Source organism: Bubalus kerabau, chromosome 1 (assembly GCF_029407905.1).
Source record: "Bubalus kerabau isolate K-KA32 ecotype Philippines breed swamp buffalo chromosome 1, PCC_UOA_SB_1v2, whole genome shotgun sequence".
NCBI lineage: Eukaryota > Metazoa > Chordata > Mammalia > Artiodactyla > Bovidae > Bubalus > Bubalus kerabau.
The window spans coordinates 182,296,680-182,368,768 of record NC_073624.1 but is presented as its reverse complement, the minus strand read 5'-3'; the positions used below and the strand labels follow the sequence as shown (position 1 = coordinate 182,368,768).

The 72,089-nt window shown below is 40.7% G+C and overlaps 2 protein-coding genes and 1 pseudogene across 2 annotated transcripts; 2 read left to right on the top strand and 1 right to left on the bottom strand.

Moving 5' to 3' along the window:
• Positions 1–30,111: 30,111 nt before the first annotated feature.
• LOC129642020 (olfactory receptor 18-like) lies at positions 30,112–31,041 on the top strand. The gene has a single exon (XM_055566584.1). The coding sequence runs from the start codon at positions 30,112–30,114 to the stop codon at positions 31,039–31,041; it is 930 nt and encodes a 309-aa protein (XP_055422559.1).
• Positions 31,042–44,094: 13,053 nt separating this feature from the next.
• On the top strand, positions 44,095–45,021 carry LOC129642019 (olfactory receptor 7E24-like; annotated as a pseudogene).
• A 19,148-nt stretch (positions 45,022–64,169) lies between these two features.
• On the bottom strand, positions 64,170–65,108 carry LOC129642018 (olfactory receptor 7D4-like). Its single transcript, XM_055566583.1, has one exon. The coding sequence runs from the start codon at positions 65,100–65,102 to the stop codon at positions 64,170–64,172; it is 933 nt and encodes a 310-aa protein (XP_055422558.1). The 5' UTR covers positions 65,103–65,108.
• Positions 65,109–72,089: the final 6,981 nt, after the last annotated feature.

Here is a 72,089-nt window from a genome sequence, read left to right as displayed (position 1 = left end):
AGAGTTCAGTCCCTGGGTTGGGAAGATCCCATGGAGAAGGAAATGACACCTCACCCCAGCATTCTTGCCTCAGAAATCTCATGGACAGAGAAGCCTGGCAGGCTACAGTCCCTGAGGCCCCAAAACATCTTAGTGACTAAACAACAACTGATTCTATGTTTTCCTATTATTATTCCCAATCTGTTATGTGTATTTAAACCCTACCTTAATGACCAAGACATCTAATATATTTTTGCTCCTTAATGAATTTTGGCAAATAGGATGGGTATTTCATTTCATTTCCAAACCAAAGTATTCTGATATTAAAATAGGATGCTATGAATACTAAGTTTGAATAAGAAGTTGTTAACTGGGATTTTACTAGGAAAACTGGGATGTGTGCTTCCTGAGGGGTAGATATAGAGTACCCACCAAAGTAAAGTCAATTCCCAATTTTTCTGATAATTCTCCTTCCCATTCCATCTAACTTCTCCCCAATTATATTACATAAGTAAAGTTGCTCAGTTGTGTGTGACTGATCTTCACAATCCCATGGACTGTAGCCTACCAGGCTACTCCATCTGTTGAATTTTCCAGGCAAGAGTACTGGAGTGGGTTGCCATTTCCTTCTCCAGTGGATCTGCCCAACCCAGGGATTGAACTCAGGTCTCCCTCATTTCAGGCAGACGCTTTACCCTCTGAGCCACCAGGGAAGCCCAATCATATTACATAATCAGACATAAAGTATGGGGAGGGAGGTGGGAGGAGGGTTCAGGATGGGGAACACGTGTACACCCATGGCAGATTCATGTTGATGTATGGCAAAACCAATACAATATTGTAAAGTAATTAACCTCCAATTAAAATAAATAAATTTATATTTTAAAAAAATTAAATAAAATAAAAAAAGACCAGAAGTTGAGTAATTCCACTGATATGAAGTACCTAAAGTAGTCAAATTCCTATAGACAGAGAAGAGAATGATGGTTGCCAGAGGCTTTGGGAGGAGGAAAGTGGAGTTAGTGTTTAATGGGCACAGAGTTTCAGTTGGGGAAGACAAAATAGTTCCAGAGATGAATGGTGGTAATGGTTGCAAACAGTATGAATATACTTAATGCCACTTAACTGTACACTTAAAAATAGTTAACAGGGTAAAATTTATCTTATGTTGTTTTACCACACACACACACACACACAATCGGTCAGAAATGAGAGACGCTTTCCCCAAATGTTGGGTGTTATTCAGCCCTCAAGATTTATGTAGATGTATGGCAAAACCATCACAATATTATAAAGTAATTATGCTCCAATTACAATAAAGAAACTTTTTAAAAAAGAATCAACTTCTAGAGGGATCTCCCTCAGATACAGAGAGCCCAAGGCTGCCCACATCCGAAGACTGTATGATGTGAGTATATAAGCATTTGATTCCTTTCCCCTCAACTGCAGACAAATCTAAGGGGTCATCTTTAGAGCACCCTGGTGGTTTTTATAGACCTCTGAGGGGCTTCAACTTGGCTTTATTTTTTCCACTGCCCTTTCATACTGAAGAGAACTGGCCACACCACAAAATCGAGAGAACCATCCTCACGAGCCTGCCCTCATATCAGATACCGCCACAAGTGCACTGGTCCCCAGGGTTCCAGCCCAATTCGTGCTGAATGTGCTCAGTACTCAATCGTATCCAACACTTAGCAACCCCATGGACTGTAGCCTACAAGGCTCCTCTGTCCATGGAATTTTCCAGGCAAGAATATTAGAGCTGGTTGTCATTTCCTATTCCAGAGGACCTTCACAACCCAGGGATAGAACCCACATCTCTTGTATCTCCTACAGGGCAGGCAGGTTCTTTACCACTGCACCCCTTGGGAAGTTCCATGTCTGATGTAACTGAATATTCTTATTATCTGATAGGCAGGAAACTAGATAAATATGTGCAGCTTAATTGAGAAAACTGCATATCTCATTTTCTGTCTATTATTTAATGAAGACTTAATCTCTGAGTTCCTCATACATAGACTATGAGCCAGGAATACTGCAAGGATAAGATGTAGAAGGTCACAACAGACCGCATCTCACATATCCTGCTTTAAAACTAAAAAGACACTGTCTTAATGAACACTAAGAGTTCAAACACAAAGGTTTTAAAGAAAAATATATTTAGAGAGAGATGTGACCTCTTTATTAAGTAGAAATAAGCAATGCAGGAGATGCCAGAGACCCGGGTTCGAGTCCTGGGTTGGGAAGATCCCCTGGAGGAGAGCATGACAACCCACTCCAGTATTCTTGCCTGGGGAATCCCATGGACAGAGGAGCCTGGTGGGCTATAGTCCAAAGGTTGTAAAGAGTCAGACACGACTAAGGGATGAACACTGAGATGTTTGTAGAACTCAAGCACTAGAAAGGATGTGGCTTATTCTAACAGTGATGGAAGGACTCTATGGGTGTAAGAGAAACAAGAGATATTTCTGGCTGTATGGCTAGAAACAGCAAGGTGGGATCTGCAGAAGTACCCACAACAGGGCAAGTTTTTCATGTTCTAGTTCTTCTCTGGTGAATTTTTCTTGAAAAGATGATGTTTTGGATCCAAGGCTGGAACACAGAGAAATATCTCCATAGTTTTATTCTTTTTAGAGTCAACTGTACAGAGGGTTGGTTAATGAGGCTGGTTAAGTGGGTAGCTTCAAAGATGCTTTCAAAGATCCCCAGCACCTCTGTTCATGCCCTTGTACATACGTGTCTCCTTGAACTGAACACAGTGACTTGTTTCCAGTCAACTGAATTTGGAAAACTATTGGCCTGTCGCTTCCACCATTAATGTGTAAAAGAGCTCAACTTTCATCTTGCCAGTCCTCTCCAGTCTACTGACCACCTTGCTCTGATGGAAGTCAGTTGCCGAGTCATAAGAGGTAAGAAACTAAGAGAATCCTCTAGTCTCCAAAGCACTCAGTACTATGAACAGACATGGAAATGAGCTTGGAATCAAATATTCTTCTAGTCAAACCTTGATAAGACTACAACACTGGGCCCCATTTTGCATGTAGATTCTCTGATGCCCCTTGAAGTGTTTAAGCAAGCTAGCAAATTACTAGACAAATATGTTAAAATAAACAGTTGTGTAATGTAACAACATACATCAAATGAAAAGAAAACATAAGAGTTAGAATTTTAAATTAATTCTGTCCTTGGAATTTTCCAGGTAAGAATACTGGAGTGGGTTTCCATTTCCTTCTCCAGGGGATCTTCCCAAACTGGGGATCAAACCCAGGTCTTCTGCATTGCAGGCAGATTCTTTACTGTCTGAGCTACCAGGGAAGCCCCTAAATTAATAGAATTTAGGATTTAAAATTCCAAGCATATTGGAACTAGAAATTGGATTGTCATTCAAAATTCTAAAAACCATAAATCTCCAAGGCAGAAAATCCAAAACTCCAGACAAGGACTATAGAAAAAAAATATGACAATGCCAGAGACAGAAATCTTTTTTTTTTTATAGGTTATGGTATAATTCTTTTTTTTTTCTTTCTTTCTTTTTTTTTAAATTTTATTTTATTTTTAAATTTTACATAATTGATTAGTTTTGCCAAATATCAAAATGAATCCGCCACAGGTATACATGTGTTCCCCATCCTGAACCCTCCTCCCTCCTCCCTCCCCATACCATCCCTCTGGGTCGTCCCAGTGCACCAGCCCCAAGCATCCAGTATCGTGCATCGAACCTGGACTGGCGACTCGTTTCATACATGATATTTTACATGTTTCAATGCCATTCTCCCAAATCTTCCCACCTTCTCCCTCTCCCACAGAGTCCATAAGACTGTTCTATACATCAGTGTCTCTTTTGCTGTCTCGTACACAGGATTATTGTTACCATCTTTCTAAATTCCATATATATGCGTTAGTATACTGTATTGGTGTTTTTCTTTCTGGCTTACTTCACTCTGTATAATAGGCTCCAGTTTCATCCACCTCATTAGAACTGATTCAAATGTATTCTTTTTAATGGCTGAGTAATACTCCATTGTGTATATGTACCACAGCTTTCTTATCCATTCATCTGCTGATGGACATCTAGGTTGCTTCCATGTCCTGGCTATTATAAACAGTGCTGTGATGAACTATGAAAATAAAGATACTATCAGAATCTTGGGAGGGAAGACCTAAATCTCTCTAAATTTCATGACTAATTCAGTGGATTTACAGACATAAAATCATGTATTGCTTCCCCTAATTGAAAAAAAAAAAATGTGTCTGAATTTGATGATGAGGAAATAAACTGGAAGGCAGAGGTGAGGAGCAGAAGTCAGCCTCCTCCAGGCTCTACTGGATCCTTCCTAATACATTCACTTTTCTCCTTTTCCTCCTCCATTAAATTAGCAAACCCTCAGGGATTGAGAGACTGTGGACCAGTTTGGCTAATTTGCTACGTGCATGAAGGTCTCCAGGCTATATCACTGTAAATAAGCAGCCTGTGCTTCCCAGCCCTTCAGTTAGCCAGCTCCAGTCCAATGGGATCAATACCTGTGTGTCTCATCCCCCCAGAGTTGTTGTCTGCACCAAAGGCCCACACCTGAGTCTGTCTTGCTGCCTGTCCTGAGGACAAAGCCTCAGCCCTCATCCAACAGCAGGTAGGGAAGGGGCAGCCAATCTACATCCCTCAGTCCTGGTCCAGCAAAGACACAGCTCAGCCCAGAGAGTGCCAAGTGCAGTGGGAGACACTGAGGGCAGGAGGAAATAGAGGAGCCTTGTTTGCTCACCATCAAAGAAGTGGGACAGTTGGAATAGTCAGCGGGAGGCCACTAAAATGCACAGATTCAGCTCAAAGCCTGAGCTTTATGTTATTGTTAGTGGTGGGGATCCCAGAACACTTAAGTTTTTGCTTTCCTTTCACACTGGTTCTATCTTCCTTGAGCATCATTTCTACTTGATTAGGAAACAGCTCCCTCTAAAGTGTCCCCCTAAGTTATCCAGATGTTCTTGAAGGTGACGGTGATGAAATGATGACAATAACCACAGTATTACAAAGATGTATGTAGGAATTCACACACTAGAGGCTGAAGTGATTTTTTAATGTAGTTTGTTATTTTATCTGCATTGAAAGTGTGAATGTGAAAGTTTTAGTCTCTATGTCATGTCCGACTCTTTTCAACCCTATGGACTGTAGTCCGCCAAGGCTCCTCCGTCAGTGGAATTCCCCAGGCAAGAATACTGGAGTGGGTTGCTATTCCCTTCTCCAGGGAATCTTCCCAACCCAGGAACCAAACCCTAGTGTCCCACATTGCAGGCAGATTCTTTACTCTTTGAACCAATAGGGAAACCCTTTATCTGAATTACTATCCCCCACAAAAAGAGAGCAACATTCATTATTATCACTTTACACCTGAGGGTGGAAATTTTAGTTTTAATGTAATTTTGATCAGGCCCTGTGGTATAGAAGGGGATAAAGTCAGATTCGAATGCAGACAGTGAAACTCCATTTACAAGGCACCTTGATAGTATTCTGTCCTGTCAATCCAACCAATAGTCAGGGAGCTGAATTTAGGAGAAACAGAAACTCACTATAAGGAAGAATTGGCATGAAAAGCTCTTAAGCTGGCATAAGGAGGCTAAAGTAGTGTTTAGGACCTGATTGGGTCTTGATTTTTTTGACGGTTCATAAAAGGTAGGATCTGATGAAAAATCAACCCTTCACAAATACTTAGAATTAGAGGCATGTATAAGAAGTTTTACCTAGCCACTACAAACAAACACAGCAAAACATAAACTCACACTCCAACCTTTCTCTGAGAGTGTATGACATTGATAAAGAAAACATTCTCTATGTCTTTGGAGGAGGCCTTCCCTGATGATTCATGGTAAAGAATCTGCCTGCAATGCAGTAGACCCAAGTTTGATCCCTGGGGCAGGAAGATCCCCTGGAGAAGGGAATGGCAACCCACTCCAGTATTCTTGCCTGGAGATTTTCACGGACAGAGGATCCTGGCAGGCTACAGTCCATGGGGTCACAAAGAGTTGGACATGACTGAACAACTAACACACTTTAGAGAAATTTCTGCATAGGAATTCCATCCATTTTTTGATTGAGTTGCTTATTTTTTCTGATATTGAGTTTCATAAGCTGTATATTTTGGAGATTACTACCTTGTCCATTGCTTCATTTGCAAATACTTTCTCCCATCCTGAGGATTGTCTTTTCATCTCATTTATGGTTGTCTAAAGAGATGGGAATACCAGACCACCTGACCTGCCTTTTGAGAAATTTGTATGCAGGTCAGGAAGCAACAGTTCGAATTGGACATGGAAAAACAGACTGGTTCCAAATAGGAAAAGCAGTATGTCAAGGCTGTATATTGTCACCCTGCTTATTTAACTTTTATGCAGAGTACATCATGAGAAATGCTGGGCTGGAGGAAGCACAAGCTGGAATCAAAATTGCCGGGAGAAATATCAATAACCTCAGATATGCAGATGACACCACCTTTATGGAAGAAAGTGAAGAGGAACTAAAAAGCCTCTTGACGAAAGTGAAAGAGGAGAGTGAAAAAGTTGGCTTAAAACTCAACGTTCAGAAAACGAAGATCATGGCATCTGGTCCCATCACTTCATGGGAAATAGATGGATAAACAGTGGAAACAGTGTCAGACTTTATTTTGGGGGGCTCCAAAATCACTGCAGATGGTGACTGAAGCCATGAAATTAAAAGACGCTTACTCCTTGGAAGAAAAGTTATGACCAACCTAGATAGCATATTGAAAAGTGGAGACATTACTTTGCCAACAAAGGTCTGTCTAGTCAAGGCTATGGTTTTTCCTGTGGTCATGTATGGATGTGAGAGTTGGACTGTGAAGAAAGTTGAGTGCCGAAGAATTGATGCTTTTGAACAGTGGTGCTGGAGAAGACTCTTGAGAGTCCCTTGGACTGCAAGGAGATCCAACCAGTCCATTCTGAAGGAGATCAGCCCTGGGATTTTTTTGGAAGGACTGATGATAAAGCTGAAACTCCAGTACTTTGGCCACTTCATGCAAAGTGTTGACTCATTGGAAAAGACTCTGATGCTGGGAGGGATGGGGGGCAGGAGGAGAAGGGGACGATAGAGGATGAGATGGCTGGATGGCATCACTGACTCGATGGATGTGAGTCTGAGTGAACTGCAGGAGCTGGTGATGGACAGGGAAGCCTGGCGTGCTGCGATTCATGGGGTCACAAAGAGTCAGACAGGACTGAGAGACTGAACTGACTGACTGACTGACCTGCTGTGCAAAATCTTTTCATTTTAATTAGGTCCCATTTGTATGTTTGCTTTTATTTTCATTTTCCTAGGAGGTAGGTCCAGAGAAGCCAATGGCACCCCATTCCAGTACTCTTGCCTGGAAAATCCCATGGACAGAGGAGCCTGGTGCCCTGCAGTCCGTGGGGTCACCAAAAGTTGGATACGACTGAACAACTTCACTTTCACTTTTCACTTTCATGCATTGGAGAAGGAAATGGCAACCCTCTCCAGTGTTCTTGCCTGAAGAATCCCAGGGATGGGGAAGCCTGGTGGGCTGCCGTCTATGGGATCGCAAAGAGTCAGACACGACTGAAACGACTTAGCAGCAGCAGCAGCAGGAGATAGGTCAAAAAAGATCTTGCTGTGCTTTTTGTCAAGGAGTGTTCTTCCGATGTTTTCCTCTAAGAATTTTAAACTGCCCAGTCTTATATTTAGGTCTTTAATCTATTTTGAGTTTATTTTTGTGTATGGTGTTAGGGAGTGGTAGGAATGTAGATTTTTTTTTTTAATTACATAAACTTTATTTAAAGTCAAAAAATTAGACTTAAATAAATGGAAATATTTACTATGTACCAGATGAGAAATTTTGATATAGTTAAGATGACAATTCTCCCCAAATAAATCTATAAATTCAGTGTAACTACAATTAGAAGTGAAGCAGGGTTTTTGTGTTATCTGTATGCTGATCTTGATACATGTAAGGCTTTCTTGGTGACTTTGAGGATCTTTTGTACAAAATAATATTCGAGGTTCATTTAGATTTTTAAAGCTAATGTTCAATTTATTAAAGACATAAATCGAAGAACCGCCTCTTTCCTTAAACTTTTTTTTGTTGGCTGTGCCTGATCTTCATTGTTCGAGCTTTTCTCTAGTTGTGGCAAGCAGGGAATACTCTCAAGTTGTGGTAAGTGGACTTCTCTTTGCAGAGGTTTCTCTTGTTGCAGAGCATGGACTCTAGGGCACGTGGGCTTCAGTAGTTGCGGCTCCAGAACACAGGCTCAATAGTCGTGGTGCATAAAGCTACTATGGAGAACAGTATGGAGGTTCCTTAACAAATTAAAAATAGAGCTACCATATGATCTAGCAATCACCGTCCTGGGCATACACTGAGAAAACTGTAAATCACAAAGACACATGCATCCAAGGTTCATTGCGGCACTATTCACAATAACCAGGACATACAAGCAACCTAAACATCCACAAACAGATGAATGGATAAAGATGTGGTACATATATGCAATCGAATATTACTCAGCCATAAAAGGAATGACATTGGGTCATTTGTAGAGACATGGATGGACCTAGAGACAGTCATACAGAGTGAAGTAGGTCAGAAAGAGAAAAACAAATATCTAGAAAAATAATCTATAAAAATAGTACAGATGAACCTATTTTCAGGGCAGGAATAGAAACACAAGACATGGAGAATGGACTGGTGGTCATGGAGCAGGAGAAGGGTGGGATAAATTGGGAGACTAGAATTGACATTTGTGTACTGTATGAAACAGATAGCTAATGGGAAGCTACTGTATAGTACAGACAGCTCAGCTGGGTGCTCTGTGGTGACCTAGGTGGGTGGGAGGAGGAAGCAGGAGTGAGGTCTACAAGGGAGGGGGTATGTGTATACACATACGTGATTCACTTTGTTGTACCACAGAAACTAACACAACATTGTAAAGCAACTATACTCCAATTTTTAAAAATTTGCAAATACGAAAAACAAGTTCATATATATGTTAAAATTTAATTGTTAATCATTGGTGCATTGTATATTAATACTGTCTTCAAGATCAGCAATGCCAAATGGTTTTGTTCTTTCAGCAAAAACATATTCATCAAAATGTGAAGTTCTAAACGTAAGACCAGAAACTATAAAACTCCTAGAGGAGAACATAGGCAAAACACTCTCCAAAATAAATCACAGCAGGATCCTCTATGACCCACCTCCCAGAATATTGGAAATAAAAGCAAAAATAAACAAATGGGGCCTAATTAAAATTAAAAGCTTCTGCACAACAAAGGAAACTATAAGCAAGGTGAAAAGACAGCCTTCAGAATGGGAGAAAATAATAGCAAATGAAGCAACTGACAAAGAATTAATCTCAAAAATATACAAGCAACTCCTGCAACTCAATTCCAGAAAAATAAACGACCCAATTATGACCCAGAACTGCCATACGACCCAGCAATCCCACTACTGGGCATACACACTGAGGAAACCAGAAATGAAAGAGACACGTGTACCCCAATGTTCATCGCAGCACTGTTTATAATAGCCAGGACATGGAAGCAACCTAAATGTCCATCAGCAGATGAATGGATAAGAAAGCTGTGGTACATATACACAATGGAGTATTACTCAGCCATTAAAAAGAATACATTTGAATCAGTTCTAATGAGGTGGATGAAACTGGAGCCTATTATACAGAGTGAAGTAAGCCAGAAAGAAAAACACCAATACAGTATGCTGCTGCTGCTAAGTCACTTCAGTCGTGTCCAACTCTATGCGACCCCATAGACGGCAGCCCACCAGGCTCCCCCGTCCCTGGGATTCTCCAGGCAAGAACACTGGAGAGGGTTGCCATTTCCTTCTCCAATGCATGAAAGTGAAAAGTGAAATTGAAGTCGCTCAGTTGTGTCGGACTCCTAGCGACCCCATGGACTGCAGCCCACCAGGCCCCTCCATCCATAGGATTTTCCAGGCAAGAGTATAGAGTATACTAATGCATATATATGGAATTTAGAACAATGGTAACGATAACCCTGTATGCGAGACAGCAAAAGAGACACAGACGTATAGAACAGTTTTTTGGACTCTGTGGGAGAGGGAGAGGGTGGGATGATTTGAGAGAGTGGCATTTAAACATATGTACTATCATATGCAAAATGAATCGATGCTTGAGGCTGGTGCACTGGGATGACCCAGAGGGATGGGATGGAGAGGGAGATGGGAGGGGGGTTCAGGATGGGGAACACATGTACACCCATGGTGGATTCATGTCAATGTATGGCAAAACCAATACAATATTGTAAAGTAATTAGCCTCCAATTAAAATAAATAAATTTATATTAAACAAAAATGTGAAGTTCACCAAGACCAAGTGTTTATCAGTTACAGCTGAAGAGACTGACCAAACCACCCACACATTTGAGTGAGTTTCTATCTCCATGAAAGATGTATTTTATAAAACAAAAAAACGATGAAAAACCCTTAAAGTTAACTAGCAAATACGAATACTATCTGACTCTGAACATTTGATTTTAATTTAGAATCCAGTGAGTAAAGTTTTATCTTTTTAGGACTACATTGCAAGTCAATGAACTTTCTTGTACTACATTTAGATAAGATACAGTATATTTGAGTGCTTTTTAGTGTCCTCTAAGTATATTTTTATTTAATCAGAAGAATATTTTTTCATTTTTATTTTCCCATTAAAACTAGGGAGCAGATATATTATTGGGTTCATAGATTTGTTATCTCAAAATTTCCTTACCTCACTAACATTGTTTGGCCCCATGCCTTTAAAAACAGTGCTAAAAGAAGCTAATGATGACTTCCCTGGGGGCCCAGTGGTAAAAGAATCTGCCTGCCAATGCAGGAGATGTGGGTTTGATCCCTGGGTCAGTAAGACCCCTAGAAGAAGAAATTGGCAAACCACTCCAGTATTCTTGCCTGGGAAATCCCATGGACAGAGGAGCCTGGCAGGCTACAGTCCATGCAATCGCAAAAGAGTTGGACATGACTTAGCAACTAAATAACAACCACTGTGGACTTCCCTGGTGGCTCAGAAGGTAAAACGTCTGTCTACAATGCGGGAGACCTGGGTTCCATCCCTGAGTCAGGAAGATCTCCTGGAGAAGGAAATGGCAATCCACTCCAGTACTATTGCCTGGAAAATCCCATGGACAGAGGAGCCTTGTAGGCTACAGTCCATGGGGTTACAGAGTTGGACACGACTGAGTCACTTAACTTTCACGTTCAGAAGTTCTTTAAATATTCTGGTATGTTTGCAGCAACATGGATGGACCTAGAGAGTGTCATACTGAGTGAAATAAGTCAGAGAATGAGAAATATCATATGACATCCCTTATATGTGGGATCTAAAAAAAAATGATACAAATGAACTTACTTACAAAATAGAAAGAGACAGACTTAGAAAACAAATTATGGTTGCCTGGGGTCTGGGTGGGAGGTGTAGGGAAGGGATAGTTAGGGAATTTCTGAAGGTCATGTACACACAGCCATATTCAAAATGGATAATCAACAAGGACCTATTATATATCACATGGAACTATACTCAACGTTATGTGGCAGCCTGGATGGGAGGGGAGAATGGACACATGTATATGTATGGCTGAGTCCCTTCGCTGTTCACCTGAAAACTACCACAACATTGTTAATTGGGTATACCCCAATACAAAATAAAAGGTTTAAAGTTTGGGGGAAAAATCCTGGGTATGAGACCATGATTTTTTTAGTAGGTTGTGGTAGGCAGAATGTTTCCCTTGCTAAAGATTTCCTCCACTAATCCCCAGGACTGATGTGTATGTCACAGTACGTGGGGACAGGAACTTGGCAGATGTGCTTAAACTAAAAATCTTGAGATGGAGAGATGACCCTATAATATCCAGGTGGGTCCATTGAATCACATGAGTCCTTCAGAGCAGAGAGGCTTTCCTGGCCACAACCAGAGGGAGATGGACCACGGAAGTAGGGTCAGAGGGGGATGCCCTTGCTGCTTTGAAGAAGGAGCATCCAGAAGCTGGAAACAAACTCCTCCTTGGAAACTTGAGAAGGAATCAGCACTGCTGACAACCTGCTTCTAGCCCAGTCATACCTATGCCAGACTTCTAGCCTGCAGAACTATGTGATAACACATTTCCCTTGTTTTTGAAGCCCCTAGGTTGTTGGTAATGAGTTGAGGCAGCAGTAGAAAACTAGTAACCAATATGTTACCAAGGGGTTCTGTCCCTCTGTGATTTCCCTTTCATTTCCTACAGTGTCTTTTGATAAACGGAAGCTCTAGATTGAAAAGAAGAAGAAGAAAAAGAAACTGGTGAATACTCTGGGCATCAAAAAAGATGTCCTCACAATTGAGAAATATTGCTGAAGGTGCTGGAGTGTGTGGTCTTCAAGAGTGAAAACTATTTGTGAATTATTAAATACAAAGTTTGGACACTTATCTGGGTGCCTCCACAATTGTTGTTTATTCAACACCCTCTACTTTTTTCTAAAGATACCCCATCAACATGGAACCTCAGAATCTAACAGGTCTCTCAGAATTCCTCATTCTGGGTCTTTCAGATGGTCCAGACCTGCAGCCCCTCCTCTTTGGACTCTTCCTGTCCAAAGAGTATATCCTGGTATATCCAGGTATATCCTGGTCACCATGTTTGGGAACCTGCTCATAATTCTGGCTGTCATCTCTGACCCCCATGTTAACATCCTCATGTATTCCTTCTTTTCCAATTTGTCCTTGGCTGACATCAGTTTCAACACCACCACTGTCCCCAAGATGAATCTCCAGACACACAGCAAATCCATGCCCTAGGCAGGGTGTCTAGCTCAGGGGAACTTTTTCTCTTTTTTTGCATGTTTGCAGAGTCTCCTTCAGATGGTGATTTCCTATGACCGGTACGCCTCAGTGACGTACACTGTGGTCACCCCTATGCTGAACCCTTTTATCTATAGCCTGAGAAACAAGGGCATTAAGTGTGCCCTCTGGAGGATTATCAGCAGAATAGTCTAATCTCAGTGCTAGTGTCATTTTTTTGGGGGGGCGGTCTTTTTTGGTTCATAAGACTGGAAAAGGCAGAAAAATCAAATATGTGATACAGGAAACCAGATGCTGTGGTAATGTCACATATATGTATCTATCTAGCTCTTGGCTTTCTCTTTACACAATTTGTCCTTGAGAGAGTCAATTTCTAGGCAGGTTGATAAGAAGTCTGGGGGTCCCCAAGGAGAGAGGGTTCTGGAATTCTCAAGGAGGAGGAAAGGACAAACTTTTTTTTTCCTCTACATTCCTTAGTCTTAGTCAATTACAACTCAGTTTAAACTCTGTACTAGGGATTATAAAACAACAAAGTAGCCTTATTTTATACTTTAATAAAACTCTATTACACAAAAGCTCTGAGCGATCAAGCCTCGTCTCTGGCCCTGGATTGAATTCTTCTCCTCCAAAGGCCAAGAATTCCAGTCTTTCGTGGTTCAGCAACAACCTTTCATCCTCTTGGAATAGCTTTAACAGAATTGGGAAATATTTTGGACTTTCCACTTGAGTCATAACTCTTCTTGGATTTTGCATAGCATATGAGTATACCATGCTCACATTCCTATGTATTATCCAGGATACATAAAGGCAATGTACTGATTACAGACAGTCTTGTTTCTATCACTGCAAAATAATCATAGATCTCTCTTTCCTGTTATTGATTATTTCTACACTTTGCCTATAATTTTCCCCATTATTTAATAAGAGTATCTAAACACTACCTAAAAAACAAGACATTTAGTATATTTTGTTTCTTAATGATTGTGGCCAGATTTTTTAACATGTAGGATGAATAAGATCCTGCTCATATTTTGAAATTCAAGTGGTACACTATTAATATTGATTTTTCAAATGGAACTTTTCTAGGAAAACTGTGACAAATGCTCCTTCAGAAATAGAATGGAGAGTACCTACCAGAGGAAAGTTGATCCCCAATGTTTCTGATAATTCCTCTTCCTAGTCCATCAACCTTCTCCCCGATCATATTAAATACCCAGACAGAAAGGGACAAATATTAAATGATTTCATGTGTATTAGATACCAAATGAAGTCCAATTCATACTACTGGAGGGCAGAATCATGCATAGAGAAGATTTGGGAGTAGGAATGGGTAGTTAGTGTTTAATACAAACAGTTTCAGTTGGGGGAAGATGAAAAATTCCTGGAGATGGTTGATGGTGATGGTTGCAAAACAATATGAAAGCACTTAATGCCACTGAACTGTACACCTAAAAATGGTTAAGATGGGCTACTGACAGATGAATCAATGAAGATGTGGTATACACACATGATAGAATATTAGAGCCATTAAAAAGAAAGAAAGAAATTCCATTTGCAGCAACATGGATGGATCTAGAGATTATCATTCTAAGCAAAGTAAGTCTGAAAGAGAAAGACAAATATGATACTACTTATATGTGGAATCTGAACTACAACACACAGGAACATATCTAGGAGACAGAAGCAGACTCACCAACATAGAGAATAGACTTGTGTTTGCCAAGGGGGAGAAGAGGTAAGGGGAAAGATTAGGAGTTTGTGATTAACAGATGCAAACTATTATATAGAGATGAATACACAACAGGTCCTGCTGTATAGCACAGGGAAATATATTCAATATCCTGTGATAAACCACAATGGAAAAGAATATGAAAAGAATATATACATATATACAAATGAGTCACTTTGCTATACAGCAGAAATTAAACACAGCTAAGTAAAACATCTATACTTCAATAAAATTTTTAGAAGGTGATTAAGACTAAATTTTATATTATTTTACCATAATAAAAAAAATCCCCTATCAGGGATGAGAAACATACTGCTCCAAACTTGGGTGTTAGCGCTCAGCAATCTACTTCTAGAGGGATCTGCCGCTAGGCAGGCAGCCCACATCCAATTACTATGTGATGTGGAGGTGGACGCATTTATCTTCTTTGCCCCAACTCCAGGATGGTCTTGGATCATCCTAACTCCAGAGCTCTCTGGAGGTTTTCAGAGGCCTTTGAGGGGCTTCAACTTGGCTTGTTTTTTTCTACTGCCTTTCCTCACTGCAAAGAGTTTGCTAAACCACAAAGCCTAAGGAAACAGTCCTCACAAGCCTGTCCTCATTTCACATATCAGCACAAGTTCAGGAGTTCCCAGGGCTAGCCTCACTTCAGGCCATGCGTGCATGCTCAGTCACTAAGTCCTGTCCAACTATTTGTAATTCCCTGGATTGTAGCCCACCAGGCTCCTCTGCCCATGGGATTTCCCAGGCAAGAATATTGGAGTGGGTTGCCATTTCCTCCTCCAGGGGATCGTCCCAACCCAGGGATCAAACTTGTGTCTCTTGCATTGGCAGGCAAATTCTTTACCACTGAGTCACCTGGGAACTGTAGACCTGGGGTGCTGAATGACTGTGGCTTATTTGAACATTAATGGAAGGACTCTATGGTGAGCATAGTTGCTCCTCTAGAGCAACTAGAGGAATTTCTGACTATATGGCCAGGAGCAGCATGGTGGGATCTGCAAAAATACCCCGAAGCAGTGCAAATCCTTCCACGTTCCAGTTCTTCTACAGGAAAATTTTCTAGAAAAAATCAAGTTTTAATGGATTGGAGATGAGGCTGGAAAACAAAGGAATATCTATGTAGTCTTATCTTCCTCCAAGTTAACGGTCCTGATAGAGGGTAACGTCTGTGTAGTGGGTAGCTTCAAAGATGCTCCCAGTGAAACCAGCCACCTGTGTTCACTCTCTTGTAGATACCTGTCTCTTTGAGTGAACTGGAAACAGTGACTTGCTTCCAATGAAAAGAATTTGGAAAACTATTGGGCTGTCCCTTCAAACGTTCATGTGTAGAAGGACTCAGCTTTTATCTTGCCAACACTCTATGGCCATCTCACCACCTTGCTCTGGTGAGATGGAAGCCATTTGCCGTTTTGTCAAAGGTCCATTTGGTAAGAAGCTAAGAGAATTCTCTGGACCTCAAAGAACTGAATCCCATCAACAGACTTGTAAGTGAGGGAAATCAGATACTTCTCCAGGCAAGCCTTGTAAGTACTGTAGCCCTAACACATTTTTAATGTAGATATCTCTAAGGCCTCTTGAAGAGTTTAAGCAAAGTAGCAAGTAACCAGATAAATACTTCAAATAAAGACTTGTGCAATGTGAAAACCTACTTCAACTGAGCAGTAAAATTAGAGCAAAATTTTTAAATTAATTACAATTAGAAATTTTAAATTCCACCTAAATTAGAACTTGAATTTGAACTGTCATTCAAAAGCAAAAACATACATCTCCAAGGCATAAAATCTAAAACTTCAAAGCAAGACTACATAAAAAGTAGGAAGTTTTCAGAGACAGAAATCTTAACTAAAGAATTAGAAATACTGTCAGAATCCTGTTATGGAAGACCTAAATCTCTCTAGTTTACATGATGAACTCAATAAATGTGCAGATATAAAAGTCACATATTCTCTTCTCTTATTAAATAGAATGTGCATGAATTTTATGAGGAAGTAAACAACCTGGAAGTCAGAGTGAGGAGACGAGATCAGCCTCCTGAGAAGAGCACAGTTCTAGGTCCTTCCTAAAACAGTCACTTTCTCCTCTTCCTCCTCCATTAAATTAGCAAATCCTCAGAGACTGGGAAACCATGGACCAAGTTGGCTAATTATCTGCTATGTACATTAAGGTCTCAAAGCTGCACCACAATAAATAATCAGCCTGTGTTCCCCAGACCTTCAGTTAGCCAGCTCCAGTCCAATGGGTTCCATAGCTGTGTGTCCCATCGCCCCAGAGTTGTTGTCCACACCAGGAGGCCCACACCTGAGTCTGCCTTGCTGCCAGTCCTGAGGACAAAGCCTCAGCCCTCATCCAACAAACAGTGGGAAACGGGCAGCCAATCTGTATCCCTCAGTCCTGCCCCAGCAGAGACGCAGCACAACCCAGTGAGTGCCAAGTGCAGCGGGAGACACTAAACGCAGGAGGCATTGGGGGAGTCTTGTTTTCTCGTCATCAAAGCAGTGGGACAGTTGGACTAGCCAGTGGGAGGGCACCAAAATGCATAGATTCCGTTCAGAGGCTTTGGAAATTGATGTTGTTGTTACCAGTGGGTATCTTAGAACTCTTATTTAAGTGCTTATTTTTCTCCCTTCTTTCTTCCTTGGGCATCTTTTCTACCTGAACAAGAAACAGGAACCTCTAACCTATACCCTAAGTACTCCAGATGATCATGAAGGGGATGGTCATGAAAATGAACAGTAACCACAAAATTATAAACTTTTACCTAGGGATTCCACATGTCAGGAGCTGAGTTAAGATTTCATATAGCTTGTTTCCTCTTATCTGCATTATCACCTCCCAAATATGCTTTAGCATCATTTTACAGTTAAGGATAGGAACACAGGACTTTAATGCAATTTTTTACTAGGCTCTGGGGTAGAAAAGGATTAAATTCAGATTTGAATGTAGACAATGAAATTCCATTCATAGGGCATCTAGACAGTGTTCTTTTCTGCTAACACAACCTGTATTCAGAGAGCTGAATTTAGGAGAAATGCCATCCTCTAAAAGAGAGAATTGGCTTGAAAGTTCTGAAATTGTCATAAAAGGCCAACTTTGGGTTTCAGACGTGGCCTCGGTCCTAAATTTCTCAAGTATTCATAAGAGGGGTGTATTTGATGAGAAATCAATCCTTCACAAATGTTTAGGTTTTGCGACATCTTTAAGAAGTTTTATCAACACACTACAAAGACAAAAAGCAATCCTTTCATCCTAGGCAGAGATGTCCTGCTCACTGGGCTCTTCCCTTTGGGGGTTCATGGTAGACACAGTGGAAAGCAGTGGTGGTACCTGATGCATCAACTACAGGAAAGAAGGTTGAGTTGATGATGAGAATCCCACAAAGATTCCATGTAAAATTATTCAAGACAGTTCTCTCTCTTGAGCCAGCTCTTGGATTTTGTTTCTGTATCCACTTGCTCCTTCATTCTTGTAATTTATATCCTCTTGATCTTTAAGGGAGTACAGAGTGAGGGTGTTGAACTTTATTCTTGGGCAAGAAACAAAAAATAGTTTAAAGGTATACCTTAGAACGTTTGGAAGACACCTCTGATCCCCTACTTAAACTCTCTGAAGTGTAGGCAAACAGTGGAGAAGTTCAGTGCACAGGCCTCAGAGACTCACAGTCAATTTTGAGTTGTATCTGCTGTATGTATTTAAATGACACTGAGAAAGATTTTAATATCTTTGAGCCTGAATGTTGTCATCTAAATTGATATCAGTCAATAGAACCTTGGTGCATAAGAATTAAACAGAATGAGTATTAAGCATGTGACTAAATGTGTGATGGATGCCTTATAGCAATACCAGAGTAAACTAGGTATCTTTATCATCAGCAGCAGCAGCAATAAGGTTAAGTGACATATGCTGTGATCAGAAGTTTTTTTTTCCCTAAATCCTGAGAGAATATTTTTTTACAATTTATTTATTTATGGCTACACTGGGTCTTCATGGCTGCATGTGCTTTCTCTCATTGCAGCAAGTAGGGGCTACTCTCTGCGGTACATGGGCTTCTCATTGTGATGACTTCTCTCATTGCAGAGCAGGTGCTCTAGGGTGCGTGGGCTTCCGGAGTTGTGGCTTACAGTCTTAATTAACCCAAGGCATATGGGAGCTTCCTGGACCAGGGATTGAACCTATGTCCTTGCATTGGTAGGCAGATTCTTAACCACCAGACCTCCAGGGAAGTCTGAACATTTTATTTTTGTTCTTCTGCAGGTAGAGTTAGAGTGCCTGGTGGGACACATCTGAGCTTCCTTCATTTCTTGAATTCTCAGAGCCTCTCCTTGCTTGGCACAGAACAAGATTCAAGAACAAAAATCTATTAAAATATTGAATAGACCTTCCTTGGTTCTCAAAAAGAGTGTGGGCAACATGACTTCCACACGCTGGGCACTTTCCTGCTTGTTTCGACGTTCCTTCCAGTGAAGTCTTATAGGACTAAACAATAGATGAATCAGTGTTTGTAACCCTCTATGTCACTTTCTACAAGAATTATTATTTTCCATTTAATAGAATTTAAAACATGAGATTATTTTTTTAAAAAAAACAACACTGGGTCCCAAAAGAAATTACCATATGTAAAATAGATAGCCAGTGGAAATTTGCTGTATGACATAGAGAGCTTAAATCAGATGCTCTGTGATAACCTAGAAGGGTGGGATGGGGTGGGAGGTGGGAGGGATGTTTAAGAGGGAGAGAACATATGTATACTTATGGCTGATTCACACTGATGTGTGGCAGAGGCCAGCACAATGTTGTGAAACAATTATCCTCCAGTTAAAAATTAAAAAGAAAGAAAAATGAGAAAAAAAAAGAAAATAAACAGCCTTTTTCAGAAAAAAAAAAGAGAGAGAGAGAGAAAGAGAGAGAGCAAGAGAGAGAGAGAGAGAAAAGGGAAATTAATCTGATTGTGTGGTCTGAGACATATTTTAGGATCTCCACTCATTTTATGAATGACTTCCCTGAACCACGATAGGTTTCTGTGCCTCTGCTATAGGATAGAATCTAAGATCATTAAACCTTTATTAGGATTGTACTTCATCAATACCTAACTACTCCAGGGATGTCTCAAATTCTGATTTAAGAATCAGGATTGAATGTTTATTAAGTACTGACCTCTGTTAGAGGCCACTATTGGGGATCAGGATGTGCTGTGTACTAAGTTGCTTCCGTCGTGTCGGACTCTTTCCAACCCCATGGACTGTGTAGCCCACCAGGCTCCTCTGTCTATGGGATTCTCCAAGCAAGAATACTGGAGTGGGTTGCCATGTCCTCCTCCAGGGACTCAGGATGGGTCATCCCAAAACATGCCAAAATGATGTATTGATTGGTATGAACTGAAGTTGTTTTTGAAGGAGCTGATATAAGAAGGAAACTCTGTCTTTCTCTGTCTCTATGAAAGTAGGAAATGAATCTCTCTTATGAAAGGTCTACTCACTGCATTTGGAGATAGAAGGACCCACTTATCATCAGAGATGGAGAATTTGGAGCATAGAAACCTGTATAAACAATACTCTATATCTCTTTAATTTACTACCCCAAGCCCAGACTATTTAGATTCTTCACTAATTAAGCACCCAAATACTAAGATTCTTTGTCCTGCCAATTCCTCACCAATTTATTGTTTCTTCCTCTAAAGAGTATAAAAGTTGCCTGCTCTGGACACTTCTTAGGTCCCATTTCTATGAAACCTCCATGTGCAGGAATTCAAATGTGTTTCTTTTTCTCCTATTAATCTGCCTTGTGTCGATGCTATTATTATTCCATGCACAAGAACCCAAGAGGGTAGAAGGGGAAATTTCTCCTTCCTTGATAACCCATATCTCCTACAAGTGGATGTTATTCGCCCGACTTCAATGTAAGGAGCACCAGTGCCCAGAGATGGGGAGATTTCCACACACTCCATGTTTAGTGGGTGAAAAATGTGGGACTCAGACAAAGGTCTGCTGATTCCCATCCTAGGGCTCTGTCCCACCAGGGTGCAATGACTGATTGCTTTATTTCCAAACCTGCTTTAGTCCCAGATGACCAAATGGAAGTAAATAGAATGATGGATTCCTTCTAGTGTGATTCGGTGGGTCCATCTATGAATTAGCAGAATGCATCAAATGGGGACTTTTTGAATACATATTATGGGCCATAAGATTTTCTATGAATGGTAATGCATTTTCCAGTCCATTTTGGAAATTTGACACATGAAAATAACAGCCGTATACAAAATGGGAATTTTCATGTGGCTCTATCATGAAAAACTATTGCTAGTCAGATTTCAGGAATATTTTTGACATAATTTTGAAAATCAGAACATGTACTTGATCTTGTCTGATTTTTCCACAAGGAAAACAATTACAGGTAATTAATAGTAAAATTGCACAGGTTTCAATTTTTACAATTGAAATAATGTGTGCATATTTGGAAATTCTCATTTGTGTATCATGAAGGATGGTACAAGAATTTCCCTAACTGATAACTCAGCTTATCCCCCAGGATATACTATGCTCATTTTATGTATTGAAACAAATGTAGTACTTCAGGTCAGTTCAGTCACTCAGTCGTGTCTGACTCTTTGTGACCCCATGGACTGCAGCACGCCAGGTTTCCCTGTCCATCACCAACCCCAGGAGCCTACTTAAACTCATATCCATCGTGTCAGTGATGCCATTTAACCATTTCATCCTCTATCATCCCCTTCTCCTCCTGCCTTCAATCTTTCCCAGCATCAGGGTCTTTTCCAATAAGATATTTCTTCACATCAGGTGGCCAAAGTACTGGAGCTTCAGCTTCAGCATCAGTCCTTCCAATGAATATTCAAGACTGATCTCCTTTAGGATGGACTGGTTTGATCTCCTTGCACTCCATGGGACTCTCAAGAGTCTTCTCCAACACCAGAATTCAAAAGCACCAATTCTTTGGTGCTCAGCTTTCTTTATAGTCCAACTCTCACATCCATACATGACTACTGGAAAAACCATACCTTGAACTAGATGGACCTTTGTTGGCAAAGTAATGTCTCTGCATTTTAATATGCTGTCTAGCTTGGTCATAACTTTTCTTCCAGGAGCAAGCATCTTTTAATTTCATGGCTGCAGTCACCATCTTCAGTGATTTTGGAGCCCACAAAATAAAGTCTCTCACTGTTTCCATGGTTTCCTCATCTATTTGCCATGAAGTGATGGGACTGGATGTCATGATCTTCATTTTCTGAAGGTTGAGTTTTAAGCCAACTTTTTTTTTTCACTCTACTCTTTCACTTTCATCAAGAGGCTCTTTAGTTCTTCTTCACTTTCTGCCATAAGGGTGGTGTCATCTGCATATCTAAGGTTATTGATATTTCTCCCGGAAATCTTGATTCCAGCTTGTGCTTCATCCAGCCTGGCATTTCACATGATAAACTCTGCATAGAAGTTAAATAAGCAGGGTGACAATATACAGCCTTGGCGTACTCCTTTCTTTATTTGGAATGAGTCTGTTGTTCCATGTCCAGTTCTAACTGTTGCTTCTTGACCTGCATACAGATTTCTCAGGATACAGGTAAGGTGATCTGGTATTCCCATCTCTTTCAGAATTTTCCAGTTTGTTGTGATCCACATAGTCAAAGGCTTTGGTGTAGTCAATAAAGCTAAAGTAGATGTTTTGCTGGAGCTCTCTTGCTTTTTTGATGACCCAGTGGATGTAGGCAATTTGATCTCTGTTTCCTCTGCCTTTTCTAAATCCAGCTTGAACATCTGGAAGTTCATGGTTCATGTATTGTTGAAGCCTCGCTTGGAGAATTTTGAGCATTACTTTGCTAACGTGTGAGATGAGTGCAATTGTGTGGTAGTTTGAACATTCTTTAGCATTGCCTTTTTTTGGGATTGGAATGAAAACTGACCTTTCCCAATCCTGTGACCATTGCTGAGTTTTCCAAATTTGCTGGCATATTGATTGCAGCACTTTCACAGCATCATATTTTAGGAGTTGAAATAGCTCAACTGGAATTCCATCACTCCCACTAGCTTTGTTCGTACTGATGCTTTCTAAGGCCCATTTGACTTCACATTCCAGGATGTCTGGCTTTAGGTCAGTGATCACACCATCTTGGTTATCTGGGCCATGAAGATCTTCTTTGTATAGTTATTCTGTGTATTCTTGCCACCTCTTCTTAATATCTTCCGGTTCTGTTAGGTCCATACCATTTCGTTCTTTATCGAGCCCATCTTTGCATGAAATGTTCCCTTGGTACCTCTAATTTTCCTGAAGAGATCTCTAGTCTTTCCCATTCTATTGTTTTCTTCTATTTCTTTGCATTGATCACTGAGGAATGATTTCTTATCTCTCCTTGCTATTTTTGGAACTCTGCATTCAAATGTATATATCTTTCTTTTTCAAGAGGCTTAAAAGACAATGTTTTGTATATCAGAATTCAGTTAACAGTATCTTTACTCTAATAGTATTTAAGTGAGTTTTCAAGAAAATTTCTTGTGAATACAAAAAATCAACACCAATATTAAGGAAACATTGAAAGGAAAATGCATATACCAAATTCATGACAATGTTTACCTTTGGGCAATTGAAGTTCAAGGGAATAAGATCATGCAGAAATACCAAGAAATCCCCAGGTTTTATCCGTAATAAATATGAATTCTAAAGTGAGCATTATTAAATATTTATATTTTTCAGTATGGTAATAATGGTAGTAATAATCAGATCAGTCACTCAGTCATGTCCCACTCTTTGCCACCCCATGAATCGCAGCACGCCAGGCCTCCCTGTCCATCACCAACTCCCAGAGTTCACCCAGACTCACGTCCATTGAGTCAGTGATGCCATCCAGCCATCTCATCCTCTGTCGTCCCCTTCTCCTCTTGCCTCCCAGCATCAGAGTCTTTTCCAATAAGTCAACTCTTCGCATGAGGTGGCCAAAGTACTGGAGTTTCAGCTTTAGCATCAGTCCTTCCAAAGAAATCCCAGGGCTGATCTCCTTCAGAATGGACTGGTTGGATCTCCTTGCAGTCCAAGGGACTCTCAAGAGTCCTCTCCAACATCACAGTTCAAAAGCATCAGTTCTTCGGCACTCAGCTTTCTTCACAGTCCAACTCTCACATCCATACACGACCACTGGAAAAACCATAGCCTTGATTAGACGAACCTTTGTTGGCAAAGTAATGTCTCCACTTTTCAATATGCTATCTAGGTTGGTCATAACTTTCCTTCCAAGGAGTAAGCGTCTTTTAATTTCATGGCTGCAGTCATCATCTGCAGTGATTTTGGAGCCCCAAAAAATAAAGTCTGAAACTGTTTCCACTGTTTCCCCATCTATTTCCCATGAAGTGATGGGACCGGATGCCATGATCTTGGTTTTCTGAATGTTGAGCTTTAAGCCAACTTTTTCACTCTCCACTTTCACTTTCATCAAGAGGCTTTTGAGTTCCTCTTCACTTTCTGCCATAAGGGTGGTGTCATCTGCATATCTGAGCTTATTGATATTTCTCCCGGCAATCTTGATTCCAGCTTGTGTTTCTTCCAGTCCAGCGTTTCTCATGATGTACTCTGCATATAAGTTAAATAAGCAGGGTGACAATATACAGCCTTGGCGTACTCCTTTTCCTATTTGGAACCAGTCTGTTGTTCCATGTCCAGTTCTAACTGTTGCTTCCTGACCTGCATACAAATTTCTCAAGAGGCAGATGAGGTGTTCTGGTATTCCCATCTCTTTCAGAATTTTCCACAGGTTATTGTGAGCCACACAGTCAAAGGCTTTCGTATAGTCAATAAAGCACAAATAGATGTTTTTCTGGAACTCTCTTGCTTTTTCCATGATCCAGTGGATGTTGGCAATTTGATCTCTGGTTCCTCTGCCTTTTCTAAAACCAACTTGAACATCAGGAAGTTCATGGTTCACATATTGCTCAAGCCTGGCTTGGAGAATTTTGAGCATTACTTTACAAATTACTTACAAATAGCTGTGAAAAGAAGAGAAGTGAAAAGCAAAGGAGAAAAGGAAAGATATAAGCATCTGAATGCAGAGTTCCAAAGAATAGCAAGAAGAGATAAGAAAGCCTTCTTCAGCGATCTGTGCAAAGAAATAGAGGAAAACAAGATAATGGGAAAGACTAGAATCTTTTCAAGAAAATCAGAGATACCAAAGGAACATTTCATGCAAAGATGGGCTCGATAAAGGACAGAAATGGTATGGACCTAACAGAAGCAGAGGATATTAAGAAGAGGTGGCAAGAATACACAGAAGAACTGTACAAAAAAGATCTTCACGACCCAGATAATCACGATGGTGTGATCACTGACCTAGAGCCAGACATCCTGGAATGTGAAGTCAAGTGGGCCTTAGGAAGCATCACTATGAACAAAGCGAGTGGAGGTGACGGAATTCCAGTTGAGCTGTTTCAGATCCTGAAAGATGATGCTGTGAAAGTGCTGCACCCAATATGCCAGCAAATTTGGAAAACTCAGCAGTGGCCACAGGACTGGAAAAGGTGGTGATAATACATAACACTAATACAACAGTTAATATACTGGTAATGGTTCTCTACCCAGGCGAGATGTGTGTGTCTGTTCATTTGCTCAGTCATGTCTGACTCTTTGTGGTCCCATGGGCTATCACCCACCAAGTTCCTCTGTCCATGGACTTCTCCAGGCAAGAATACTGAAGCAATTGTCATTTACTACTCCATGAGATCTTCTTGACCCAGGGATCGAACCCACATCTTTTGTGTCTCCTGCATTGGCAGGCAGATTCTGTCCCATTACTGCCTCCTGATAAGTATGCCCAAAGGACTACAGGTAGAGATTCTGATCTAATTGGTTCTAGGCTGTGGTCTATTCATAGTTAAATTTGAAAAGATCAAAAGGATCAAAAAGACCAATCAGCTAACATTGATAACCACTCAGTTCAGTTCAGTCGCTCAGTCGTGTCTGACTCTTTGCGACCCCATGAATTGCAGCACGCCAGGCCTCCCTGTCCATCACCAACTCCCAGAGTTCACTCAGACTCACGTCCATTGAGTCAGAGATGCCATCCAGCCATCTCATCCTCTGTCATCACCTTCTCCTCCTGCCCTCAATCCTGCCAGCATCAGAGTCTTTTCCAATGAGTCAACTCTTCGCATGAGGTGGCCAAAGTACTGGAGTTTCAGCTTTAGCATCAGTCCTTCCAAAGAAATCCCAGGGCTGATCTCCTTCAGAATGGACTGGTTGGATCTCCTTGCAGTCCAAGGGACTCTCAAGAGTCTTCTCCAACACCACAGTTCAAAAGCATCAATTCTTCAGTGCTCAGCTTTCTTCACAGTCCAACTCTCACATCCATACATGACCACGGGAAAAACCAGAGCCTTGACTAGATGAACCTTTGTTGGAAAAGTAATGTCTCTGCTTTTCAATATGCTATCTAGGTTGGTCATAACTTTTCTTCCAAGGAGTAAGCGTCCTTTAATTTCATGGCTGAAGTCACCATCTGCAGTGATTTTGGAGCACCAAAAAATAAAGTCAGACAGTATTTCCACTGTTTCCCCATGTATTTCACATGAAGTGATGGGACCAGATGCCATGATCTTCGTTTTCTGAATGTTGAGCTTTAAGCCAACTTTTTCACTCTCCACTTTCACTTTCATCAAGAGGCTTTTGAGTTCCTCTTCACTTTCTGCCATAAGGGTGGTGTCATCTGCATATCTGAGGTTATTGATATTTCTCCCAGCAATCTTGATTCCAGCTTGTGCTTCTTCCAGCCCAGCATTTCTCGTGATGTACTCTGCATATAAGTTAAATAAGCAGGGTGACAATATACAGCCTTGACATACTTCTTTTCCTATTTGGAACCAGTGTGCTGTTCCATGTCCAGTTCTAACTGTTGCTTCCTGATCTGCATATGGGTTTCTCAAGAGACAGGTCAGGTGTTCTGGTATTCCCATCTCTTTCAGAATTTTCCACAGTTTATTGTGATCCACACAGTCAAAGGCTTTGGCATAGTCAATAAAGCATAAATAGATGCTTTTCTGGAACTCTTTTGCTTTTTTGATGATACAGTGGATGTTGGCAGTTTCATCTCTGGTTCCTCTGCCTTTTCTAAAACCAGCTTGAACATCTGGAAGTTCACGGTTCGCGTATTGCTGAAGCCTGGCTTGGAGAATTTTGAGCATTACTTTACTAGCGTGTGAGATGAGTGCAATTGTGCGGTAGTTTGAGCATTCTTTAGCATTGCCTTTCTTTAGGATTGGAATGAAAACTGACCTTTTCCAGTCCTGTGGCCACTGCTGAGTTTTCCAAATTTGCTGGCATATTGAGTGCAGCACTTTCACAGCATCATCTTTCAGGATTTGGAATAGCTCAACTGGAATTTCATCACCTCCACTAGCTTTGTTCATAAGGCCCACTTGACTTCACATTCCAGGATGTCTGGCTCTAGGTCAGTGATCACACCATCGTGATTATCTGGGTTGTGAAGATCTTTTTTGTACTGTTCTTCTGTGTATTCTTGCCATCTCTTCTTAATATCTTCTGCTTCTGTTAGGTCCATACCATTTCTGTCCTTTATTGAGCCCATCTTTGCGTGAAATATTCCCTTGGTATCTCTAATTTTCTTGAAGACATCTCTGCAGCTGCTGCTGCTAAGTCGCTTCAGTCATGTCCAACTCTGTGCGACCCCATAGATGGCAGCCCACCAGGCTCCCCCGTCCCTGGGATTCTCCAGGTAAGAACACTGGAGTGGGTTGCCATTCCTTCTCCAATGCATGAAAGTGAAAAGTGAAAGTGAAGTCACTCAGTCATGTCCGACTCCTAGCGACCCCATGGACTGCAGCCCACCAGGCCCCTCCGTCCATGGGATTTTCCAGGCAAGAGAACCGGAGTGGGTTGCCATTGCCTTCTCTGGAAGATATCTCTAGTCTTTCCCATTCTGTTGTTTTTCTCTATTTCTTTGCATTGATCGCTGAAGAAGACATTCTTATCTCTTCTTGCTATTCTTTGGAACTCTGCATTCAGATGCTTATATCTTTCCTTTTCTCCTTTGCTTAAGTAAAGCAGTGATAACCACTACTAAAGTACTTTATTTTAATTTAATTTTTACAGCAACCTTGGAAGAAAGTGTAAGTGAGTCATTCAGTTGTGTCCTACTCTTTGCAACCCCATGGACTATACAGTCCATGGAATTCTCTAGTCCAGGATACTGGAGTGGGTAGCCTTTCTCTTATCCAGGAGATCTTCCCAACCCAGGGATCGAACCCAGGTCTCCTGCATTGCAGACAGATTCTTTCCCAGCTGAGCCACAAGGGAAGCCCCAGAATACTGGAGTGGTTAGCCTATCCTTCCTCCAGGGGATCTTCCTGACCCAGGAATTGAACCTGGGTCTCCTATATTGAAGGTGGATTCTTTACCAACTGAGCTATCAGAGCAACCCTGGGTCCAGTTCAATTAATACACCATATGTACAAACTACTCATGTATTGTTTTTCTTTTCTTATGAAGTCTTTTATTGGTAAATTTCAAGAGGTACATAATCTTAATCCAAAGAAACAAAGTTAAATATTTTACCACTCTTTATCAGGGGTTACCAGCTTTCCTGCCCAAGATGAAAAGTATACTTTTTACCCTACTTTTCTGATATTAGTCTTTAGATTTTTCCCCTTTTGATTTTTCCCAAATTACATCATGTTTTGACCTGTCAGGAGAAATGAAGACCTGAGTTGCCTTCAGGATGATGAATGTAGGAGAAATGTCATTTCTCAATAAGGAAGAATGACTTGAAAAGCTGGTATAAGAGGACCAATGTAGCATTTGAGAACAGGCTTTGGCCTTAAATTTTTCAACTGTGTGTAAGAGAGTTGGATTTGATGAGAAATCAACCCTTTACAAATGTATAGGAAGAGATATATTAGAGTTTCCCAGGTGGTGCTAGTGGTAAAGAACCTGCCTGCCAATGCAGGAGACACAAGCTGTGCAGGTTTGATCCCTGAGTCAGGAAGATCTCCTGGTGAAGGAAATGGCAACCCATGCCAGTACTCTTGTCTTTAAAATCCCATGGACAGAGGAATTTGGCAGACTACAATTCATAGTGTCAGAAAGACTCAGACTCAACTAAAACAATTTAAAGACACATTTAAGATGCTTTAATTAGCCACTGCAAACAAAAACAGCAAAAGGCAAATTCAACTTCAGACCTTTCTGTGAGACTGTATAGCACTTTAAAAATGAAAAAAACAAGCATTTATTAAAAGTGAATTTTTCTTTAATCATTGGCATATCATATAGTAATAAAGACCAGTGATGCTGTATGATTTTATGCTTTCAACAAAAATGTTTATCAAAATATGAAGTCCACCAAGGCCAAATATTTGTATTTGAGTTATATGTGAAGGAATTTTGACCAGATAACCCAGCCTTATCTCCTTGGAAGATGGATGACATAAAACCAAAAAATATGGAAAAACCATTAAAGATAATTTGCATAGAAATGCTATCTCTGAACATTTCATTTTAATTTAGGATCCAATTAACAGGATTCTAGATCTTTAGGACTAAGATGCACATCAAGGAAACTTCTTGTACTGCATTTGGATTAGATACAGTACATTTGAGTGTTTCTTAGTGTTCTTCAATCAGATTTTTTTTTTTAAAAAGAGAGAAAAGAATACTTTCCATTTCATACACTTCCTTCAAAATCAGGGGACAAATATGTTGCTGTGTTCATTAAGTTCTGATCTCAAATTGTCATTACTTCTCTCAAATTCTTTGGCCTCGTACTTTTAAAGTAGATGTACAAAAACACTGGTCAGTACTTTGAGCATCAGTAAAGATGTGTTCCGGCTTTATCATACTATCCATGGAGTCCTCATAGAAAGCATACTGGAATGGGTTGCATTTCCTTCTCCAATGGACCACATTTTCTCAGAACTCTTCATTATGACCCATCCATCTTGGGTGGCCCTGCACGGCATGGCTTATAGTTTCACTGATTTCTGCAAGCCCCTTCACCACAACACAGCTGTGATCCTTCAAAGATTGGATGCTTTCAAATTTTGGTGCTGGAGGAGACTCTTGAGGGTCCCTTGGACTGCAAGGTGATCAAACCAGTCCATCCTAAAGGAAATCAACCCTGAATATCCATTGGAAGGACTGATGCTGAAGCTGAAGCTCCAGTATTTTGGCCTCCTAATGCAAAGAGCTAACTTATTGGAAAAGACCCTGACACTGGGAAAGATTGAGGGCAGCAGAAGAAGCAGGCAGCAGAGGGTTAGATGGTTAGATAGCATCATTGACTCAATGGACATGAATTTGAGCAAATTACAGGAGATAGTGGAGGACAGAGGGGCCTGGCATGCTACAGTCCATGAGGTTGCAAAGAGTTGAACATGATTTAGCAACTGAACAACAATAGCAAAACATGTGTTCACAGCTAAGAAGTATTGCTGAAGACCATGGGATGTATGGTCTTCAAGCCTAAACATTTTATTTGTGACCTGCTTAAATCCAAAGCATAGACATTTATCTGGGTCCCTCTACAATTGATTTGTTTATTGAATATTCTCTTCTTTTTCAAAAGGTGTTTCATCAACATGGAACCACATAATCTAACAGGTATCTCAGAATTCCTCCTCCTGGGCCTCTCAGATGATCCAGAACTTCAGCTCCTCCTCTTTGGGCTCTTCCTGTCCATGTACCTGGTCACCATCCTTGGGAATCTGCTCATCATCCTGGCTGTCGCCTCTGATTCCCACCTCCATTCCCCCATGTACTTCTTCCTTTTTAACCTATCATTGACTGATGTCAGTTTCACCACCACCACCATCCCTAAGATGCTAGTGAATCTCCAGACACACAGCAAATCCATCACCTATGCAGGGTGCCTATCTCAGGTGACCGTCTTTTCTCTTTTTGTATGTTTGGAGAGTCTCCTTCTGACAGTGATAGCCTATGACCGGTTGGTGGCCATTTGTCACCCCCTACACTATCTGGTCATCATGAACCCCCGCCTCTGTGGCTTGTTTGTCTTGGTGTCATTTTCCATCAGCCTTTTGACCTCCCTGTTGCACTATTTGGTAATGTCACAGCTTACCTTCTGTGCAGAAGTGGAAATCCCTCATTTCTTTTGTGACCTTTCTCAACTCCTCAACCTTGCCTGTTCTGACACCTCCACCAATAACATATTAATCTACTTCATTGGTACAATCTTTGGTGGAATTCCACTCTCAGGAATCCTTTACTCATATACTCAAATTATGTCCTCCATTCTGAGAATCTCATCATTAGGTGGGAGGTATAAAGCCTTCTCCACCTGTGGCTCTCACCTGGTAGTTGTTTGCTTATTTTATGGAACAGGCCTTGGTGTGTATCTCAGCTCAGCTGCCTTGTCTTCCCCCAGGAAGGGCGCAGTGGCCTCAGTGATGTACACTGTGGTCACCCCTATGCTGAACCCCTTCATCTACAGTTTGAGGAATAAGGACATCAAGAGTGCCCTCTGGAAGATTATCAGCAGAATAGCCTAAGGTCAACATCCATGTTATCTTCTTTCTATTCATTTTCCATTCATAGGACTGGGAAAGGCAGCAAGGTCAATCACGTGCAAGAAGAAATTCTGATCTGCAGTCCCATAGCATATCTATGTCTTTCTGGATCTGCTTGCTGTTTACACATTTTTTTCCCTCCAGTTCAGTTCAGAAACTCAGTCATGTCTGACTCTTTGTGACCCATGGATGGCAGAACACTAGGCTTCCCTGTCCATCACCAACTCCCGGAGCTTACTCAAACTCATGTCCATCGAGACGGTGATGCCATCCAACCATCTCATCCTCTGTCATCCCGTTCTCCTCCTGCCTTCAATCTTTCCCAGCATCAGGGTCTTTTCCAATGAGTCAGTTCTTCACATCAGGTGGCCAAATTATTGGAGTTTTAGCTTCAGCATCAGTCTTTCCAATGAATATTCGGGACTGATTTCCTTTAGGATGGACTGGTTGGATCTCCTTGCAGTCCAAGGGATGCTCAAGAGTCTCCTCCAACACCACAGTTCAAAAACATCTATTCTTCAGCGCCCAGCTTTCTTTATTGTCCAACTCTCACATACATACATGACTACTGGAAAAACCGTAGATTTGACCAGATGGACATTTGTTGGCAAAGTAATGTCTCTGCTTTTTAATATGCTGTCTAGCTTGGTCATAGCTTTTCTTCCAAGGAGCAAGTGTCTTTTAATTTCATGGCTGCAGTCATCATCTGAAGTGATTTTGGAGCCCCCCAAAATAAAATTTCTCACTGTTTTCATTGTTTCCCCATCTGCTGGCCATGAAGTGATGGGACCAGATGCAATGATCTTCATTTTCTGAATATTGAGTTTTAAGCCAACTTTTTCACTCTCCTCTTTCACTTTCTTCAAGAGGCTCTTTAGTTCCTCTTGCTCTCTGCCATAAGGGTAGTGTCACTTGCATATCTGAGGTTATGGATATTTCTCCTGGCAATCTTGATTCCAGATTTCTCCTCTTAGAATAAGTTTAATGTAATTGAGAGCTTATTTGGACACCTCTATGAGTCATATCCCTTCCAGGATTTTGCATACACAGCAGTATATTCTTTTCACTTTCATCATGTACTACTCAAGACTCTTCATAATGGGTAGTCTTGTCTCTATCATTGCAAAATAATCATAGCTCCCTCTTTCTTGGGAGGGAGAAGTTTACTACTTACACACTTTTTCTATGATTTTTCCCCTATGTATTAGGTGAATCTAAACCCTAACTTGCTTCCCAGGTGGTGCTAGTGGTAAAGAACCCACCTGCCAATGCAGGACATAAGAGACACGGGTTCGATCCCTGGTCAGGAAGATCCACAGAAGGAGGGCATGGCAACCCACTCCAGTATTCTTGCCTGGAGAATCCCCATGGATGGAGGAGTCTGGTGGGCTATAGTTCATAGTGCTGCAAAGAGTCAGACATGACTGAAGCGACTTAGCATACATGCATACAAACCCTAACTTAATGACCAAGGCATTTAATATATTTTTGCTCCTTAAGGATTTTTGAGCAAATGGCATGACTACTTCACTTCATTTCCAAGCCAGAGTATTTTGACATTGAAACAGGACACAGTTAATATTAAGTTTGAATAAACATTTATCAACTGGAATTTTCCTAGGAAAACAGGGATGCGTGTTTCCCAAGGAGTAGGTGGGAGAGAACCTATCAGAGTAAAATTGATTCCCAGTTTTTCTAATAACTCTCCTTCCCATTCCATCTAACTTTGCCCCAGTCATATTATATAACCAGACACAAAGTGACAAAATTTGAATGATTCCACAGATATAATAGTCAAATTCATAGAGAGAGAGTAGAATGGTGGTTGCCAGAGGCTTTGAGAGGAGGAGGGGGAGTTAGTGTTTAATGGGCACAGAGTTTCAGTTGGGGAAGATGAAAACGTTCTGGAGATGTGGAAATGGATGGTGGTGATGGTTGCAAAGCAATGTAAATGTACTGATGCCATTAAACTGTATGCTGTAAAATGATTAATATATATATATATATCCTGTCAGAAATGAGGGACATATTGCTCCAACGTTAGGTGTACTTAGCCCTCAGTAATCAATGCCTAAAGGAAGCTACCTCTGGACTCCTGACTGTATGGCCAGAAGCAGCATGGTGGGATCTGCAGAAGTACCCACAACAGGGCATACTCTTCCCTGTGCCAGGTCTTCTCCAGCGAACTTTTCCTGAAAAGATGATACTGTGATGGGTTGGAGACAAGGCTACCAAACACAGAAGCATCTCTATAGTTTTAATCCTTCTTAGAGTCAATGCTTCTGAAAAAGTGTGAGGTCTATGTGGGGGTAGCTTCAAAGATGCTCATAATGAACCCTTCCTCCTATATTCATGCCCTTGTATATCTGTCTCCTTGAGTATAGACTGGATACAGTGACTTCCTTTCAATGAATTGAATTTGGAAAATATTGGACTGTCCCTTCCAACCTTAATGTGTAGACCAGCTCTGGTTTCATCTTGCCAACCTGCTCCCACTAAATGACCACCTTGCTCTGATGGAAGCCAGCTGCCATGCTGTCAGAAGCTTATTTGGTAAAAAGCTAAGGGAGTCCTCTGGCTCTGAAAGGACTCAGTCCTACCAAGAGTCATGAAAGTGAGCTTGGAATCAGATACTATCCTAGTTAAGCCTTGATAAGACTAAAGTCCTCACCTATATTTTGAATGTAGACTCTCTGAGACCCCTTGAAGTGTTCAAGCAAGCTAGCAAGTTTCCAAATAATATGTCAAAATTCACAGTTGTGTAATATGTCACAGTGGCTCAGTGAGTAAAGAATCTGTCTTTAATGCAGGAGCCACAGGAGAACCAGGTCCAATCTCTGGTCAGGAAGATCCCCTGAAGGAGGAAATGGCAACCCACTCCAGTATTCTTGCCTGGGAAATCCCATGGACAGAGGAGCCTGGTGGGCTACAGTCCATTGGGTCATAAAAAGCCATACATAACTGAGTATGCATGCAATAACATACAATATACAACAACTTAACAGAAAAATTAGAGCTAGAATATTAAATTAACTAGAACTTAAAATTTAAAATTCTGTAATGTTAGAACTAGAGTTGGAACTCTCATTCAAAATAGAAAAAAGAAAAACCCATAAATCTCCAAACATGATATCCCAAAACCCTAAACCAGAACCATAGAATGAAAAATAAGGTTTCCCAAGACAGAGTCTTAATTAAGGAAATAGAAAAAAATCATGTTTTAGAAGATGTAAATCTCTCTAAATTACATAACTGATTAAGTGGATCTGCAGATTAAAAAGTCACACTGTTTTCTCTAATTGAAAAAAAAAAGTTGTCTGAATATTATGATGAGATAAACATTGTGAAAGTCAGAGACTATGAGTAGAAGTCAGACTCCCCCCCCAAGAAGAGGACAAGTCTAAATCTCTCACTTTTCTCCTTTTCTTCCTCCACGAAATTATAAAATTCTCAGAGACTAAGACACCTTGGACAAATCTGGCAAATTATGTGCTACCCAGATTGAGGTCTCAAGGCTGCATCACTGTACATAAGCCTGTGATTCTCAGCTCTTCAGTTAGCCAGCTCAAGTCCAGTGGGGTTGATAACTGTGTGTCTCACCCTCCTGGAGTTGTTGTCTGCACCAGGAGGCCCATACTTGAGTACATCTTGCCGCCAGCCCGAAGCTTCATTCCTCATCCAAGAGCAGGTAGGGGAGGGGAAAGCAATCTGCATCCTTCATCCCTGCTCCAGCAGAGACACAGCACAGCCCAGTGTCAATGCAGAGGAAGACACTGAAGGTAGAGGGATTGTAGGAAACTTGTTTTCTCATCATCAAGGCAGTGGGGCAGTTGAGATAGTCAGTGGGAGGGCACCAAAATGCAAAGGTCAGCTCAGAGGCTTATGAAGTTGATGTTGTTGGACCTTTTGGGCATCCTAGAACTCTAATTTAAATTTCTATTTCCCCTGCACACTGGGTCTGCCTTCCATGGGCATCTGGTCTACCTAATCACAACACAGGTCCCTCTAAATCATCTCCTAAGTGCTCCAAATGTTCATGAAGGTGATGGTGATGAAAATGATGACTGTAAACATAGATTCACAAACTCTTATGTAGGAATTGATATACCAATAGCCAATCTGATCACACGGGCCACAGCCTTGTCTAACTTAATGAAACTAAGCCACACCATGTAGGGCCAACCAAGACAGATGGGTCATGGTGGAAAAGTGTGACAGAATGTGGTCCACTGGAGAAAGGAATGGCAAACCACTTCAGTATTCTTGCCTTGAGAACCCCATGAACAGTATGAAAAGGCAAAATGATAGGATACTGAAAGAGGAACTCCCCAGGTCAGTAAGTGCCCAATTAGCTACTGGAGATCAGTGGAGAAATAACTCCAGAAAGAATGAAGGGAATAAGCCAAAGCAAAAACAATACCCAGTTGTGGATGTGACTGGTGATAGAAGTAAGGTCCGATGCTGTAAAGAGCAATGTTGCATAGGAACCTGGAATGTTAGGTCCATGAATCAAGGCAAATTGGAAGTGGTCAAATAGAGATGGCAAGAGTGAACGTCAACATTTTAGGAATCAGCGAACTGAAATGGACTGGAATGGGTGAATTTAACTCAGATGATCATTCTATCTACTACTGTGGGCAAGAATCCCTTAGAAGAAATGGAGTAGCCATCATGGTCTAAAAGAGTCTGAAATGCAGTACTTGGATTATACCTATGGCTGATTCATGTTGAGGTTTGACAGAAAACAACAAAATTCTGTAAAGCAATTATCCTCCAATAAAAACATAAATAAAAACAAAACAAACAAACAAAAAACAACAAAATGATCTCTCTTTGTTTACAAGGCAAACCATTCAATATCACAGTAATCGAAGTCTATGCCCCAACCAGTAATGCTGAAGAAGCTGAAGTTGAATGGTCCTATGAACACCTACAAGACCTTTTAGAACTAACACCCAAAAAAGATGTCCTTTTCATTATAGGGGAATGGAATGCAAAAGTAGGAAGTCAAGAAACATCTGGGGTAACAGGCAAATTTGGCCTTGGAATACAGAATGAAGCAGGGCAAAGGCTAATAGAGTTTTGCCAAGAGAATGATTGGTCATAGCAAATGCACTTCTTCCAACAACACAAAAGAAGACTCTACACATGGACATCACCAGATGGTCAACACTGAAATCAGATTGATTTTATCCTTTGCAGCCAAAGATGGAGAAGCTCTATACAGTCAGCAAAAATAAGACTGGGAGCTGACTGTGGCTCAGATCATGAACTCCTTATTGCCAAATTCAGACATAAATTGAAGAAAGTAGGGAAAACCATTAGACCGTTCAGATATGACTTACATCAAATCCCCTATGATTATACAGTGGAAGTGAGAAATAGATTTAAGGGACTAGATCTGATAGACAGTGCATGATGAACTATGGACGGAAGTTCGTGACATTGTACAGGAGACAGGGATCAAGGCCATCCCCATGGAAAAGAAATGCAAAAAAGCAAAATGGCTGTCTGAGGAGGCCTTGCAAATAGCTGTGAAAAGAAGAGAAGTGAAAAGCAAAGTAGAAAAGGAAAGATATTCCCATTTGAATGCAGAGTTCCAAAGAATAGTAAGGAGAGATAAGAAAACCTTCCTCAGTGATCAATGCAAAGAAATAGAAGAAAACAACAGAATGGGAAAGACTAGAGATCTCTTCAAGAAAATTAGAGATACCAAGGGAATATTTCATGCAAAGATGGGCTCGATAAAGGACAGAAATGGTATGGACCTAACAAAAGCAGAAGATATTAAGAAGAGGTGGCAAGAATACACAGAAGAACTGTACAAAACAGATCTTCATGACCCAGATAATCACGATGGTGTGATCACTGACCTAGAGCCAGACATCCTGGAATGTGAAGTCAAGTGGGCCTTAGAAAGCATCACTACGAACAAAGCTAGTGGAGATGATGGAATTCCAGTTGAGCTATTCCAAATCCTGAAAGATGATGCTGTGAGAGGGCTGCACTCAATATGCCAGCAAATTTGGAAAACTCAGCAGTGGCCACAGGACTGGAAAAGATGAGTTTTCATTCCAACTCCAAAGAAAGGCAATGCCAAAGAATGCTCAAACTACCGCACAATTGCACTCATCTCACACACTAGTAAGGTAATGCTCAAAATTCTCCAAGCCAGGCTTCAGCAATACGTGAACTGTGAACTTCCAGATGTTCAAGCTGGTTTTAGAAAAGGCAGAGGAAACAGAGATCAAATTGCCAACATCCGCTGGTTCATGGGAAAAGGAAGAGCGTTCCAGAAACACATCTGTTTCTGCTTTATTGACTATGCCAAAGCCTTTGACTGTGTGGATCACAATAAACTGTGGAAAATTCTTCAAGAGATGGGAATATTAGACCACCTGACCTGTCTCTTGAGAAACCTACATGCAGGTCAGGAAGCAACAATTAGAACTGGACATGGAACAACAGATCAGATCAGATCAGATCAATCACTCAGTCGTGTCTGACTCTTTGGGACCCCATGAATCGCAGCACGCCAGGCCTCCCTGTCCATCACCAACTCCCAGAGTTCACCCAGACTCATGTCCATCGGGTCAGTGATGCCATCCAGCCATCTCATCCTCTGTCGCATTACCAGCCTCAAAAGACAACATTGTGCGTTATCATTATTTTATGGCTGAGGATAAGATATCAGTATTTTACTGCAATTTTTATCAAGCCCTGGGATAAAAAGGGAGTAAAGTCAGATTTTAATGTAAACATTGAATCTCCTTTTATAGGGCACCTAGACAGTATTCTCTCCTGCCAATCCAAACTTCATGCAAGGGTGAATTTGGGGAAAATGTAACTCTCACCTACATAAGAGTTTATTGAAAAGTTCATAGTAATTTCTAGTTCCATCGATGTGACTGCAAATGACATTATATCATTCTTTTCTAAAATTGCTGAGTAATATTTCATTGTATATATCTACCGCACCTTCTTTATCCACTCATTTGTCGATGGATATTTAGATTGCTAGAGCCAGAGACTGTCATACTGAGTGAAGTAAGTCAAACAGAGAAAGACAAATATATGATATCACTTATATGTGGACTCTTTTAAAAAAAATAGTACAAATGCATTTATTTACAAAACAGAAATAGAGTCACAGATGTAGAAAAGAAACTTGTGGTTACCACGGGGTAAGGGTGGGAGGGATAAATCTGGAGATTGAGATTGACATATACACACTGTTATATAAAATAGATGACTAGTAAGGATCTACTGTATAGCACATCTGCTCAATATACTATCATTACAGGGAAAAGAATCTAAAAAAGAGCAGATGTATGTATGTGAATAACTGATTCACTTGATTGTACACCTGAAACTAACACAACATTGTAAATCAACTATATTCCAATTTAAAAATTTTAAATAAGAATTCAAAATTTAAAAAAAAATAAAGCTCTTTAGCTGGCATACAAAGACCAACTTAGCATTTGAGAACTGCTTTGGTCCTAAATTGTTCGACTGTACATAAGAGGGTTGGATTTGATGATAAATCAACCTTTCACAAATGTTTAGGATTTGAGACATATCGAAGAAGTTTTATTAAGCTATAAAAAAGGAAAACACCAAAAAGCAAACTCTCTTCCTTTTCTTCCCAGAGACCCCCTGGGCTCCCCTAGTGGCTCAAATGATAAAGAATCTGCCTACAATGCAGGAGACCTGGGTTCAATCCCTGGGTTGGGAAGAAACCCTGGAGGAGGGCATGGCAACCCACTCTAGTATTCTTGCCTGGAGAATCCCTGTGGACAGAGGAGCCTGGTGGGCTACAGTCCATAGGGTCACAAAGAGTTGGACATGACTGAGCAACTAAGCACAGCACAGCACACAGAGACCCCCTGATCACTGTACTCTTCTTTTTGGGTGTTCACAGTAGACACAATGGACAGTATGAGTGGCACCTGCTACATCAGTGATAGGAAAGAAGACTGAGTTGAAAGTGAAAGTGAAAAAGTAAAAGTGTTCGTCACTCAGTCGTGTCTGACTCTGCAACCCCATGGACGGTAGCCTGCTAGGTTTCTCGGTCCATGGATCTCTCCACGCAAGAATACTTGAGTGGGTAGCCATTCCCTTCTCCAGGGGATCTTCCCAACCCAGGGATTAAACCCATATCTCCTACATTGCAGGCTGATTCTTAACTGTCTGGGGATCCCAGAAAGTATCAGTTTTGACAATTCAAGGCACTTGTCTCTCTTGTCTTTGATCTCAAATTTTGCTTCACTGTCAACCTGCTCCTTCATTCTTATAATTTATAACCTCTGGATCTCTAAGAGAGTATAGTGTTAGGGTGCTGATTAGAAAACAAGAAACAGTATAAAGGTATATGTTAGGAAGTTTGGAAGAGACTTCTCAGTCTCTGCTTCAACTCTCTGAAGTGTACGTAAACGGAGTGCACAAGTTCAGTGCATGGGCTTCAGAAACCCACAATTTAACTTTGAATCTTATGCTCTATTTATTATCTGAACCACACTGGACAAGCTCTTAATATCTTTGAGCCTGAAACTGGTCATCAAAATTGATATATAATTGATACAACTGCCTAAGTAAGAATGAAACAAAAGAAGTAAAAAGCATGTGATTAAATGTTCCCTGGATGCATTTGCATTACAATAATGACAGAGTAAATTTTAGGTATTGCTTTATTATTATTATCCTTGAGTTTAAGTACCAATTACTCAATCAAAATATTCTGTGATCTGAGGTTTGATTTTTCCCAGATCCTGAAAGAACATTTTGTGAGATAGTTCTTGTCCTTATGCAAATAGATTCTGAATGCCTCCAGGGAAAACTGAGTCTTATTCATATCCAATTTCTCAGCACCTCTCTTTGCTTGGCACAGAATAGGCTACAAGAACAAAAATCTCTGTTAAGTAGTTCTCAGAAACACAATGTAGGCAATAAGGCTAAGGCTTCCATATGCTGGGTCATTCCTGCCTGTCCCTTCATTACTTCCTATAGCTTCCTGTTGTTGTTGTACAGTTGCTAAGTTGTGTCCAACTCTTTGTGACCCCATGGACGGCAGCACAATGTCTTACAGGACTAGACAAAACATAAACCAGTACTTGTATGCTTCTGTGTCACTTTCTAAGGGACCTATCATTTTCCATTTAATAAAATCTACAACACTCAATTATTTTTCTTTAAAAAAATTATTTATTTTAAATGAAACAAAGATGAATTTTTAAATTTTTTTAAATTTATTTATTTTTTAATTGAAGGATAATTGCTTTACAGAATTTTGTTGTTTTTCTGTCAAACATCAACATGAATCAGCCATAGGTATACATATGTCCCCTCCTGTTTGAGCATCTCTCCCATCTCCCTCCCCATCCCACCCCTCTAGGTTGATACAGAGCCCCTGTTTGAGTTCCCTGAGATAAAACAAAACACAAATTCCCATTAGCTGTCTATTTTACATATGGTAATGAAGTTTCCATGTTACTCTCCATACATCTCACCCACTCCTCCCCTCTCCCCATGACCATAAGTCTGTCCTCCATGTCTGAAACAAAGATGAATATTTTTAATGGTTAAAGGTACAATTCACAAAGATAGACATCATATACCATTAGACACCTTAACAATAAAGAAACATAAAGCAAAAATCAGAAAAAATATAAGGGAAAGAAAAAATACATAATCATAGTAAGACATATTAACATTTCTCTGACAATATTTTATCAAATGCAGAAAAAGTAAGAATAGGAGCATCTTGAGTTATGTCATTAATAATTAAAATATAATAAATTTATATTTAATTAATTTATATTAATCATATCCTACACAAATATATTTAAATTTTGTATCTCATACGTTGTTATTAGATGTCCATAGAACACTTAGAAAACTGGCAAAAAGAAAAACATTCAAAAAGTAGAATTCTTTTTTGTGTACAACACCATTATTTAAACAAGTAGTGAATCATAAAAATTTTTTAACTTTATTATTATTTTTAATTGGAGGGTAATTACTTTTCAATGTTGTGATGGTTTCTGCCATATATCAACATGAGTCGGCCATAGGTATACATGTATCCGCTCCCTTTGGAACCCCCTCCCACTTCCCTCCGTATCACATCCCTCTAGGTTATCACAGAGCACTGGCTGTGACAACATAAAAGTTTTTTTTTAAAGCAGAATCAGTTAAAGAACAAGGAAAGCTAATTTTATTGGGTGGACTGAGACACATATTAGGATTCCATTCATTCTGTAGATGAATTCCCTGGGACATGACAGGCTTCTCTCTCTCTCTCATATAATAGACTGTAAGATCATTAAAATTTTATTAGGATTGCATTTCATCAATAAGATAAATAGCCCAATAATGATTCAACTTCTGATGTAAAAGCCATGACTGGGGACTTCCCTGGTGGCCCAGTGCTTAAGACTTTACCTTCCAATGCACAAGGTTTGGGTTCAATCCCTGGTTGGGGAGCTAAGATTCCACATGTTTCATGGCCAAAAAACTAGAGCAGAAACAATACTGTAACAACAACAACAAAAAGACCTTAAAAATGGCCCACATAAAAAAACTTTAAAAAAAATTAAATAACTGTAACTGAATATTTCTTAAGTACTGACCACTCTTATGTGCCACTACTGAGGATTAAGGAGATTGGCCCCAAAATGTGCTGCAATGGTTTATTGATTAGTTTCTACAGAAGTTACTTGAGAAGCAGCCAGTGCAAGAGGAAATTCCTTTGTCTCCTGGAAAAGTAGGGAATAAATCTCTGACAAGAAAGGGGCACTCCTGCATCAGAAGTGGGAAGGACCTCCTTATGATCAAAGATAGGGAATTCAGAGCCTAGAAGCCTGCATTTGTTGTTGTTTGATCGCTCAGTCATGTCTGACTTTTTTAACCCCAAGGACTGCAGCACACCAGGCTTCTTTGTCCTTGACTATTTCTTGGAGTTTGCTCAAACTCATGTCTATCGAGTCACTGATGCCATCCAACCATCTCATCCTCTGTCGTCCCCTTCTCCCGCTGCCTTCAATCTTTCCCAGCATCAGGATCTTTCCCAATGAGTCAGTTCTTCACATCAGGTGGCCAAAGTATTGGAGCTTTGGCTTCAGCATCAGTCCTTCCAGTGAAAATTCAGGGTTAATTTCCTTTAGAACTGACTGGTTTAGTCTCCTTGCTGTCCAAGGGACTCTCAAGAGTCTTCTGCAGCACCACAGTTCGAATGCATCAAATCTTTGGCGCTCAGCCTTTTTTATGGTCCGACTCTCACATCCATACTTGAAATGGGCACTCCTGCATCAGGAATGGAAAGACCCCCTTATGATCAATTATAGGGAATTTGGAGATTAGAAGCCAGTGTTCAATTCAGTTCAGTTCAGTCACTCAGTCATGTCCGACTCTTTGTGAAGCCAATGTAAACAAATCTTATTTTTCCTTTTATTTACCACCCCAAGCCTAAATCTGTTTATATTCTTCATTCATGAAATACCAAAAGCCTACATGTCTTTCTCCTGTCAATTCCTCATCAACTTACTGTTTCTTTGCCTAAAAGAGATAATAGCTGCCTGCTTTGGCCACTTCTTAGGTCTTATTTTAATAAGACCTCCATGTGTAAGAATTCAAATTTGTTTCTTTTTCTCCTGTTGTCTTGCATCAATTTTGTTATTATTCCAGCCACAAGAACTCTAGAGGGGTAGAAGAGGAAATTTCCCCTTCCTCCACACCACACACATCCTACAAATGGGTGTTATTGGCCCTACTTCAGTGTGAGGGATACAAGTGCAGAGAAATGGGGAGATTTACACACACTGCACATTAAGTGGGTGAAACATGTGGAACTCAGACAAAGGCCTCCTAATTCCCACCCCAAGGCTCTGTCTCACCAGATTATTTTCTTTTAAAACCTATGTTAGTCCCAGATGATCAAATAGAAGTAAAACCATGAATTCCTTCTTTTGAGATGTGGTGAGTTCATAGGTAAATTAGCAGAATGGACCAAACTGCTTGCAAGGGATCTTTACTGTATGAATATTACAGATGATGGGCTTGTCTATGGATAGGAATGAATTTTCCAGCCCATTTTGTAAATCTGAGTGATAATAGTTATAATAATATCATTCCTTGTGCTCAGTTGCTCAGTCATGTCGGACTCTTAACGACCCCATGGACCATAGCCTACAAGGCTCCTCTGTCCATGGAATTTTTCAGGCAAGAATACTAGAGTGGGTTGCCATTTCCTCCTCCAGAGGATCTTCCCGACCCAGTAATCAAATCCCAGTCTCCTGCATCTTCTGCATTGGCAGGCAGATTCTTTACCACCTGCGCCACCAAGGAAGCCCCATTATTCCCTATGCTGCTGCTGCTAAGTCACTTCAGTCGTGTCCTACTCTGTGTGACCCCATGGATGCAGCCTACCAGGCTTCTCTGTCCATGGGATTCTCCAGGCAAGAACACTGGAGTGGGTTGCCATTTCCTTTTCCAGTGCATGAAAATGGGAAGTGAAGGTGAAGTTGCTCAGTTGTGTCTAACTCTTAGTGACCCCATGGACTGCAGCCTACCAGGCTCCTCCATCCATGGGATTTTCCAGGCAACAGTACTGGAGTGGGGTGCCATTGCCTTCTCCCATCATTCCCTATATAAGGTGCTAAATTTCATGTGACTCTATCATGAAAAGACTATTCCTAGTCAGCCTTCAAGGATCTTTCTAGTTTTACACCTTGAAAATCAGACCATGTGGTTGATTTTGTCCGATTTTTCCATTAGCATAACTTGTAGAGATAGTTATAGAAAAATTTAATGTTTCAATTTTTTAAATGGATGCAATACTGTTGAATGCATATATCTTTTGGAAATTCTCACTAGTGTAATATACAGAGGATTGCAAGAATTTTCAGAACTGTATCATAATAAAATTTTTTTAAATATTTGTGAATTATTAAATCCAAAGTATGGACACTTATCTGTATGCCCCTTCAATTGTTCTGTTTATTCAATACTCTTATTTTTCAAAGGTGTCCCCTCTACATGGAACCACAGAATCTAACAGGTGTCTCAGAATTCCTCCTCCTGGGCCTCTCAGGTTATCCAGACCCGCAGCCCCTTCTCTTTGGGCTCTTCCTGTCCATGTACTTGGTCACTGTGCTTGGGAAACTACTCATCATTCTGGCTGTCACCTTTGACCCCCACCTCCACACACCCATTTACTTCTTCCTCTCCAACCTGTCCTTGGCTGACATCAGTTTCAACACCACCACTGTCCCCAAGATGCTAGTGAACCTCCAGACACAGCAAATCCATCACCTATGCAGGCTGCCTAGCTGGGGTGACCGTCTTTTCTCTTTTTGTATGTTTAGAGAGTCTCCTTCTGACAGTGATGGCCTATGACCAGTTGGTGGCCATCTGTCACCCCCTATACTACCTGTTCATCATGAACCCCCGCCTCTGTGGCTTCTTGGTCCTGGTGTCATTTTCCATCAGACTTTTGAACTCCCAGCTTCACTACTTGATGATGTCAGAGCTTACCTCTGTGCAGAAGTGGAAATGCCTCATTTCTTCTGTGACCCTTCTAAACTCCTCAATCTTGCCTGTTCTGAAAACTCCATCAATATCATATTAATTTATTTCAACAGTACCATTGTCGGTGGGATTCCACTTTCAGGAACCCTTTACTCTTATTCTCAAATTGTTTCCTCAATTCTGAGAGTCTCCTCATCAGGTGGGAAGTACAAAGCCTTATCTACCTGTGATTCTCACCTGTCAGTTGTTTGTTTGTTTTATGGAACAGGCCTTGGGGTGTAACTCAGCTCAGCCATCTCACAATTTCCCAGGAAGAGTGCAGTGGCCTCAGTGATGTACACTGTGGTCACCCCTATGCTGAACACTTTCACCTACAGTCTAAGGAACAAGGACATCAAAAGGGTCCCCTTGAGGATTATCAGAAGAATAGCCTAATCCCAACCCCTGTTTTTCGGTTCATGGGAGTACAAAATACAACAAAATCAAACAATAAGTGGTTGGAATAAGTGATTCCGAATCTGAAGTCACTTACTGTAAATGTACCTATCTGGCTCTCTACTTTATGTTTACACAATTTTTCCTCTTTGTAGCATAGCTCTAATGGAATTGGGAGATTAGCTGGATGGCCCATGTGAATTACAACCCTTATGGGACTTTGCATATCACATCATATAGCCATATCTCTTTCCTTGTGTATTACTCAAGACTCTTGGTCACAAGCAATCTTGTTTCTATCATCACAAAATAAATACAGCTCTCTCTTTTTCTTGTTTTGCATTGTTTCTATAACTTTCCTATGATTATTCCCTATGTGTTAAGTGGATCTAAACCCTACCTTAATGACCAAGACACCTAGTATATTCTTGTTCCTTAGTGATTTTTGAGTAAATAGAGTGGATATTTGATTTCTAAACTGGAGTATTTTGAAACTGAAATAGGACACTATGAATATTAAGTTTGAATAAACACTTATCAACTGGGTTTTTCCTGGGAAAAGTGGGGTGTATGTTTCCCAAGGAGTAGATCAGAGGATATCTACCAAAGCAAAGTCAGTTCCCAGTCTTGCTGATAATTCTCCTTCCCATTCCATCTAACTTCTTCCCAATCATATTAAATAGCAAGACACAAAGAGACAAAATTGAATGATTTGACACCTAAAGTAATCAAAGTCATAGAGACAGTGGGTAGGATGATAGTTACCAGAGACTTTGGAAAGAAGAATGGGGAATTAGTTTAGTGGAAATAGAGTTTCACTTGGGGGAGATAAAAAGTTCTGGAGATGGATAGTGGTGTGTGCGTGCGTGCTCAGTTGTTCAGTCATGTCTGACTCTTTGCAACCCCATGGACTGTAGTCCATCTGGCTCCTCTCTCCCTGGGATTTCCCGGGCAAGATTATGGGAGTGGGTTGCATTTTCCTCCTTCAGGGGATGTTCCTGATCCAGGGATCAAACACATGTCTCCTGCATCTCCTGTCTTACAAGCAGATTCTTTACCACTGAGCCACAAATGTTCCTGAATTGGACACTTAAGATGTCTAAGAGGGTAAGAAAATAATAGCAAATGCAACAACTGACAAAGGATTAATTTCCAAAATATACAAGCAGTTCATATAACTCAATACAAGGAAAACAAACAACCCAATCAAAAAGTGGGGGAAAGACCTAAACAGACATTTCTCCAAAGAAGACATACAGATGGCTAGCAAATACATGAAAAGATGTTCAACATTGCTCATTAGAGAAATGCAAATTGCAACCACAATGAGATATCACCTCATACCAATCAGAATGGCCATGATCATTTATTGTTTCTACAAACAATAAATTCTGGAGAGGGTGTGGAGGAAAAGGAACGCTCTTGCACTCTTGGTGGGAATATTAATTGATATGGCCATTATAGAAGACGGTATGGAGAATCCTTAAAAAATTGGGATAAAACCACCATATGACCCAGCAATCCCACTCCTAGGCATATACTCTGAGGAAACCAAAATTGAAAAAGACACATGTATCCCATTGTTCATTGCAGCACTATTTATAATAGCTATAATATAGAAGCAACATAGATGCCCATCAGCAGATGAATGGATAAAGAAGTTGTGGTACACAATGGAATATTACTCAGCCATAAAAACAAGCACATTTGGTGAAAGTGGGCACCCCTGTCTTGTTCCTGACTTTAGAGGAAATGCTTTCAATTTTTCACCATTGAGGATAATGTTTGCTGTGGGTTTGTCATATATAGCTTTTATTATGTTGAGGTATGTTCTTTCTATTCCTGCTTTCTGGAGAGTTTTTATCATAAATGGATGTTGAATTTTGTCAAAGGCTTTCTCTGCATCTATTGAGATGATCATATGGTTTTTATTTTTCAATTTGTTAATGTGGTGTATTACATTGATTGATCTGTGGATATTGAAGAATCCTTGCATCCCTGGGATAAAGCCCACTTGGTCATGGTGTATGATCTTTTTAATGTGTTGTTGGATTCTGATTGCTAGAATTTTGTTAAGGATTTTTGCATCTATGTTCATCAGTGATATTGGCCTGTAGTGTTCTTTTTTTGTGGGATCTTTGTCAGGTTTTGGTATTAGGGTGATAGTGGCCTCATAGAATGAGTTTGGAAGTTTACCATCCTCTGCAATTTTCTGGAAGAGTTTGAGCAGGATAGGCGTTAGCTCTTCTCTAAATTTTTGGTAGAATTCAGCTGTGAAGCCGTCTGGACCTGGGCTTTTGTTTGCTGGAAGATTTCTGATTACAGTTTCAATTTCCGTGCTTGTGATGGGTCTGTTAAGATTTTCTATTTCTTCCTGGTCGAGCTTTGGAAAGTTGTACTTTTCTAAGAATTTGTCCATTTCTTCCACGTTGTCCATTTTATTGGCATATAATTGTTGATAGTAGTCTCTTATGATCCTTTGTATTTCTGTGTTGTCTGTTGTGATCTCTCCATTTTCATTTCTAATTTTATTGATTTGATTTTTCTCCCTTTGTTTCTTGATGAGTTTGGCTAATGGTTCGTCAATTTTATTTATCCTTTCAAAAAACCAGCTTTTGGTTTTGTTGATTTTGGCTATGATCTCTTTTGTTTCTTTTGCATTTATTTCTGCTCTAAGTTTTAAGATTTCTTTCCTTCTACTAACCCTGGGGTTCTTCATTTCTTCCTTTTCTAGTTGCTTTAGGTGTAGAGTTAGGTTATTTATTTGACTTTTTTCTTGGAGAGAGGGAGAGGGTGGGTAGATTTGGGAGAATGGCATTGAAACATGTAAAATATCATGTATGAAACGAGTTGCCAGTCCAGGTTCGATGCACGATACTGGATGCTTGGGGCTGGTGCAATGGAACGACCCAGAGGGATGGAATGGGGAGGGAGGAGGGAGGAGGGTTCAGGATGGGGAACACATGTATACCTGTGGCAGATTCATTTTGATATTTGGCAAAACTAATACAATTATGTAAAGTTTAAAAATAAAATAAAATTTAAAAAATGTATTAAAACAGTAAAAAAAAAAAAAAAAAAAAAAAACAAAAAAAACCCAAACACATTTGAGTCAGATCTGATGAGGTGGATGAACCTACAACCTATTATACAGAGTGTGAAGTAAGTCAGAAAGAGAAAGATACATATCATATTCTAATGCACATATACAGAATCTAGAAAAATTGTGCTGAAAAATTTATTTACAAGGAAGCAATGGAGAAACAGACATAGAGAATAGACTTATGGAGATGGGGAGAGGGGAAGAGAGGGTAAGATGTATGGAAAGAGTAACATGGAAACTTACATTACTATATGTAAAATAGACAGTCAATGGGAATTTTCTGTATGGCTCAGGAAACTTAAACTCTGTATCAACCTAGAGGGGTGGGTTGGGAGGCAGATGGGAAGGAGGTTCAAAAGGGAGGGGATATATGTATACCTGTGGCTGATTCATGTTGAGGTTTGACAGAAAACAACAAAATTCTGTAAAGCAATTATCCTTCAATTAAAAAAAAAAGATAAAATGGCTAAGAGGGTAAATTTTATGTTGTTATGTTATCCTGTCAGGCATGACGGACATATTACTCCAATGGGTGTTACTCAGCTGTCAGCAATCAACTCCGAGAGGGATCAGCCTCAGCTACAGAGCATCACTAGGCAGCCCAATTCAATGACTATATGATGAGGGTGTGTAAACATTTATCTCTTTTGCCCCAGTTCCAGCCAACTCTAAGGGATTGTCTTAGCTCCAGAGCTCCCTGGGGGTTTTCAAAGGCCTGTGATGAGTTTGAACTTGACTATTTTTTCCAATGTCTTTTCTGGCTACAAGTTGAGTTCAGTTCAGTCACTCACTCGTGTTCAACTCTTTATGACCCCATGAACTGCAGCATGCCAGGTCTCCCTGTCCATTACCAACTTCCAGAGTTTACCCAAACTCATGTCCATATGGTCGGTGATACCATCCAGCCATCTCATCCTCTGTCGTCCCCTTCTCCTCCTGCCCCCAATCCTTCCCAGCATCAGGGTCTTTTCCAATGAGTCAACTCTTCACATGAGGTGGCCAAAGTATTGGAGTTTCAACTTCAACATCAGTCCTTCCAATGAACACCCAGGACTGACTTCCTTTAGGATGGACTGGTTGGATCTCCTTGCAGTCCAAGGGACTCTTGAGTTTTCTCCAACACCACAGTTCAAAAGCATCAATTCTTCGGCACTCAGCTTTCTTCACAGTCCTACTCTTACATCCATACGTGACTACTGGAAAAAACATAACCTTGACCAGACGGGCCTTTGTTGACAAAGTAATGTCTCTGCTTTTTAATATGCTATCTAGTATGGTCAGAACTTTCCTTCCAAGGAGCAAGTGTCTTTTAATTTCATGGCTGCAGTCACCATCTGCGTGATTTTGGAGCCCCCAAAAAATAAAGTCAGCCACTGTTTCCCCATCTATTTCCCATGAAGTGCTGGGACCAGATGCCATGATCTTCGTTTTCTGAATGTTCAGCTTTGAGCAAACTTTTTCATTTTCCTCTTCTACTTTCATCAAAAGGCTCTTTAGTTCCTCTTCACTTTCTGCCATAGGGTGGTGTCATCTGCATATCTGAGGTTATTGATATTTCTCCCGGAAATCTTGATGCCAGCTTGTGCTTCCTCCAGCCCAGCATCTCTCATGATGTACTCTGCATATAAGTTAAATAAGCAGGGTGATAATATCCAGCCTTGATGTACTCCTTTTCCTATTTGGAACCAGTCTGTTGTTCCGTGTCCAGTTCTAACTGTTGCTTCCTGACCTGCATATAGATTTCTTAAGAGGCAGGTCAAGTTGTCTGATATTCCCATCTCTTGAAGAATTTTCCACAGTTTATTGTGATCCACACAGTCAAAGGCTTTGGCATAGTCAATAAAGCAGAAATAGATGTTTTTCTGGAACTCTATTCCTTTTTTCATGATCCAGCAGATGTTGGCAATTTGATCTCTGGTTCCTCTGCCTTTTCAAAAACCAGCTTGAACATCAGGAAGTTCATGGTTCACATATTGCTGAAGCCTGGCTTGGAGAATTTTGAGCATTATTTTACTAGCATGTGAGATGAGTGCAATTGTGTGGTAGTTTGAGCATTCTTTGGCAATGCCTTTCTTTGGGATTGGGATGAAATCCATCACCTCCACTAGCTTTGTTCATAGTGATGCTTTCTAAGGCCTACTTGACTTCACATTCCAGGATGTCTGGCTCTAGGTCAGTGATCATACCATCGTGATTATCTGGGTCATGAAGATCTTTTTTGTATAGTTCTTCTGTGTATTCTTTCCACCTCTTCTTAATATCTTCTGCGTCTGTTAGGTCCATACCATTTCTGTCCTTTATCGAGCCCATCTTTGCATGAAATATTCCCTTGGTATCTCTAATTTTCTTGAAGACATCTCTAGTCTTTCCCATTCTGTTGTTTTCCTCTATTTCTTTGCATTGATCACTGAGGAAGGCTTTCCTATCTCTCCTTACTATTCTTTGGAACTCTGCATTCACATGGGAATATCTTTCCTTTTCTCCTTTGCTTTTCACTTCTCTTCTTTTCACAACTATTTGTAAGGCCTCCTCAGACAGCCATTTTGCTTTTTTACATTTCTTTTCCATGGGGATGGTCTCGATTCCTGTCTCCTGTACAATGTCACGAACCTCCATCCATAGTCTATCAGGCACTCTATCAGACCTAGTCCCTTAAATCTATTTCTCACTTCCATTGTATAATCATAAGGGATTTGATTTAGGTCATACCTGAATGGTCTAGTGGTTTTCCTTACTTTCTTCAATTTAAGAAAGAAATTGGCTACAAACATTTTGCCAAACTGCGATGTCTGATAAAACAGTCCTCACAAGCCTGTCTTCATTTCAGACACCAGCACAAGTTCCCAGGTTCCCAGGGGGACCCTCACTTCAGGTCAGCCAGCTACAAATTCGAGGACTTTCTTATATTCAGTAATTTCCTAGAATGTTCAAATTAAGGAGAATCCCTCTGGTTTAATAGTACACCAGAAACTTACAGAACTCAGGAAAGTTCTTGGCTCAGATGGTATAGAATCTTTCTGCAATGTAGGAAACCTGAGATCAATCTCTAGATAAGGAAGATCTCCTGGAGAAGGGAATGGCAACCCACTCCAGTATTTTTGCCTGGAGAAGTCATAGACAGAGGAGGCTGGTGGGCTACAGTCCATGGGGTCACAAACAGTTGGACACAACTGAGTGACTAACACTCTATGATTATATCTTTTTTAATAGTCAAGGACACAAATTAAATCAGATGAAAGATACAACATAGACCAGATCTGGAAAGTTGCATAGGTAAAGCTTCTTGGTTTCCTCTTTCCATGGAGTCCAGATCCATTACCTCCTCCTAGCTACAATATATGACAATAATACTAATATATATATATTGCTAACAACAGGCTGGTTCCAAATAGGAAAAGGAGTACGTCAAGGCTGTATATTATCACCCTGCTTATTTAACTTATATGCAGAGTACATCATGAGAAATGCTGGGCTGGAGGAAGCACAAGCTGAAATCAAGATTTCCGGGAGAAATATCAATAACCTCAGATATGCAGATGACACCACCCTCAGGGCAGAAAGTGAAGAGAAACTAAAAAGCCTCTTGATGAAAGTGAAAGAGGAGAGTGAAAAAGTTGGCATAAAGCTCAACATTCAGAAAACGAAGATCATGGCATCCGGTCCCATAACTTCATGGGAAATAGATGGGGAAACAGTGGAAACAGTGTCAGACTTTATTTTTTGGTGCTCCAAAATCACTGCAGATGGTGACTTCAGCCATGAAATTAAAAGACACTTACTCCTTGGAAGGAAAGTTATGACCAACCTAGATAGCATATTCAAAAGCAGAGACATTACTTTGCCAACAAAGGTCCGTGTAGTTAAGGCTATGGTTTTTCCAGTAGTCATGTATGGATGTGAGTGTAGGACTGTGAAGAAGGCTGAGTGCCAAAGAATTGATGCTTTTGAACTGTGGTGTTGGAGAAGATTCTTGAGAGTCCCTTGGACTGCAAGGAGATCCAACCAGTCCATTCTAAAGGAGATCAGCCCTGGGTGTTCTTTGAAAGGAATGATGCTAAAGCTGAAACTCCAGTACTTTGGCCACCTCTTGTGAAGAGTTGACTCATTGGAAAAGACTCTGATGCTGGGAGGGATTGGGGGCAGGAGGAGAAAGGGACGACAGAAGATGAGATGGCTGGATGGCATCACTGACTCAATGGACATGAGTTTGAGTGAACTCCAGGAGTTGGGGATGGACAGGGAGGCCTGGTGTGCTGCGATTCATGGGGTCGCAAAGAGTCGGACAAGACTGAGCGACTGAACTGAACTGAACTGAACTAGGTGGCTCACCTGAGCTTCAGTCTCTAGAATTTTTATTGAGGCCAATTCCATAAATGTTATTAGTTGAATTTTTGCCCATATGATTGAACACCATTTCCAGCTTCCTCCCCAAATGTTGGGTTGATAAACTTGAGAACACAGTTGTTTAGACATCTTGGTTTTCTTCTAGTTCATCAACCAGACCACATTCTTTTCAGCCTCTGGATCATTCATTTATTTCTCTCTGTCTCATCTCTCCTGAAACAAAAAATGGGAGGATTTTTTAAGCTGGGGGGAGCTAATGGAAAAGCACTGGAAGATGTTTGGGAAGTAAGGTGGGTTGATAGGATAGGCCATTTGTGTTTGCTAATTGCTGCTTTCCTTTTTGGGACCTCCCAGGTGGTGTTAGTGGTAAAGAAGCCACCTGCCAATAAAGAAGACAGGGGTTTGATCCCTGGGTCAGGAAGATCCCCTGGAGGAGGAAATGGCAACCCTTCTTGTCTAGAAATTCCCCATGAGAATCCCCAGGGACAGAGTAGCCTGGCAGGTTAGAGTCCATAGGGTCGCAAAGAGTCAGACATGACTGAAGTGACTTAGCACACATGCACGCTTTTCTTTTTAACTGGAGGATAATTGTTTTACAATGTGGTGTTGGTTTCTGCTGGACAACAAAGGGAGTCAGCCATAGCTGTACATATATCCCCTCCTTCTTGACCCTCCCTCCCCACCTCCCATCCTACTCTAGGTCTAGGTCATCACACAGTGCCAGGCTGGGCTCCCTGTGTCGTATATCAGCTTCCCACTAGCTTTCTATTTCACACATGATAGTGTATATATGTCAATGCTACTGCTTTGGTTGCTGCTTTTTTTTAATTTAGGCTCTTACATTCCCACAGAAGCAGGGAGACAAGGGAACTAATTTTCTTGATGATTAGATTTCAAAGAGAAGGCTTTGTGAAAATCATTCTTTGGCTGTAAAAAGGATGAGAGACTTGGAGAAGATTTATCTACATGTACTAATAAAAGAAGCAGACTGGACTTGCCTGGTGGTTCAGTGGTTAAGGCTCTGTGCTTCCACTGCAAGGGGCACGGGTTCAGTCCCTGGTCAGGGAACTAAGATTCCCACATGTCCATGGCGTGGCCAAAAAGAAAAGGAATAGAAAAAGAATTTAAAAGTTTTCTAATGTAAGTACTCTAAGAAAAGAGAGTGAGGACAGATTGGTAGAAACTCATTTAAGCTGAAGGGGAAACTTAAAGTAGTCTTAGTCAATGAATATCCAACATTTCCATTGTTGTTACAACTTTGCAATTCTTGGGGTTTTGATTGTGGTGTGGGAAGCTAACCTCCACACTGAGCAGGAGTTTTAAATTATGCTTACAAGTAAAATTATAAACTCAAATGTCGGTGTTAACAGTGAGAGGCAAGGCAATAAATCTGGAATGGTACAGTTACAGGTAAGCACACATCAGGAGCATTGTTAGATTTAGCTAACCAAAAATATCAAGAGCAAGTCAGCAAAAGGCAGAAGGAGATATATGTATACAAAAGCTGATCCACTTCATTGTTCAGCAGACTAACACAAGGGTGTAAAGCATCTATACCTCAATTAAAAAAACAAAATTGAAAAAGATGCATGTACCCCAATGTTCATTGCAGCACTGTTTATAATAGCTAAGACATGGAAGCAACCTAGATGTCCATTGACAGATGAATGGATAAAGAAGTTGTGGTACATATACAGAGTGGAATATTACTCAGTCATAAAGATGAACAAATTTCAGTCAGTTGTCATGAGGTAGATGAATCTAAAACTTGTTATACAGAGTGAAGTAAGTCAGAAAGAGAAAAACAAGTTTTGTATTATATATATATATATATATATATATATATATATATATATATAGTAGGAAAATGGTACTGATGAACCTATTTGCAGGGGAGGAATACAGACTCAGACATAGAGAACAGATTTATCTACACAGAAGGGAAAGGAGAGGGTGGGATGAATTGAGAGCAGCATTGAAACAGACACATTCTTCCCGCCCAAGATTGCTTTGGATATTCGAGGTTTTTTGTATTTCCATACAAACTGTGAAATTATTTGCTCTGCTACTGCTAAGTCACTTCAGTTGTGTCCAACTCTGTGCGACTCCATAGACGGCAGTCCACCAGGCTCCCCCGTCCCTGGGATTCTCCAGGCAAGAACACTGGAGTGGGTTGCCATTTCCTTCTCCAATGCATGAAAGTGAAAAGTGAAAGTAAGTCACTCAGTCGTATCCGACTCGTAGTGACCCCATGGACTGCAGCCTACCAGGCACCTCCGTCCATGGGATTTTCCAGGCAGGAGTACTAGCTCTGTGAAAAAGGCCCTTGGTAGCTTGATAGGGATTGCATTGAATCTATAGATTGCTTTGGGTAGTATACTCATTTTCACTATATTGATTCTTCCGATCCATGAACATGGTATATTTCTCCATCTATTAGTGTCCTCTTTGATTTCTTTCACCAGTGTTTTATAGTTTTCTATATATAGGTCTTTAGTTTCTTTAGGTAGATATATTCCTAAGTATTTTATTCTTTTCGTTGCAATGATGAATGGAATTGTTTCCTTAATTTCTCTTTCTATTTTCTCATTATTAGTGTATAGGAATGCAAGGGATTTATGTGTGTTGATTTTATATCCTGCAAATTTACTATATTCATTGATTAGGTCTAGTAATTTTCTGGTGGAGTCTTTAGGGTTTTCTATGTAGAGGATCATGTCATCTGCAAACAGTGAGAGTTTTACTTCTTCATTTCTAATTTTGATTCCTTTTATTTCTTTTTCTGCTCTGATTTCTGTGGCTAAAACTTCCAAAACTATGTTGAATAGTAGTGGTGAAAGTGGGCACCCTTGTCTTGTTCCTGACTTTAGGGGAAATGCTTTCAAATTTTCACCATTGAGGATAATGTTTGCTGTGGGTTTGTCATATATAGCTTTTAGTATGTTGAGGTATGTTCCTTCTATTCCTGCTTTCTGGAGAGTTTTTATCATAAATGGATGTTGACATTTGTCAAAGGCTTTCTCTGCATCTATTGAGATAATCATATGGCTTTTAATTTTCAATTTGTTAATGTGGTGTATTTCATTGATTCATTTGTGGATATTGAAGAATCCTTGCATCCCTGGGATAAAGCCCACTTGGTCATGCTGTATGATCTTTTTTTTTTTTTTTTTGTGTGTGTGTAATAAAGTTTTATTAAAGTATAAGGGAGCTAGAGAAAGCTTCTGACATAGGCATCAGAAGGGGGCAGAAAGAGTACCCGCTTGCTAGTGTTAACAATGAGGTTATATAATCCAAAGAATGTCTGGAGGTTGCAAAGACCTCATCAGACCCATTCCCATAATTTACATCTTAAGGTAACACTTTAATGTGTTGTAGGGTTCTGATTAACAGGAAAATTGGCCTTGGAATACGGAATGAAACAGGGCAAAGACTAATAGAGTTTTGCCAAGAAAATGCACTGGTCATAACAAATACCCTCTTTCAACAACACAAGAGAAGACTCTATCCATGGACATCACCAGATGTTCAATCCTGAAATCAGATTGATTATATTCTTTGCAGCCAAAGATGGAAAAGCTCTACACAGTCAGCAAAAAAAAAAAAAAAAAAAAAAAAAAGACCAGGAGCTGACTGTGGCTCAGATCATGAACACTTTATTGCCAAATTCAGACTTAAATTGAAGAAAGTAGGGAAAACCCCTAGACCATTCAGATATGACATAAATCAAATACCTTATGATTATACAGTGGAAGTGAGAAATAGATTTAAGGGCCTAGATCTGATAGATAGAGTGCCTAATGAACAATGGAATGAGGTTCGTGACATTGTACAGGAGACAGGGATCCAGACCATCCCCATGGAAAAGAAATGCAAAAAAGCAAAATGGCTGTCTGAGGAGGCCTTACAAATAGTTGTGAAAAGAAGAGAAGTGAAAAGCAAAGGAGAAAAGGAAAGATATAAGCATCTGAAAGCAGAGTTCGAAAGACTAGCAAGAGGAGATAAGAAAGCCTTCTTCAGCGATCAATGCAAAGAAATAGAGAAAAACAACAGAATTGGAAAGACTAGAGATTTCTTCAATAGAGATACCAAGGGGATATTTCATGCAAAGATGGGCTCGATAAAGGACAGAAATGGTATGGACCTAACAGACGCAGAAGATATTAAGAAGAGGTGGCAAGAATACACAGAAGAACTGTACAAAAAAGATCTTCACGATGGTATGATCACTGACCTAGAGCCAGACATCCTGGAATGTGAAGTCAAGTAGGCCTTAGAAAGCATCACTATGAACAAAGCTAGTGGAGGTGATGGAAACCAGTTGAGCTATTTCAAATCCTGAAAGATGATGCTGTGGAAGTGCTGCACTCAATATGCCAGCAAATTTGGAAAACTCAGCAGTGGCCACAGAACTGGAAAAGGTCAGTTTTCATTCCAATCCCAAAGAAAGGCAATGCCAAAGAATGCTCAAACTACTGCACAATTGCACTCATCTCACACGCTAGTAAAGTAATGCTCAAAATTCTCCAAGCCAGGCTTCAACAATACGTGAACTGTGAACTTCCTGATGTTCAAGCTGGCTTTAGAAAAGGCAGAGGAACCTGAGATCAAATTGCCAACATCCGCTGGATCATGGAAAAAGCAAGAGAGTTCCAGAAAAACATCTATTTCTGCTTTATTGACTATGGCAAAGCCTTTGACCGCGTGGATCCCAATAAACTGTGGAAAATTCTGAAAGAGATGGGAATACCAGACCACCTGACCTGCCTCTTGAGAAATCTGTATGCAGGTCAGGAAGCAACAGTTAGAACTGGACACGGAACAACAGACTGGTTCCAAATAGGAAAAGGAGTACATCAAGGCTGTATATTATCACCCTGCTTATTTAACTTATATGCAGAGTACATCATTAGAAACTCTGGACTGGAAGAAACACAAGCTGGAATCAAGACTGCTGGGAGAAATATCAATAACCTCAGATATGCAGATGACACCACCCTTATGGCAGAAAGTGAAGAGAAACTAAAAAGCCTCTTGATGAAAATGAAAGAGGAGAGTGAAAAAGTTGGCTTAATGCTCAACATTCAGAAAACGAAGATCATGGCATCTGGTCCCATCACTTCATGAGAAATAGATGGAGAAACAGTGTCAGACTTTATCTTTTTGGGCTCCAAAATCACTGCAGATGGTGACTTCAGCCATGAAATTAAAAGACGCTTACTCCTTGGAAGGAAAGTTATGACCAACCTAGATAGCATATTCAAAAGCAGAGACATTACTTTGCCAACAAAGGTCCGTCTAGTCAAGGCTATGGTTTTTCCTGTGGTCATGTATGGATGTGAGAGTTGGACTGTGAAGAAGGCTGATCACTGAAGAATTGATGCTTTTGAACTGTGGTGTTGGAGAAGACTCTTGAGAGTCCTTTGGACTTCAAGGAGATCCAACCAGTCCATTCTGAAGGAGATCAGCCCTGGGATTTCTTTGGAAGGAATGATGCTAAAGCTGAAATTCCAGTACGTTGGCCACCTCATGAGAAGAGCTGACTCATTGGAAAAGACTCTGATGCTGGGAGGGATTGGGGGCAGGCGGAAAAGGGGACGACAGAGGATGAGATGGCTGGATGGCATCACTGACTCAATGGACGTGAGTCTAGGGGAACTCCGGGAGTTGGTGATGGACAGGGAGGCCTGGCGTGCTGTGATACATGGGGTCGCAAAGAATCAGACACGACTGAGCAACTGAACTGAACTGAACTGGGTTCTGATTGCTAGAATTTTGTTAAGGATTTTTGCATCTATGTTCATCAGTGATATTGACCTGTAGTATTCTTTTTTTGTGTGGCATCTTTGTCAGGTTTAGGTATTAGAGTGATGGTGGCCTCATAGAATGTGTTTGGAAGTTTACCTTCCTCTGCAATTTTCTGGAAGAGTTTGAGTAGGATAGGTATTAGCTCTTCTCTAAATTTTTGATAGAATTCAGCTGTGAAGCTGCAATGGAACTGGAGGAATCAACCTGCCTGACTTCAGGCTCTACTACAAAGTCAGAGTCATCAAGACAGTATGGTACTGGCACAAAGACAGAAATATAGATCAATGGAACAAAATAGAAAGCCCAGAGATAAACCCACACACCTATGTACAACTTACCTTTGACAAAAGAGGCAAGAATATACAATGGAGAAAAGACAAACTCTTTAACAAGTAGTGCTGGGAAAACTGCTCAATCACTTGTAAAAGAATGAAATTAGAACACTTTCTAACACCATACACAAAAATAAACTCAAAATGGATTAAAGATCTAAATGGAAGACCAGTCTTATGGACTCTGTGGGAGAGGGAGAGGGTGGGAAGATTTGGGAGAATGGCATTGAAACATGTAAAATATCATGTATGAAACGAGTTGCCAGTCCAGGTTCGATGCACGATACTGGATGCTTGGGGCTGGTGCACTGGGACGACCCAGAGGGATGGTATGGGGAGGGAGGAGGGAGGAGGGTTCAGGATGGGGAACACATGTATACCTGTGGCAGATTCATTTTGATATTTGGCAAAACTAATACAATTATGTAAAGTTTAAAAATAAAATAAAATTAAAAAAAAAAAGACTCTTGAGAGTCCCTTGGACTGCAAGGAGATCCAACCAGTCCATTCTGAAGGAGATCAGCCCTGGGATTTCTTTGGAAGGAATGATGCTAAAGCTGAAATTCCAGTACTTTGGCCACCTCATGTGAAGAGTTGACTCATTGGAAAAGAGTCTGATGCTGGGAGGGATTGGGGGCAGGAGGAGAAGGGAATGACAGAGGATGAGATGGCTTGATGGCATCACTGACTCAATGGACGTGAGTCTGAGTGAACTCCAGGAGTGGGTGATGGACAGGGAGGCCTGGCGTGCTGCAATTCATGGGGTCGCAAAGAGTCAGCCAGACTGAGTGACTGAACTGAACGCATAAGAAAAACACCAATACAGTATCAGTTCAGTTCATTTCAGTTGCTCAGTCGTGTCCGACTCTTTGCGACCCCAAGAATCACAGCACGCCAGGCCTTCCTGTCCATCACCAACTCCTGGAGTTCACTCAGACTCACGTCCATCCAATCAGTGATGCCATCGAGCCATCTCATCCTCTGTCGTCCCCTTCTCCTCCTGCCCCTAATCCCTCCCAGCCTCAGACTCTTTTCCAATGAGTCAACTCTTCTCATGAGGTAGCCAAAGTACTGGAGTTTCAGCTTTAGCATCATTCCTTCCAAAGAAATCCCAGGGCTGATCTCCTTCAGAATGGACTGGTTGGATCTCCTTGCAGTCCAAGGGACTCTCAAGAGTCTTCTCTAACACCACAGTTCAAAAGCATCAATTGGCAAAACTCATACACTAATGTAAAGTTTAAAAATAAAATAAAATTAAATATAAAAAAAAAACACACAAAAGCATCAATTCTTCAGTGCTCAGCATTCTTCACAGTCCAACTCTCACATCCATACATGACCACTGGAAAAACCATAGCCTTGACTAGACGGACCTTTGCTGGCAAAGTAATGTCTCTGCTTTTGAATATGCTATCTAGGTTGGTCATAACTTTTCTTCCAAGGAGTAAGCGTCTTTTAATTTCATGGCTGCAGTCACCATCTGCAGTGATTTTAGAGCACCAAAAAATAAAGTCTGACACTGTTTCCACTGTTTCTCCATCTATTTCCCATGAAGTGATGGGACCAGATGCCATGATCTTCGTTTTCTGAATGTTGAGCATTAAGCCAACTTTTTCACTCTCCTCTTTCACTTTCATCAAGAGGCTTTTTAGTTTCTCTTCACTTTCTGCCCTGAGGGTGGTGTCATCTGCATATCTGAGGTTATTGATATTTCTCCCAGCAGTCTTGATTCCAGCTTGTGTTTCTTCCAGTCCAGAGTTTCTCATGATGTACTCTGCATATAAGTTAAACAAGCAGGGTGACAATATCCAGCCTTGATGTACTCCTTTTCCTATTTGGAACCAGTCTGTTGTTCCGTGTCCAGTTCTAACTGTTGCTTCCTGACCTGCATACAGATTTCTCAAGAGGCAGGTCAGGTGATCTGGTATCCCATCTCTTTCAGAATACTAATGCATATATATGGAATTTAGAAAGATGGTAGCAATAACCCTGTATGTGAGACAGGAAAAGAGACACAGATGTATAGAACAGTCTTTTGGACTCTATGGGAGAGGGAGAGGGTGGGATGATTTGGGAGAATGGCATTGCAACATGTATAATATCATATAAGAAATGAATCACCAGTCCAGGTTCGATGCAGGATACAGGATGCTTGGGGCTGGTGCACTGAGATGACCCAGAGGGATGGTACAGGGAAGGAGGTGGAAGGGGGGTTCAGCATGGGGAACACGTGTACACCCGTGGCAGATTCATGTTGATGTATGGCAAAACCAATACAATATTGTAAAGTAAAAAAAAAAAAAAAGAAAGAAAGAAGCAGACACATTGCCATATGTAAAACAAATGGCCAGTGGGAAGCTGCTGTATAACACAGAGAGCTCAACCAGATACTCTGTGACAGCGTAAAGGGATGAGATGGGGTAGGTGGTGGGAGGTAGACTCAAGAGGGAGGGAACATATGTATACTATGGCTGCTTCGTGCTGATGTATGCCAGAAACCAACACAACATTGTAAAGCATTTATCCCCTACTTAAAAATAAATAAATTCTTAAAAAATAGTCAGTTCCCACAATTGGAAATCATGAAATGAGTCACCAGTCCAGGTTCGATGCACGATACTGGATGCTTGGGGATGGTGCACTGGGATGACCCAGAGGGATGGTATGGGGAGGGAGGAGGGAAGAGGATTCAGGATGGGGAACACGTGTATACCTGTAGCGGATTCATGTTGACATATGGCAAAGCCAGTACAATATTGTAAAGTTAAAAAATAAAATAAATAAAAAATTTAAAACAAAGAAAATCATGATTCTTTTCCCAGTTGCCAGACCCAAGACTGTTTTCAATCTCAAAGCTTAGAAATTAAACGGATTAAATAGGAGATGAGCCCCCCTTTTGGAAGCCCATTCTTGTTCTTCAAAATGGTAACACTCTTCAAGGACATAACTTGGTGGCCAGTTGATTCCACTGGACTCCAGTCCTGGTGTGAGCAGCGATTCTTCTTTACCAAGTTGAATATTTATGTGTTTATGTTTGCCTTTCCTGCCTGCAGTGCCTTGGCAAACACACCATTGAAAGACAACACATCATCCAATTTTGGTTTTTAACATGTATTTATTTATATTTCCTTTTGGTTGTGCTGGGTCTCCCTTATTGCATGTGCAGTTTCTCTAGCTGTGGCAAGCGTGGGCTACTCTCTAGTTGTGAGGGTAGTGATAAGTGTGGGCTTCTCCTTGTGGTGACTTCTGCTGTGGAGCACAGGCTCTAGCATGGATGGGCTTCAGTAGTTGTGGCTTATGGGCTCTAGAGCACAGGCTCAGTAGTTGTGGCACACAGGCTTACTTGCCCCATGGCATGTGAAATCTTACTGGGCCAGGGATCAAACCTCAGTGCCCTGAACTGGCAGGTAGACTCTCAGTCACTGGACCACCAAGGAAAGTCCCATTCAATTTCTTTATGGTGAAGAATATGGGAAAATAAACATCCATCAAGACATCTAGTAGTTTGAACATATTCTGTACCCCCTGAAGCTGCTCAGCATCATATATCTCCAGGGTGGCAATTCTGTGATTCAATTCTTACTCTCCTGAACTCTAATCCAGCACTCAGTCCTGGCACAATACCTGAACATATGTCCCCTTTCTTTCAGATTTGGTCACCATCTGGATCTTGTGTTTCAACCTCAGTAAATTCACCTAGAGTGAGGCAGCTAGACCCAACAATTTATTAGCACCTGACCTGTTCTAATCTTCTTGGCTTTGCAGTTTTTCTGTCCTAGTGATACATGTTCAAACCTTATTTTGGCAGCATACTAAGTATATGCAGAAAAGTTCAACCATGCTGAAAATCAAATAAATAATTTATTTGTCAGTGTATTTTCTGTTTAGACATAGAACGTGATCTGATAAATGCTGAAATCCAGGATTTAAGCTCTATGAGGACAAAGATTTTTGTCTTTTTTTCCTCCCTTCACTTCTGTGTTCCAGATATTTGCATCAGCCTGGCACACTGAGAACTTCTCAGTAAGTACTGTTGAATACATGAATTTGGTAAGAACTAGCAATGGTATTAAGAACAGGCACTATTTCATAACTCCCATTCAACTATTCTGAGTCTGTACTTGAAGTGGATGATATCAGCCTGCAGGACTGGAAATCCAATCCATTTACAGTGATGGATTAGTAAAAGGAGGGATGCAGAGAGTAGAACTGAGGTTAATAGAGACAACACTGTAAGAGGTGAAGACAGAGTACTCACTAGGCAATTTTGACAAAAGTCCCTTGCGGAGGATGGATAAGAAACAAAACTTGATGTGACTAAAAGGCAAAATTTCTTGTTGGAGAGAGCGTGGAGAAAAGGGTACCCTCCTATACTGGTGGTGGGAATGTAAATTGGTACAGCCACTATGGAGATTCCTTAAAAAACTAGATATAGAAGTTCATATAGAATATATGACCCCACAGTCTCACTCCTTGGCATATAACCAGAGAAAACCATAATTCAAAAAGATACATGCTCTTCAATGTTTATTGCAACAAAACTGTTTATTCACCAAAACTGGGACAAGGAAGCAACCCAAATGTCCATCAACAGAGGAATGATTGAAGATGTGTACATATATACAATGGAATATTACTCAGTTATGAAAAAGAACAAAATAATGCCATTTTCAGTAACGTAGATGGACCTAGAGATTATCAAACTAAGTGAAGTAAGTCATACAAATATATAGTATCACTTACATGTGGAATCCAATAAAAAATGATACAAACAAACTCACAAAACAGAAAGACTCACAGATTTCAAAATCACCTTCATGATTACCAAAGGGAAGCATGGGGGGTGGGGGTAGTGAACATATATACACTACTATGTATAAAATAGACAACTAATAAGGACCTACTGAATAGCACTAGGAACCCTACTCAATATTCTGTAATCACCTATATGGGAAAAGAATCTGAGAAAGTATGGATATATACATATAACTGATTCACTTAACTATATAGCAGAAACTAACACAACATTGTGAATCAACTATACTCCAATAAATTTTTTTTTAAATATTCTGTGGTAACCTATACAGGAAAAGAATCTGAAAAAGAATAGATCTTGGTACATGTATAACTGATTCACTTTGCTGTGCACCTGAAATTAACACAACATTGTAAATCAACTATACTTCAATAAAAAATTTTTAAAAGAGGCAGGATTTCAAACACTTGAATGCCAATATAGTATACTGAGTAAATGCAACCTGTTGAGTAATTAAGCATAGGTCTACATTCTAAAATTCAATCAGTGGTCATTAAAAAACACTCTCTCTACATATGTAAAATTATTAAATAATACTTGATAGTCTAAGTTCATGAAATGTGTTTCTAAGACAATTCTGAAATTGTTTAATGAGCTGAATGCAAGATATTTGCATTAAAATGTATATGCTTTGCTTAAATAAAATACATGTTTATTCAAATCACACATACAAGAAAGAGGCAGGATTTCTTTAGCCAACTACTGCTATCACTGTCAGCTCAAAACCCTTGGATCAGTGTTCCCATCACTGAACACAGAGTGTTCTTCCAAGGACTTTTTGTAGAGCCCTCTTGATGTCCCTGTTCCTCAGGCTGTAGATGAAAGGGTTCAGCATGGGGGTGACCACAGTGTACATCACTGAGGCAATAATGCCTCTCCAGGAAAATGAATCAGAACTGAGATACACACCAAGGCCTGTCCCATAGAACAAAGAAACCAAGAACAGGTGAGATGTACAGGTAGAAAATGCCTTATATTTCCCATGAGCTGATGGGATTCTCAGAATGGAGGAAACAATGCGGGTGTAAGAGAAAAGGATCCCTGAGAAGGGAACAATGCCAAGAAAGCCAATCACCACATATAGCAGGATGTAATTGATGAGTGTGTCTGAGCAGGCAAGAGTGAGGACCTGAGCAAGTTCACAATAAAAGTGTGGAATGACCCAGTTGGTACAGAAAGACAGCCGTAACATCAGCAGACTCTGGATCAGGGAGTATGACAAGCTGATGAACCAAGACACAAGAACCAGCAGACCACAGAGGCAAGGGTTCATGATGACTGTGTAGTGCAGGGGGTGGCAGATGGCCACAAAGCGGTCATAGGCCATCACAGTCAGGAGAAAAGTGTCCATACCTCCAAAAACCATGAAAAGACACATCTGGGTGATGCAGCCTGCGTAGCTGATGGATTTGCTCTGTGTCTGGATGTTCACCAGCATCTTTGGAACTGTGGTGGAAGTGAAACAGACATCGGCAAAGGCCAGGTTGGAGATGAAGAAGTACATGGGGGTGTGGAGGTGGGAGTCTGAGCTGATGGCCAGGATGATGAGCAGGTTCCCAAGGACAGTGACCACAAACATAGATAGAAACAGCTCAAATAAGATGTGCTGGTGCTCTGAGTCTTGGAAAAATCCCAGGAGTAAAAATTCTAAAACACGTGTTTGATTTCCTGCTTTCATGTTGCTGATGCATCTGCTAGATGATTGAAGAAAGGGGGGAGAAACATGAAATAACCACTGGACTGACTCTAGAGTCTCTGTGTGTGTGTTAGAGGAGCCCACTAGGCTCCTGTGTCCATGGAATTCTCCAGGCAAGAATACTGGAGTGGGTAGTCTATCCCTTCTCCAGGGGATCTTCCTAACCCAGGGATCGAACTCAGGTTTCCTGCATTTCAAGCAGATTCTTTACTGTCTGAGCCACCATGGAAGCCCATAGAGTCTTTCTACTTCTTTAATTTCTTAAAGTGAATGATTGGGTATAAAAGCATTAACATGACAAAGCTTCAGAATCCTATATTGCTATTTGTCTATACAGCATTTCAACCACTGTTCACTGACCTTTGGGATACACATCCATCCTCTTCACTCTGGCTTGTTGTTGGTTAGTCACTAAGGTGTATCTGATTCTTTGCAACTGCATGGACTACAGCCCACCAGGCTCCTCTGTCTATGGGACTTTCCAGGCAAAATAATGGAATGGGTGGCCATTTCCTTCTCCAGAGTCTCTTCCTGATGCAGGGATCAAAATCGTGTCTGCTGCATTGCAGGCAGATTATTTACTACTGAGTCACCAGGGAAGCTTCTATCTCTGCCTTCAGTTCAATTCAGTTCAGTTGCTCAGTCGTGTCTGACTCTTTGCGACCCCATGAACTGCAGCATGTCAGGCCTCCCTGTCCATCACCAACTCCTGGAGTCACCCAAACTAATGTCCATCGATTCGGTGATGCCATCCAGCCATCTCATCCTCTGTCGTCCCCTTTTCCTCCTGCCCCCAATCCCTCCCAGCATGAGTCTTTTCCAATGAGTCAACTCTTCACATGAGTTGGCCAAAGTGTTGGAGTTTCAGCTTTAGCATCATTCCTTCCAAAGAACAGCTAGGACTGATCTCCTTTAGAATGCACTGGTTGGATCTTCTTGCAGTCCAAGGGACTCTCAAGAGTCTTCTCCAACACCACAGTTCAAAAGCATCAATTCTTTGGTGCTCAGCTTCCTTCACAGTCCAATTTTCACATCCATAAATGACCGCCAGAAAAACCATAGCCTTGACTAGATGGACCTTTGTTGGCAAAGTAATGTCTCTGCTTTTGAATATGCTATCTAGGTTGATCATAACTTTCCTTTCAAGGAGTAAGCGTCTTTTAATTTCATGGCTGCAATCACCATCTACAGTGATTTTGCAGCCCCCAAAAAGTCTGACACTGTTTCCACTGTTTCCCCATCTATTTGCCATGAAGTGATGGGACCAGATGCTATGATCTTAGTTTTCTAAAGGTTGAGCTTTAAGCCAACTTTTTCACTCTTCTCTTTCACTTTCATCAAGAGGCTTTTTAGTTCCTCTTTACTTTCTGCCATAAGGGTGGTGTCATCTGCATATCTGAGGTTATTGATATTTCTCCCGGAAATCTTGATTCCAGCTTGTGTTTCTTCCAGCCCAGCATTTCTCATGATGTACTCTGCATAGAAGTTAAATAAGCAGGGTGACAATATACAATCTTGACGTACTCTTTTTCCTATTTGGAACCAGTCTGTTGTTCCATGTCCAGTTCTAACTGTTGCTTCTTGACCTGCATGCAGGTTTCTCAAGAGGCAGGTCAGGTAGTCTGGTATTCCCATCTCTTTCAGAATTTTCCACAGTTTATTGTGATCCACAGAGTCAAAGGCTTTGGCATAGTCAATAAAACAGAAATAGATGTTTTTCTGGAACTCTCTTGCTTTTTCAATGATCCAGCGGATGTTAGCAATTTGATCTCTGGTTCCTCTGCCTTTTCTAAAACCAGCTTGAACATCTGGAAGTTCATGGTTCACGTATTGCTGAAGCCTGGCTTGAAGAATTTTGAGCATTACTTTACTAGCATGTGAGATGAGTGCAATTGTGTGGTAGTTTGAGCATTCTTTGGCATTGCCTTTCTTTGGGATTGGAATGAAAACTGACCTTTTTCAGTCCTGTGGCCACTGCTGAGTTTTCCAGATTTGCTGCCATATTGAGTGCAGCACTTTCACAGCATCATCTTTCAGGATTTGGAATAGCTCAACTGGAATTCCATCACCTCCACTAGCTTTGTTCGTAGTGATGCTTTCTAAAGCCCATTTGACTTCACATTCCAGGATGTCTGGCTCTAGGTCAGTGATCACACCATCGTGATTATCTGGGTCGTAAAGATCTTTTTCGTACAGTTCTTCTGTGTATTCTTGCCACCTCTTCTTAATATCTTCTGCTTTTGCTAGGTCCATACCATTTCTGTCCTTTATTGAGCCCATCTTTGCATGAAATATTCCCTTGGTATCTCTAATTTTCTTGAACATATCTCTAGTCTTTACCATTCTATTGTTTTCCTCTATTTCTTTGCATTGATTGCTGAGGCAGGCTTTCTTATCTCTCCTTGCTATTCTTTGGAACTCTGCATTCAGATGCTTATATCTTTCCTTTTCTCCTTTGCTTTTCGCTTCTCTTGTTTAGGATCATCAAATCTAAAAAGTTAGTGCAGGACTTCCCTGGTGGTCCAGTTGATAAGAATTCACCTGCCAATGCAGGGAACATGGGTTTGATCTCTGGTCCAAGAAGATCCCACATGTTTCAGCACAACTAAGCCCATATGTCACAACTGCTGAAGCCCTCATGCCCTAGAGCTCATGCTCCACAAGAGAAGCCACCGCAATGAGAATTCCACTCACTGCTACTAAAGAAAGCTCCGTGAAGCACCAAATACCTAGTGTAGAGAAAAACAAACAAGTACATTTTCTAAAAAAAAATAATTAAAAGTTAAAAGCAACTTTGAAACTTAGAGATAAATGGTTCATTCTCGCTCTAAAGCAAAAGTGGAACATGAGGCCCAGTGAAATACAGTAACTTGTTCTAGATTATTTACCTTGTCTGGCACCAGAAATGAGTCAGTTAACCATGCCTCAGAGGTGAGAAAATTTGAGAGAATATCTCAACCATCTAGACAGAGTACTGTGGGATGAGTAGAATTAAGGTTTATTTCTTATGTAAAAATAAAGAAAATATTTTCACTAAATAATAAAACACATTTACAAATGTTTAGGGGCTTCCCTGATAGTTCAGTTGGTAAAGAATCTGCCTGCGATGCAGGAGACCCTGATTCAATTCCTAGGTCAAAAAGATCCGCTGGAGAAGGGATAGGCTACCCACTCCAGTATTCTTGGGCTTACATTGTGGCTCAGCTGGTAAAGAATCTGCCTGCAATGAGGGAGACCTGGGTTCGATCCCTGGGTTGGGAAGACACTCTGGAGAAGGGAAAACCTACCACTCTAGTTTTCTGTCCTGGAGAATTCCATGGGCTGTATAGTCCATGGTGTTGCAGAGTCAGACACGACTGAGCAAGTTTCACCTACAAATGTTTAATGCCTGGTATGACAAGGACATTGAGAGCAGGAGGAGAAAGGAGTGGTAAAGGATGAAATTGTTAGATAGCATTATTGACTCAATGGACATGAGTTTGAGAAAATTCCAGGAGATGGTGAAGGACAAGGAAGCCTGGCATGCTGCAGTCCATGGGGTCACAAAGAGCTGGACATGACTGATTGTCCAAACAACAACAAATACCAAGACAATCATTATCTCGTAGAAACAGGGCTATATGCTTCCTGGACATTTGTCACGTGATGAAACACCCTTCACCTGGGAAGTTAAGGGACTGATTTAAATGTCCAAGGAAAATGTGTCCATCAAGTCTTAAACCATTTCAGTACCATTAGATACTAGAATGGTCACAAACAAAATTTTGTTCTCTATGCTGCTGCTGCTGCTGCTAAGTCGCTTCAGTCGTGTCCAACTCTGTGAAACCCCATAGGTGGCAGCCCACCAGGCTCCCCCGTCCCTGGGATTCTCCAGGCAAGAACACTGGAATGGGTTGTCATTTCCTTCTCCAATGCATGAAAGTGAAAAGGGAAAGTGAAGTCGCTCAGTCGTGTCTGACTCCTAGCGACCCCATGGACTGCAGCCTACCAGGCTCCTCTGTCCATGGGATTTGCCAGGCAAGAGTACTGGAGTATGGTGCTCATTAAATATTGGGAGGAAAGAAATTGCACCAAGATATTTACACATGAACCTGAAAGGATGAGTTGTATGTGGCACCCACATTACAGTGATGCTTAGAATGGAGCTAAGAAGATGAGGACACTCATCTAGAGTCCGCCTGCCCTGATTCTCACCACCCCTGGTCCTGAGGGTCTTTTACCCAAAGTAATAGATCCTATAACCAGCAATTAGGGATAACATAAGATCAAACAATGATTGATACTGAAGGACAGGGAAGCCTGGCATTCTGCAGTCCATGGGGTCACAAAGAGTCTGACACAACAGCGACTGAACAATATAATGACTGTCAGTGTTCTGTTTGCCTTTTACAAGTCTTTCTGCATACTTGCTATTCTGTAATGCACCTAATTACAAAGGAGAAAGACTACCATTGGCTATCATCACTGTCAGTCTCCTTTGGTATTAAAATCCAAGTCCCCTAAGTTTCCTTAGGAGGATGAAGGATGGGTCAAATGGGTGAAGGGGGGTCCAAATGCGCAAACTTCCAGTTATGAAATAAATAAGCCATGGGGTTTTACTGTATAACATGGGGACTATTTGCATATTTGAAAGCTGCTAAGAGAGTAGAATTTAAAAGTTCTCATCACAAGAAAAAATTTTGTAATCTTTTTCTTGAGTTTGTGATCTTGTGACTTGGTCTTAACTGGCTTCTTGCAATCATTTTGAAATATTGAGTATTGAATGTCTTCAAATATTGAATCATTTTGGTATACATCTGAAAATAATATAGTGTTATATGTCCATTGTCAGTCAACAATTTAAAATAACTCAAGGCAGATAGTGTCTTTGGAAAGATAAAAATGACCATATCATATGCAAATTGTTTAACTACACATGAGTATCTTCATTCTATCTGACTTTGGGGAAGATGGGCAGTTTGTAATTGTCTATAAGGGCTTCTGATCAACTGAAAGGCAGTCCAATTTCCATGACTCATATTTGAAGTATGATAGTTCGTAAAAGAGTCCCATGATTTTTAATAAATGTAGATTGTTCTCTTGCATTCTGACTTGCTTTATTCAGCAAAGTAGTAGAGAGTATATGAGAATGCCTGAGATTCTAGGTATTCCCTGGAGTGTGCTGTGTAAGTTAATGGATCAACTGCCTTGAAAGAGAGGAAAGTAATTTTGTCTCCTACTGATCTGTTGTGGGCTTCCCAGGTGGCATTGGTGATAAAGAACCTGCCTGCCAACACAGTATATGTAAGAGACCAGGGTTCAATCCCTGGGTGGGGATCGCAGATCTATCGCAGACTTCTTGGCACACAGAAACCCTTCAAATGACTACAATGAGTGAATTAATAAGCAGATGAGTGTACAAACCAGTATTTCTCCATTTTTGCTCATCAAAATCTCTGGGTGTCTATGACTCCCAAACCTTCAGCAACTCTTGTCCTCAAGGAAGTTACTATGTGGAAAGAAGATAAAAGAAATAAGATGTTAATATTAATAGAAGAGAGATAGAAAGAGAGGCAGAAAAGGAATATAAACTTTCTGCACATTAAATAACCAAGTCCAGACTTCCCTGCTGGCTCAGTCGTAATCAATCTGCCTGCCAGTGCAGGAGACAAGAGTTCTATCCCTGGTCTGGGAAGATTCCACATGCAGTGGAGCAACTAAGCCCATGCACCACAACTACAGAGCCCATACTGTAGAACCTGGAAATAGCAGCTGCTGAGCACCTAGAGCTCATGTTCTGCAACAGAAGAAGCCACCACATTGAGAAACCCATACACCACAACTAGAGGATACCTGCTGCTCTTTGCAATCAGAGAAAAAAGCCTGCACAGCAACAAAGACCCACATAGCCAAAAATAAATTAAACGGGCAACATGCTCACTCCCAATGTTGAACCATCCCTAGTTCCAACAATTTAGCCTATTTGCTCTGGCCATGATATTTACTTATTCTTTCACTTTGGATCTTTCTTCCTTTCAGTTTTCATTTTTTATTGAAGTAGAGTTGATTTAAAATGTTGTGTAATCTCTGCTGAAGAGTGAAATAATTCATTTACACATATACATTGTTTTCTATATCCTTCTCCATTATGATTTATCACAGGATGTTGAATATAGTTCTCTGTGCTATACAGTAGGACCTTGTGGTTTGTCCATTCTGTCACCTGGGGTCTTTATCCAGGAAAGTATCAGCAATTGCTCTTCTAGTTCTTCTCTGAAATACCATCATACGTGTCTCTGACTTCCTGTCCTAATCATCTAAAGGTACAAACTTAAGGTAACTGAGAGACTAAATAGGGAAATTCCACATTTGCAAGAAATTTCACAAAGGATGAATTATCACACAGCTATTTTTCTGTGATGATAAGTAAAGATGCTTAGCATCTTCTGATTTCCCTTTCTGGAATTTCTTCAACATTTATATTCCGAGTTCTTTCACTTCTGCTAAATACCTTTAATCTCTGAATGAGGAGATCCTTCCTTTTTTGTGCTCTCCCTTCAAACACTTGAAGACCTCCTTCCAGGACAGAGCAATGGGGTGTGTGTGTGAGCTTAGTCTTTTGACTTTTTGTGACCCCGTGGACTGTAGCCTTCCAGGCTTCTCTGCAAATGGGATGTTTTCCCAGCAAGAATACTGAAGTGGCTTGCCGTTTCCTCCTCCAGGGGATCTTGCCAACTCAGGGATCGATCCCTCATCTCCTGTGTTTCCTGTATTACAAGTGGATTCTTGACCACTGAGCTATCTGAGCAATGGCAGGTAAGAGGATAAAGACACTCATTCCTTTACCTCTGGTTACAGGGCCTAAGAAACTGGAAAGGAAAGAGTCAGGGAGTAGGCAGACACTAGACAAATGCCCCCTCTCTCCGTCTTCTCAGCATCACCTCATGGGTGACCCTCATCCTTTCAGGATCATACACAAACATCCTGGTG

What these genes read in the sequence shown, in the direction of transcription:
- LOC129642020 (XM_055566584.1), top strand. Translation starts at nt 30,112, where the DNA reads ATGGAACCACATAATCTAACAGGTATCTCAGAATTCCTCCTCCTGGGC.
- LOC129642018 (XM_055566583.1), bottom strand. Translation starts at nt 65,102, where the DNA reads ATGAAAGCAGGAAATCAAACACGTGTTTTAGAATTTTTACTCCTGGGA.